This window comes from Rhinoraja longicauda, chromosome 7 (assembly GCF_053455715.1).
Source record: "Rhinoraja longicauda isolate Sanriku21f chromosome 7, sRhiLon1.1, whole genome shotgun sequence".
NCBI lineage: Eukaryota > Metazoa > Chordata > Chondrichthyes > Rajiformes > Arhynchobatidae > Rhinoraja > Rhinoraja longicauda.
In genome coordinates, this window is record NC_135959.1 from 21,596,949 (window position 1) to 21,669,037 (window position 72,089).

The 72,089-nt window shown below is 41.6% G+C and overlaps 1 long non-coding RNA gene across 1 annotated transcript; it reads left to right on the plus strand.

Moving 5' to 3' along the window:
• The first annotated feature begins 23,759 nt into the window (after positions 1 to 23,759).
• On the plus strand, positions 23,760 to 41,489 carry LOC144595495 (uncharacterized). Its single transcript, XR_013547503.1, has 3 exons — positions 23,760 to 23,838; positions 39,479 to 39,647; positions 40,353 to 41,489. It is a non-coding gene; the product is annotated as an uncharacterized LOC144595495 (long non-coding RNA).
• The last annotated feature ends 30,600 nt before the right edge of the window (positions 41,490 to 72,089 follow it).

Below are 72,089 nucleotides of genomic sequence, written 5' to 3' on the forward strand. Positions count from 1 at the left end.
CCCCCAGTGCTCTCACCTTCAATGCATTGGAATGGGTAAGTCTGGGAGCGTTCTCTCAAATTGCCAGGTTAGGAAATAATGCCAGCTGCATCTCCAGCAAGAGTCACAGCCCACAAACTTGGCTGTCTCAATTGTCTCTGCTGAGAATGAGCTAACGAGGCAATGACCATTGACAGATGACAAGAACAGATGGGAACTCACAGAGTGAATCTGCTAAAATATTTGTTTACAGAACACACCAGAAGGCTATTAATAGGAACACCTTGATGCTGGTTGACATGCATTTGTTTCTGTCATTCAAACCAAGTTGCCACTCTGACTTCAAGCATGAGAGTTGAATAAAATAAAAAAATAAAATTCTTATTTGTTTGTAGTTACGTATCGATTGAGCTGTCTGCATCAGCCAGGACTGTACGGAGCAGAAATAACTGTAATTAAGGAGCATTCTGAGAGGAGGGGGACATTTGGAGAGTCGTTAATGACTCAAGGCACTGGAAGCAACAAGATTAGATTAATCTACAGAAAACTTTTATTGTGCGGCATTAGATATCAACTTTCCTCATCCCTGGACCATTCAAAGACATTCTGCTGTCAACTATGGCTGACTGGATTTCTCACCTATGAATCCACCCCAGGGACCCGAACACAAAATTCTCCTGAGGTAGTAAGACAAGGCTACTCTGCTGCACATGATGAGTGCGCTCAGGTGAAAGTAAAAGATTTGCAAACGTCATTTGAGGAAGAGCGGAGGATTTAACCAGTGGTGAAAGTAACTTAAATTTCTAAACTGGATTAAATCAATGCTGCATATTGAATCCAGTTGTACTCATTATGTTGGCCATTTTTTAGGAAGATCTTTATTGCCTCATTCTTACCTCAGAGTGCACCCTGGTGTCCTGGCCAGTTCCCTTAATCGCCATGGGTAGGAAGGGACTGCAGATGCTGATTTACACCAAATATAGACACCAAAGATAGATACAAAATGCTGGAGTAACTCAACGGGTCAGGCAGCATCTCTGGAGAAAAGGAATAGGTGATGTTTCGTATTGCGATCCTTCTTCAGTCTGAAGAATCACCATCATTGAAACCTAGAATAGCCAGTGACAGTTTGTGGGAGCTTGTTTTGCACTAAATGGCTGCTGTGTTTCCTATATTGCACCAATGTGTACATATCAGATGATCATCAATGGCTGACACATTCATATTTTGTCACAATATATAATGCCATTAAGCCCATCACAAAGCAATCTCATCAATTCTATCCCCCTCATTTCTCTGAAACCTATTCTCTCTCAAATTCCTATCAACTCCACCCTGATTCCTCTATTATCTAATTTCGGACTGGCCAATTTACTTCAGCCAATTAACCTACCAGCACATCTCAGTGGCGTAGGAGGAAACTGGAGCATCTCTTGTACTCACAGGGAAAATGTCAAAAGTCCACACAGACACAGCACCCAAAGTCATGATCAAACCAGGACTGCTTTAGCAGTGAGGCAGCAGCACTAACTGCCGCACTGCTGTGCTGTCCTTGTGTTCTATGCCTTTGGGATGTAAGGGATGTGAAGGGTGCTACAAATACACATTTTCTCTTAAAAATTTTCCCCTGCACCCTCTCCTGGTCTTGACATCACTCCGAATGTAGAGGACCAGAACTGCTTTCAAAACTCCAGCTGGAACTCAGCCACTAATTTGTAACGATTAAACATCGCTTAGTTGCCTTTGTATCCTGTATCTCTATTTACAATGCCAGGACTCCTGTTCACTTTTTTTTTAACAGCTTTATCAGCTTGTCATGCCACCTTCAAAGATTTATGTATGCGGATCAAATCATCCGCTCATTATACACGTGCCTGACTCCGTTAATTAAGAGGTTTAAAGCGTAGTCGACAACACATGACATTTTCTGTACAGTAACAATTAAGAGAAAGCAGTCGAATCCACTCAGTTTCAATAGAACAAAATGTTATTTGTACGTTTCATGTGATTTGCACTGCGTTGGGTAATTCATGGCTTGTGCAATCACCTCTCGTGTAAGGAAATAGCAAGACTTGTGTATATTCCAACAGTTATAAATGATCAACACCAGTGAGAGTTAACAGACTTATTCCAATAGCGATTGCCAATATATACTCCACTGTGTGATTGCCACACATGAAGACCCGCTTGGCACTTTAGGCGAATGATTCTATTTCTGGAAATCAGTCATGGCTTCAATTTCTGAGAGTGCTACTGTCAAGTGCTAGATTACAAAGGCAATTTAAGCAATTCTGTTCTATTCTTTGCATCATGAGCTCAAAAGGGAAGAGTTGTTACAGTCTTTATATGAAATTGTAACATCTATTTGCCCTTTATCAAGCAATTTTATTGTTATGCCTTCTCCCCCGTGTTTACATTTAAAGTTTAAGCCGTGACATCGTGAGTTTAGGATTTTTAAATTGGAGTTAGCAATAATGTGAAATAAGTTATTGGACTTGACCCATGCCTATGACAATCTTGAGGTTATTTGTGAGGTTATTGTCGTTATCTTGGCAGTGCTACAGGCAGCTTGGTTTCCTAAACTACCTCTCATATAATATTATTCTAGATAAAATTGATATTACTAACAAACAAACTAATGATATTTACTTCTCCCATATGCAATTCTCTCGTTTCCCCTCTTCCACCTCCTCCATCTGCTCACTACACCCTCCCTGCATTGGGCCCGCCATTTTTCTTCCTTTCCCCCATGCACCCCACTTCCCATTTCCATCTCCTCTCCATCCCTCCCTCTGGTTTTACATTAGACAATAGACAATAGACAATAGGTGCAGGAGTAGGCCATTCGGCCCCTCGAGCCAGCACCGCCATTCAATGTGATCATGGCTGATCATTCTCTATCAGTACCCCGTTCCTGCCTTCTCCCCATACCCCCTGACTCCGCTATCCTTAAGAGCTCTATCTAGCTCTCTCTTGAATGTATTCAGAGAACTGGCCTCCACTGCCCTCTGAGGCAGAGAATTCCACAGATTCACAACTCTCTGACTAAAAAAGTTTTTCCTCATCTCTGTTCTAAATGGCCTACCCCTTATTCTTAAACTGTGGCCCCTGGTTCTGGACTCCCCCAACATTGGGAACATGTTTCCTGCCTCTAACATGTCCAACCCCTTAATAATCTTATACGTTTCGATAAGATCCCCTCTCATCCATCTAAATTCCAGTGTATACAAACCTAGTCATTGCATTCTCCTTTCAAATTAAGTTCCACCATTAACATCCCTTTGTCTTTTTCCATTATCATCTTCAGCCTTGGTTATTTATCCACCCATCTCTCACTCCCTTGACTCATCTGCCAATCAATTCCTCCTTACCTGGCGGCACGGTAGCGCAGCGGTAGAGTTGCTGCTTTACAGCGAATGCAGCGCCGGAGACACAGGTTCGATCCTGACTATGGGTGCTGCACTGTAAGGAGTTTGTACGTTCTCCCCGTGACCTGCATGGGTTTTCTCCGAGATCTTCGGTTTCCTCCCACACTCCAAAGACGTACAGGTATGTAGGTTAATTGGCTGGGTAAATGTAAAAATTGTCCCTAGTGGGTGTAGGATAGTGTTAATGTACGGGGATCGCTGGGCGGCACGGACTTGGAGGGCCGAAAAGGCCTGTTTCCGGCTGTAGATATATGATATGATATGATACCTGGATCTACCTAAAACTTAAGATGGACACATATAGCTGCAGTCACTTAGCGGGTCAGTCAGCATCTCTGGAGAAAACGAATAGGTTTCGGGTCGAAACCCTTTTCCCTCTCCACCTGTCACTTGCTTCACCCTTTTCCCTCACCTCTTTCTACCAGTTATCTCTTGCCTCTTCCATCCATCTGACAAAGGACTCTGGTTTGAAATGTTATCTGCCCATTTCCCTCCACAGATGCTGCCTGACCCGCTAAATGACTGCAGCTATATGTGTCCATCTTAAGTTTTAGGTGGATCCAGGTAAGGAGGAATTGATTGGCAGATGAGTCAAGGGAGTGAGAGATGGGTGGATAAATAACCAAGGCTATAACCCAGCAGATTTTGTTTGCTCAAGATTCCAGCATCTGCAGTCTCGTGAGTATCCTTGGTTCTTTCTTACTTGAGAAATAAACACACTTGTACAAAATGACACAAAGTGCTGCAGTAACTTAGTGGGTCTCGGGTATTCATATCCTCATACCCTAACACTTGATCATGGCAAATCTTTTACCTCAACAGCACTTATCTATATGTCCTTGGATTCCATTCATATCTAAAAATCTGTCAATGTCTGTCTTGAATATCGTCACTTGAAGATTGAGGTGATTCGATATGTCAACGTGTACTCTCTTGTGTGATAGAGAGCATATTGATTGGTTGCATCATGGCCTGGTTCAGCAACTTGAACGCTCAAGAGCAAAGAAGATTACAGGACATGGTGAACACTGCCCAGTCCATCATGGGCATATGGCTATATTCTGTTTTAACTTAGCACTGAGGAATAATCGGGCAGCACGGTGGCGCAGTGGTAGAGTTACTACCTTACAGCGCCAGAGACCCGGGTTTGATTCTGAGTACGGGTGCTGTCTGCATGGAGTTTGTACATTCTCCCTGTAACCTGCGTGGGTTTTCTTCGGGTGCTCCGGTTTCCTCCCAAGCTCCAAAGACATACAGGTTTGTAGGCTAATTGGCTCTGTAAAATTGTAAATTGTCCCTAGTGTGTGTCGGATAGTGTGCTGGGATCGCTGGTTGGCAAGGACTCTGTTTCCATACTGTATCTCTAAACTAAACTAAACTAAAAATAATCCTTGATGCTTCTTTTGAGAATCAGGATCTGAGCAGGTTGATTGTTCCAATTAGAATGTGGCATATCTAAAAAAAAACATGATTGTGTTTGATTCACACCTGCAAATTATATGATTTGAGATACTGTAATTAATTGTGCTGAACCATGTGCAAGTTGGTTCGTTAGTAAGATAAGTACTTTTAATGTCTGAATCTTTCAAGAAGTAGCAACTGTTTCTTGAAACGAACAAAAATATTTAAAAAAAACTCCCAGAATCTCTTGTAATTTTGATTTGGAACATGGGTGGGGTAAACATGGGCAAAATAACTTTTATACCAACATCAAAGGTGGCAGGAAATCAACTGGAAATGACTTGACTTTAAACTCCCCGATCATATGGACTAGTTTCCTTGATGAAACCAGCTCAAACAAATGAGAATTTCCACTGACATTTCCTCCAACAATGATAATTTAAACATCAAATAAACTTGTTCTTATTTCTACTTGCAACTAGGATCTAAGTTTGGCCCAGGAGTGAGTCATAATAAGGTACAGAAATGGAAACAGACCCTTTGGCTAATGTTGACCATCAATCATCTATTTAGACTAATCTTACACTAATCTCCACATTTCCAACAACATGTCCTAGATTCTACCATTCACCCACACCAGGGGCTGCTTACATTGTTAATTAATTTACCAAACAGCAAGTCTATGTTTCAAAGAATGAATCTTGATGCAGGGTCTCGATCTGAAATGTCAACCTTTCTTTCCCCCCCCCCCCACACGATGCTCGACCTGCTGAGTTCCTCCAGCAGTTCCTTCTTTGCTTCAAATTGTATTTGACCGATTCATGTTTACATATAGATAAATCTCCTCAGTCACCCACATTTCATCTTGTTTTTGAAAATGCTTCAGTTTCTTTAGCTTTATATCCTGTCCAGATGAAATCCAGTGCCAGATTTAAGAGTCTTCCATCAGAATAGTGGTTAGGGATGCTTTGATTTTATGTCAGAGGCAAAGGTTAATGAAGACTAATGTCTGCTTTGGGACAGATCGTTAAAATTATTACTGAAGCCTCACTGATTTGACTCCTGACTGAAATAGTATCCCTTGATGCCAGATAGGCAATCCTGTTGCCCTTCTCGCCTGGATATGAGATTCTTTTTAACCCTTCACAATTTTACTAAGAAACATTGGACTGCCATAAAATTGCTCTGAGCAATAACATCAATTGGTGATGAGAGTATTAACCAATAAATGACTTAAATGACTCAGTTGGTGATTGTACACTGGGATTTAAAGCGATGGGAGTTCATCAGACAGGAGACACTATTTATTACCAGATGCAATCTTGCAAGAAAAGGAACTTATTGTTATTGCATTACATTTTAGACATTGACTTTATTGGGTTGGTTTCTGCATTGGTTTCTGAGGAGATTGCTTTCTTGGGAGTTGCAGTAATCTCAAAAGAATGCAGACTCAGGTCACTCAGCCAGGCTGAAGTGAGAGTTTAGAGCAATTTCTAAGATAACTGTTGAACAACAGGCCTGACTTATGGGTGTAATGATGACAAAACCATTATCATTATTCCATGAAATTGGCAGCATCAATGGGATTTCTGCAGGGATATAATTTATTGTGGTTGTTGTCTGCAATCCAGCCTTCTTCTATAAGTAGATTTCTCCCCTGCAATCAAATGAAATTTGTTTGATTTGATCTGAACTTCAGGTATTTAGAAACTAAAATAAGCCAAAAAGCTTCAAGTCAAGTCGAGTTGAATTTGTTGCCATACGCACTAAGTACAGGTATAATGAAGATGTTGCTTGTAGCAGTATCACAGGTACGTAGACTCAGACAAAGTGTAAAAACATAAATTATGCATAAATTATAAATAAGTTATACAAGACAAAGGAAACATCTGTGCAAAAACAAGACATTACTGCAGAACACAACTAGTAAACAAGCCCATGGTCGTGCAGGAGGTGGTCCATGGTGTTCCGTTGCTGTAGTAGGATTGGGGATGAGTAGGTCTTACCTTTTTAGAACATAGAACGTAGAACAGTACAGTACAGGAACAGGCCCTTCAGCCCACAATGTCTGTGCTGAACATGATGCCAAGCAAAAGTAATCTCTTCTGTCTGTATGTGAAACATATCCCTCTATTCCCTACACATCCATATGTCTATCTGAAAGCGCCTTAAACACCACTAATGTATCTGCTTCCATCAACACCCTTGGCTGTGTGTTCCAGGCACCCGCCAGTCTCTGTGTACAAAACATTTGCTTTAAACATTCCCCTTTGACCTTAAAGCTATGTCCTTAGAGTTTGACATTTCCACCCTGTGATAAAGGTTCTGAGTGTCTACACTATCTATGCCTCCCATAATTTTATATGCTTCCGGCAGGTTTCCCGTGAACCTCTGACACTCTGGCCAAAACAGTCCAAGCTTTTCTAGCCATTATTATAGCTATGTCCCTCTAATCCAGACAGCATTCTGGTGAACCTCTTCTGCACCCCCTCCAAAGCCTCCACATGGGGCCTGTAATAGGGCTACCAGAGATAGTTTATATGATTGGTGAATTCTAGTTCGCAGCGCTTTGTGTCTTTTTTGTAAACCAGCAACTGCAGTTCCTTGTGTCAACATTCTATTAATAAATGATTTTATGTCATTTGAAAATGAACTTTAAAGATGGCAGCTTTTCAATCGAATGCATGCATCCATTAGTGAAGTAAACACACGCCAATCAATAGTGGAAAAACTTCTTAATTTAATTTGCTATAGCATCTAATGAATAGTTTAGAGTTGAAATCACCAGGAAGTGCAGAGCAATGAATCTGTAGGCAAGTGGATTCTGTAATTTGCCAAGTAGTGCAATTTATTGCATATGGTATGGAAATGATGGCTGTGAAATTCTAGTCAGGTCCTTAAAGTGAGATGTAACTAAGTGAACTAAGTGCCTTAGTTTACCAGAATACTGCCTGGATTAGAGGGTATTACTTTTAGGGAGAGGTTGGACAAATTTGGTTTATGTTCTCTGAAATGTTGGAGGTAGAGTGGAGACCTGAGGGAGTATATAACATTATGAGCGGCTTAGACAGTCAGAACCTTTTCCCCAGCATGAAAAATGCTGGACAAAAATTCAGGATGGAAGGACTAGACGGCATAGCTTTAAAAAGGAGATATGCGAAGTTGCTACTTCTTGAAAGTGAATAAACCTATACACATACAGTAATAGGTATCTGGAACCCATTGCCTGGATGATGGAAGCTGATACAATAGTGGTATTTAAGAGGCTTTTAGATAAGGATGTGTGTAATAGAGGGATATGAATCGCATGCAGGCAGAGGAGATTAGTTTAATGTGGCATCATGTTTAGCACAGACATCATGGAGCGAAGTGCCTGTGCTGCATTCTCTGTAGTATGATCCTTGTAATATTAATTCATGCCTTTCCTACACCTGCTGCACTGGACAGCGGGCAGAGGGGGCGGGTTATAGATCAGTTCAGTTTAGTTTATTCTCATGTGTACTGAGGTACAGTGAAAAGCTTTTGTTGCGTGCTAACCAGTCTGCGGAAAGACAATACATGATTACAATCGAGCCATTTACAGTGTATAGATACATGATAAGGGAATAATGTTTAGTGTAAGGTAAAGCCAGCAAAGTCCGATCAAAGATAGTCTGAGGGTCACCAATGAGGTAGTTAGTAGTTCAGCACTGCTCTCCATTTGTGGTAAGATGATTCAGTTGTTGATAACAGCTGGGAAGAAACTGTTACTGAATCTGGCGGTGTGCGTTTTCACACTTCTATACCTTTTGCCCGAGGGGAGAGGGGAGACGAGGGAGTTGGCAGGGCGTGACCGGCCCTTGATTATGCTGCTGGCCTTGCCGAGGCAACGTGAGGAGGGTGACGGGAGGGAAAGGGAGCGGGGAGGTTCAAAGGTGAAAACTGGTACTGAGCAGCTGTGATGGCATCAATCTGACCAAACAAAATAGCACATTATAGAAACAAGGAAGTGCAGATACTGGTTTACACAAAAGGACCTTTAGCCACCTTTTGCAGTGAAGAAAGCGAATGGTATGTTGGCATTCATAGCGAGGGGATTTGAGTATAGGAGCAGGTAGGTTCTGCTGCAGTTGTACAGGGCATTGGTGAGACAACACCTGGAGTATTGCGTACAGTTTTGGTCTCCTAATCTGAGGAAAGACATTCTTGCCATAGAGGGAGTACAGAGAAGGTTCACCAGATTGATTCCTGGGATGGTAGGACTTTCATATGAAGAAAGACTGGATAGACTCGGCTTGTACTCGCTGGAATTTAGAAGATTGAGGGGGGATCTTATAGAAACTTACAAAATTCTTAAGGGGTTGGACAGGCTAGATGCAGGAAGATTGTTCCCGATGTTGGGGAAGTCCAGAACAAGGGGTCACAGTTTAAGGATAAGGGGGAAGTCTTTTAGGACCGAGATGAGAAAGTTTTTTTTCACACAGAGAGTGGTGAATCTGTGGAATTCTCTGCCACAGAAGGTAGTTGAGGCCAGTTCATTGGCTATATTTAAGAGGGAGTTAGATGTGGCCCTTGTGGCTAAAGGGATCAGGGGGTATGGAGAGAAGGCAGGTACGGGATACTGAGTTGGATGATCAGCCATGATCATATTGAATGGCGGTGCAGGCTCGAAGGGCCGAATGGCCTACTCCTGCACCTATTTTCTATGTTTCTATGTTTCTATGACGCAAAGTGCTGGAACAACTCAACGAGTAATGTAGCATCTCTGCAAAACACTGATAAGTGACGTCTCGGGTCAGAACCCTTCTTCAGACTGGACCACACACTAACATAAAATTCGAGCTTGATTATTGCCAAAGCAGCCATTATAGATTGGAACACCATTGAAATCTCATGCAGAACTAAGTTGCAATATTACCAGCATACAGGCAGCAGGATTTACGATACGACATGATAAAACTTTATTCACCCCCGGAGGGAAATTGGTCTGCTGACAGTCACAACACACAAGGTGTGAAATTAAAAGTGAAAAGAAAAACGAAAAAGACAAGCGACTGTTGGCTGGCTGCCGTGTGCACAGCGCCTTCACCGGAACAAACGAACAAACAAACACACACAGACTTATCCCCATGGCAGAGGATTCTAAATGAGAGTGCCATCGCCCCCTCCCCCACACTGGGTCCCCCTTTGTTCTCTCATGGCGGTCCCCCCACGCCGGGTAGATCATGCCTGTGCAGCTCCTCAGGGCACTCCCATCGTGAGCACGGCCCCCCGGGACTACAGTAAAAATACGATCAGTTCAACAGACTTCCATTGATCTTATATGAGGCAAATAGAACAGCACCGAGTCATCAAGAGCACCCTGCAGAGATTTGCATCCGATCATGCTTGCATGGACATTCCTACAGTTTGAAGAAGGGTCTCGACCTGAAACGTCACCCATTCCTTCTCTCCAGAGATGCTGCCTGTCCTGCTGAGTTACTCCAGCTTTTTGTGTCTAACTTCCTACATTGATGTTGCTTTTATGCAGAAATAGTGGGAAATGTCATCCATTGTCATTATTGGTATGAAAACTTTGCCGATTGGGGTTCTGTAAGAAAGCAATGGGACTTCCAATGTTTGGTATGAACATAACTGAAAAACCAAGAGACTCTTTTAGCTTCACAGCAGATAGAGATACTTTTGTGTACGTTCTGAAAATGATGTTCATTAATTCACCAGTCCATTCCCTTTATGAATCCCTATTTTTGATCTTCTATGCCGTTCCAAAGAAACTCAATATGAACTTAAGGAACAGCTTTGATGCAGGCACAATATAGTCTCCTGGACGTAACACTTAAGATATCAGATAATCAGTTTCTTCTTAAAATTCAAGAATTCATGGTTTATTTTTCTTCTTTTCTGATAATGACTTCAGACGACAACTGCTTTCTGCTGCATGCAACTTTTACTGATCAACTTTTATTATTCATTAATGCTTTCTCTTTCCCCTATCACCCCTATTGTCAATCTTTACTCTGTTCTGCCCTCTTCTCCTCTCCCTAACCTCCAATGTATCTTAAATCTTGTTTCACCTCTAAGCACACGAATGAACTGAAAATTGAGTTACATTTTGTGTGTTAAAGACATTGATCAATGAGTTCTGTGATACATGTATTACAAATGGCAATAGAATCCTATGTGATTAAAATGAGAAGGATTATCTTTAGAAAATGATGAGAGAAAAACGTCCATTGTGGATGAGAAGAAAAGGTATTTAATGTGTTTTATTTCAGCTTGATTAATCATTGCAAAATGAAGATCAAATGGAGAGATTGATCATAATGACTACCTGAACAGCCTTGCTCCAGTCTCTTTAGTTATTAACTGTTCACTGACCAAAGATATCTCACAAAAAGTCACTTTGTAAATGTTGAGTATTATAGCAAGCTTTGTTTTAGAGTCATAGGATCATAGAGTAATGCGGGCATAGAAACAGGCCCTTTGCCTCACTCGTCCATGCCGACCAAAATGTTCCATCTGAGCTAGTTCCATTTGCCTGTACTTGGCCCCATATTCCTCTAAAACTTTCCCATCCATGTACTTGCCCAAGTGTTTTTTAAATGATGTGATAGCACTAGCCTAAACTACCTCCTCTGGCAGCTCGTTCAATATACCCAACACCCTCAGTGTGAAAAAGTTGCCCCTCAGGTTCTTGCCTCTTGAATTGAATCTTGCCCCACTCACCTTAAACATATGTCCTCTTGTCTTTGATTCTCCTACCCTAAGTAAAAGATTGGGTTAAAAAAAAAAAAAGCACTACAATGACTTTGTACAAACTCTTCAATTTGGACAAAGGGATCAGGTGTTACACAAAGGGGTCACACATAACACGTTGGATCTTAATTACTGGATAATTCTCTGACATGTACATATGCATGATCTAATCTTACTGATATAGAGTAATTGAGAAACAGCATGGAAACAGAAGCTTCATCCCACCAAGTCTGTACTGACTATCAAGCACACATTTTTAAAATTAATCGTCAAGAGTCATAAATCATAAATGTTTTATTGTCATATGTCCCAGATAGAACAATTAAATTCTTACTTGCAGCAGCACAACAGAATATGCAAACATAGTATATTGTAAAACAATATAATTAACGAGAGAGGAAAAAAAAGTTCAGTGTGTGTATATTCACAAATACACATATATATATAGATCAGAAATATTATATATATGTGTAGTTGTGGCAAAAATAAGGAGGCAGATTATTATCTCAATGGTGTCAGATTAGGTAAAGGGGAAGTGCAATGAGACCTTGGTGTCTTTGTACACCAGTCACTGAAAGTAAGCGTGCAGGTACAGCAGGCAGTGAAGAAAGCATTCATAACGAGAGGATTTGAGTACAGGAACAAAGAAGTCCTTCTGCAGTTGTATAGGGCTCCGATGAGACCACATCTGGAGTATTGTGTGCAGTTTTAGTCTCCTAATTTGAGGAAGGACGTCCTTGCTATTGAGGCAGTGCAGTGTAGGTTCACGAGGTTAATCCCTGGGATGGAGGAACTGTTATATGAGGAAAGATTGGAAAGACTAGGCTTGTGTTCACTGGAGTTTAGAAGGATGAGAGGGGATCTTATAGAGACGTATAAAATTATAAAAGGACTGGACAAGCTAGATGCAGGAAAAATGTTCCCAATGTTGGGGGAATCCAGAACCAGGAGACACAGTCGAAGAATAAAGGGGAGGCCATTTAAAACTGAGGTGAGAAGAAACTTTTTTACCCAGATAGTTGTGAATTTGTGGAATTCTCTGTCACAGAAGGCAGTGGAGGCCAATTCACTGGATGAATTTAAAAGAGAGTTAGATAGAGCTCTTGGGGGCTATTGGAATCAAAGGATATGGGGCGAAGGCAGGCACAGGTTACTGATTGTAGATGATCAGCCATGATCACAATGAATGGCGGTGCTGGCTCGAAGGGCCAAATGGCATCCTCCTGCACCTATTTTCTATGTTTCTATGAATCAGTGTGCTGGGTCCAGGAAAGACCTACAGAAATATGCATGCCCAGGAATTTGAAGTTTTTGACTCTCTCCACACTGTTGATATAAACAGCGTTGTGGGCCCTTATTCTTCCTCTTCCAAAGTCCACAATCAGTTTATTAGTCTTACTGATATTGAGAGCCAGGTTGTTGTACTGGCATCACTTGATCAATTGATTGATCTCACTTCTATATACTGACTCATCACCCACTATAATTCGTCCAATTTACAGCAGCCAATTAACCTGCTAATATACATCATTGGGATGTGGGTGAAAACCTGGAGGAAACCCTGGTGGTGATATGGGAGACAGTGTTGGTCAGGGTTAAACCTGGGTTGCTGGATGTGTGGGGCAGCTGAGGTGGAACTGTTTAGCTTTATGAAAATGGCATGTAATAAAGTGTAGATAGACACAAAATGTTGGGAAGTTACTCAGCGGGACAGGCAGCATCTCTGGAGAGGAGGAATGGGTGACGTTTTGGGTCGAGACCCTTCTTCAGACTGAGAGGCAGGAGAGGGGGAGGGGAGATACTGAGTTACCAGTTATTCTAAATAAACTAGACCAAAATCCAAAGTACATAGAATACTGGGCAGAACAGTGGCACATTGATAAAAGTGTTCCTCACAGTTCCAGTGACCTGGCTTCAATCATTGTGTCTGTCAGGAGTTTGCATTGTTCTCCCTGTGAATGTGTGAGTCTGGTTTCCTCCTACATATGATAAACTTTTGTGTCGGTGCTGTTAATTGCCCCCATTGTGTGGATGATTGGTAGAATCTGGGGGGGGGGGGGGGAGGGATTGATGGGAATGTGGGGACAAACAAATGGGATCAGTGTAAATGGGTGCTGACTCTCTGTGGGATGATGGACTTTTGTGTGCTGCATGACTTCCTTGCTGACATATATTTATGAATTATAAATATTTGGAAGTTGGTCAGGCATTGGAGGACCTAAGAAATTCTGGTGTGCTTGGTGCTGGGGTTCCTGATGAGTGCACTCAATAGGTGAGAGAGCAGCAAAGAGGCGGCCTTTTAGAACCAATAGCTATCCCTGAAAGACATTTAAATTCAGTAACATGAAAGGATCCCAAACCTCAACCCCCATTCATCCCTCACCATTATATCAGAATACTTGAACATTCCCAGCCCTGTCCAACCATCAGAAATTTGAGCTTAGCCCAAATTCCGATTTCCACTTCACCTTAAAGCCACTCATTATTATCATCTCTTTGCCTGCTGACCGGCCCCTGGTGATGCATGTTATTTTCCCTCCTTTCCTTTTATACCTTCCCTACCTTAATGTTTCTTTGATTCTGGCCTGTTGTGAAACTCCAATTTCTACTGCCTGCTATGGAGAAGATGCTTTTAACTATCGAGCTTCAAAGTGCTTCCAATCCCCACATCTCTCTCTCTCCCTCTCTCCTCTCCTCCCCTCTCCCCCCCTCTCCCCTCCCCTCTCCCCTCCCCACCCTCTCCCCTCCCCCCTCCCCCTCCCCCTCTCCCTCCCCCTCCCCCTCCCCCTCCCCCTCCCCCTCCCCCTCCCCCTCCCCCTCCCCCTCCCCCTCCCCCTCCCCCTCCCCCTCCCCCTCCCCCTCCCCCTCCCCCTCCCCCTCCCCCTCCCCCTCCCCCTCCCTCCCCCCCTCCCTCCCCCCCTCCCTCTCCCCCTCCCTCTCCCCCTCTCTCTCTCTCTCTCTTTTCCAAATGAAATTTGGTCATTTGGTTAAAAAAAAGTAATTGAATAATTAAAAAAAAGTAAATCTGAAATTTAAGATAAAAATGCAGAAGTATTCAGCAGGTTAGCGTGAGGATAAACACACAAGTTAATATTTTAGCTCTATAATATTTAATTAGAATTAGTCATCATTCTGAAACATTAACTCTGTTTCTCGCCCTCAGCTGCTGCTTGCATAATATCTCCAGCATTTCTGTTCATATTTTTTAACAGAAAGCATATGCTTATAAAAATTGAAATCCCAGGCCGTATACAGCATTAAATATTCCACCCATAACTGTAATTGCAGCCCAACTGAGCATGACAAAAGTTTATACAAGATTTAATTTGAGTCCATGTTTATGTAGGATTTGGGGTCCTCTATCTTGCTATCAAAATCTGTGGCAAATAGATATTTGCTTTAGTTTGAAGAGTGAGGATGAAGGAGACTTAACACAATCTCATGTTATCCTTCAATCGACAGACAGCTGTTCAAGCATCAACTCAAATTGCCACTTCGAGAACATCTGGCACAGGAACTGCGCATTGTAAGGAAATGTGAACTAAGAGGAATTAAGAGTTGGAGTCTGGCCGAAACAACAAAACCGGGAGCCTTAACTACTCTGTGAATAATGTCCTAAATCAATAATGCACACTTAAAGAAACTTAGGATTTCCTTCTACTACAGTGGCACTAAATAGTTACGCTAAACTTTTATTGAACTATAGCTGGATCTCACTCAGGCTCACCCCAGGCCCCGTCCCGGCGGCAGAGTTGGATTCATGGGAGGAGGTCTTGGAGGGGAGGATGCTCCTCAAACTGCGGAACATCTTGGACAATACAGCTCACTCCCTTCATGACACACTGGTCAAACTGAGGAGTATCTTAGCAACACACTGGTTCCACCAAGATGAAGTACAGAACAGCACAGGAGATCTTTCTTCCCTGTGGCTATCAAACTGTACAACTCCTCCCCCTTCTGTCATGGGGTAGACTGACCCCTTCACCCACCTCCCCAATCTTTGCACATCCCCTATCCTCTCCACTCGTCACTTTAATTTCATGTTTCATGTAACTTGATGTGTTTTAGGACTGTTGGCAGACCAATTTTGCTCCTGGGATAAATAACATTATATTGTATCGTATCTCATACTAGGAGCACTGCATAGAATTGTGGGCTCCTTTAATGTAAAGGGATGTAGAGGAGAGGAAAGAAAAACAACTTATGACAATGTTACCAGAAATGCAATATTATACCTGTCAAAAAAAGTGTGTTTTAAAAGGGGTGAACTAATTATGAAAAATTATGACACAAATTACTGGAGGAACTCATCGGGTTGGGCATCATCTCTGGAGAACACAGATACGGGACGGTTTAGATTGGGACCCTTCTACAGACTGATAGTAGTAGGGAGGAGAAAGCTGGAAGAGAAGTGGTGGCAAGTAACATCTCTTGCCAGGCTTTGTCCCGGCCTCATCATACTTCCCCCCACTACAATCCATTGTAGGATGAAGTGTATACGAAGCAACTGCAGGTGTTGGTTTAAACTGAAGATAGACACAAAATGCTGGAGTAACTCAACAGAACACGTAGCAATCTCTGGAGAGAAGGAATGGGTGACGTTTCGGGTCGAGACCCTTTTTCAGACTAGAGTCAGGGGAAAGGGAAACGAGAAATATAGACATTGATGCAGAGAGATATAGAACAAATGAATGAATTAAGCCTTGGTTAGTTCAAGTGCCAAGACACCATCTGTAGCTAAAGTTCCACATGAGTCAGTGTGCTCCACCATAATTAGTGTACCGAAGACCAAGACAGTTCTGATATTCCCTCTAGTCCTTTGCTTTGAACCTAAATGCTTTAGTCTCTGACATGAAGGATGTTATTTTTAATGCTCTTGACAAATTAATGCACCAGAGGTTAGTGAGTGACAGTAATCTGCCAAAGGTCAGGACACTGCTATTTGTGACTGTCTTTCAAAGTCTTTTTCTCTAAAAGGGATAAGGTGAATTTTTACTGTTATCCACATATATCCCTCACTGAGAATGCTATTGTCTGTCCATAAGAAATTGTGATCAAAGACAGGAATATTTGATCCAGGCTTCCTCTTTGCAATCAACAAGCGTACAAGGTTACTTGGAGATTCTGGCCAAGGTTCTTGACCAAGTAGATGACCCCAGTTGCCCGTGTAACTGCTGGCAATGGGTATCTTTAATATTTAGGCATTAACATGTCAGTACTTTTGACATTATCTAAAAGAGTAATGTCCTTATGAGTCATATGAGTCATATGTTGTTGTTAGCTTTAGGTTTACAACAAACATCTCAGCTGGTGCTTACTATACTGGTGAGCAGATGGGTTTAACTTTATTTAACAGATTCCTGTATAAACAAACACAAGCCTTATACCAATGGATTCACCTGCTGTAATTTTAAAACAATTTTACAAAATATGTGGAGCCTGTTTCAAAAAGCATTGACAAGTTGAAAGCTTCACTTTTCAAAGTTCATCTTATGTTGAATAAAGCATGAAAGTGGTTTGAATTCTTACAGTGATCATCAAATTGCGCTATGCATTTTACAACTCATCTGAAAATAACTTCATTGCGACAAATACAGATCTTAGCAGCAATTTGAAGAAAACATAGGCATTTAGGTTTGACAATAACGAAAGCACTGCTGTTTGCAAACTTCTGACAAATGCAGCATGGATTAGGAGTCAAACCAGGGTGACTTTCAGATGATCCATGTTTATTTAGGGAGGTGTAAATAACCCATCTTGGGCTTGCGTGTGTTAAAGTAGAGGCCTTCTGCCCCATGACCAGAAACACCCTTTTGACTTTCAGGATACTGCAGGGTAAATGGATGTTTGATATTTTCTGCTTATATTTTATTTTAATGTGGGTACAGAAGTTTCTCATAATGTAAAAGATGTTATCCAGGATAACAGGCACTGTGCATGGTAAGAAAGACTGTCCGTGATAACAGATACCGTCCATGGGACGGGAGACAATCTGTGGTACAAGACCCCGTGCATGCTAGCAATGCTGTTCATGGTAAAAGGGTACTGTCCATGTACAAAATGCTGGAGAAACTCAGCGGGACAGGCAGCATCTCTGGAGACTCTTCTTCAGACTGTCTCGACCCGAAACCTCCAGCATTTTGAGTCTACCTTCAATTTGAACCAGCATCTGCAGTTCTTTCCTACACATATTGTCCATGGTAATGAGTACTGTCAACAATAATGAGTGTTGTCCATGGTAACAGGGAAAGTCCATTGAGGAGTTAATATTTGCAGTAAGGGTTACTGTTCTTGGTAATTGCTATTGTCTGTGATTAGAATACAATTTGTGATAGGTGTTACAGTTCAAGCTTATATGTTCTTATTCATGATAGGTTTTGTTGTCCACGTTAAAAGGTGGTGAACAGGCTGAGGAAAAGCCATCCACTTTCGCTAATCATGGGTGCTGCCTGATGTGCCACAAGTGCATTTTTGGCTTCATTTCTGATTTCTAGCATCCACTCTATTTTGTTTTGGGAATTACTTTACTTCTCAGACAGAAGTACTGAGTGGGTGGGATCATTGTGGAGTACAAGAGGACAATAAGTATACTTACAATTGATGTGGAGAGGATGTTTCCACTACTTGGAGAGTCTGGAACCAGAGGGCACAGCCTCAGAATTAAAAGACATACCTTTAGAAAGGAGATGAGGACGGTGGTGCATCTGTGGAATTCATGGCCACAGATGTCTGTTGAGTCCAGGTCAGTGGGTATTTTTAAAGTGGAGATTGACAGGTTCTTGATTAATAAGGGTGTCAAAGGATATGCGGGAAAAGGCAGGAGAATGGGGTTGTGAGTGAAAGATAGATCAGCCATGATTTTACTCTTTAGAACATAAGAATAAGAAACGTGAGACAGAGAGTCCCAATTTAACTCACACTTTTGTGACTTGTACAAACATGCAAAATTTTTGGATCGATATTTTAAAAATCATTTCTGAAGTTATCGATAACCAACTGGATTTAGATCCAAAATTAATAATTTTAGGATTATCAGAACACATTACAAACTTTACGCTAAGTCAGAGACGCTTTCTTGACTACAGTTTAATAACTGCGAAAAAATTAATACTTAAATTTTGGAAAAAAACAGTAACTCCCACAATTAAAATGTGGATTATGGAAATGACCGAGGCCTTGCATTTGGAAAAAATAAGGTTTGCCTTAATTGACAAACCAGATCTATTTTTTAAAATATGGTCTCCATTTATTGAATTTTTAAAAAAGTAAATGGGTTTGTCACAAAACTAAAATTTAAAACTAAAGTTAAAACTTGAGTTAAGGGTTGGATGGACAACTATACTCATTAACTCCCGGATCTATTAAAAATTACTAATCTTTATGTTAGTAATTCTCTTTTTTCTTTGCTCTCTCTCTATTAGTTTATAGTCTTTTTTTCCAGCCTCTTTTCATCTTTATTTTTTCTTTAAAAATTTAAAAATTGAAGCTATGTAAGAACTCTATAACCAGTTTGTCGTTTATTATTATTTGTACATATGCTTTAAAAAAAAAAAAAAAAAAGAGTGTCCCGAAAGCTGTGTTTCCTGCCTGGTGCTCCTGTAAGTTTAAGGACATCTGTTCTGGTCTGGAGAAAAACCTGGAATGGGAGGGTGAGGGTCCAATTGACATGATCCACTAACTACATAGGTAGCAGTAGGAAAGAGGTTTACTGAGGGATTTTGAGGAATATGGGGAGGGGCTCACATTGTCGACCTTCCCATCGTGGTGAACCCTGTCAACTGACCTCAGTCAGGCGAACGACAACAAACAGAGACAGCAGAAGCAGAAACAGCTTCATAACTTCTGCTGCCTCAAACTAGCTAGAAGAAGAAGCAGAAGGAATATGGGGTAAAATTGAAAAACAGAACCAGAAGGGCAATATCTCCCGATTTTTGCAAATTGACAAAAAGTAGAAGTTAGAATATAGAACACTGCACAGTAAAAAACAGGCATATGACATTTGCAAGAAGACAGATGAGTTGACAGCACAGATCATAACATACGAGTTTGATCCGGGAACTGCATTAGAAGCATGAATGCTGCCAGAGGAAGCTGTAAAGGAAGATACAATCACAGTGTTTAAAAGACATTTAGATAGATTCATGGATGGCAAAGATTTTTAAAGGGAAACAGGCTTATTGCAGGCAAATAGAACTAGCTCAGGTAAATATCTCGGTTGGTATGGATGAGTCAGGCTGCAGAAACCATTTCCGTGCTGTATACATCTGTGGCATATATAATGCTAATAAACTGTTATGAAGAGATGATGGACTACAATTCAGCATCGGTCTGGTTTGAAATTGCAGGAGAAAGAAGACAGGGATAAGAGTAGTCTATTGGCCCATAAAATGTGAATAGGGCTTTCTATAAATGGAGTAATATTCCGAACTTTGGAATTCTGGAATCATACGGGAAGATTTGAAATAATTGATTGTGACTCCCTTATACAAAGACGGAGGGATGCAGAATGTGGGAAACTATAGGCCAATTAGCCTAACAACTACGGCGATACAAGAATCTGCAGATAATGGAATCATGAGCAAAAAGCAAAGTGCTTAAATAACTCAGCGCATCAGGCAGCATAAATTCAGTCATACAACTGGAAACAGGCCCCTCGGCCCAACCCACACATGCCGACCAAGATGCTCCATCTAAGCCCGTATCCCTTTAAACCTTTCCTATCCATATACCTGTCCAACTGTCTTTTAAATGTAAAAGTGCCTCACTACCATTTCTGGGAGCTCATTAAATAGACCCACCAGCCTCTGAGTGAAAAGATTGCCCTCGCATTCCTATTAAATCTTTTCCCTCTCACCTTAAACCTATGTCCTCTGGCTTGACTCCCCTAACCAAGGTAAAAGACTGTACATTCATCCTATCTATTCCCCTCGTGATATTATACAGCTCAATAAGGTCACGCTTCAGCCTCCTGTGCTCCAAGGAATAAAGCCTTCCCTGTAGCTCAAGCCCTCAAGTCTTGGCAACATCCTCATAACTTTTCACTGCACTCTTTCCAGCTTAACAGCATCCTTCCTATAGCAGGGTGACCAAAACTGAACGCAATACTCAAATGTGGCCTCACCAGTGTTTTATACAACTGTAACATAACTGTATACTTATTACCCTGACTGATGAAGGCAAATCTACTATATGCCTTCTCTAAGGCCTTATCTATGTATATGTGATGCCACTTTCAGGGAACTATGTACCTGGATTCCTAGATCTCCCTATTCTACCTCACTTCGTAGGCTCTGGTTTGACTTCCCAGAATGAAACAACTCGCACTTATCTGCATTAAACCTCATTAGCTCTTTGTCAGTCTATTTGCCCAGCTGATCAAGATCCTGCTGTTATTTTTGATAATGTACTGCACAGTAGGCTGCACTGGAAGGTTCAATTGCATGGGTTCCAGAGGGATAGAGAATTGGCTTCATGGAAGAAAGCAAAGGGTGATGGTGGAAGGTTGTTTTCGACCTGGAGGCCTGTAACTATTGGTATGTCTCAGGGACCAGTGCTGGGCCCATTGCTGTTTGTGGTTCATATCAATGATTTGGATGTAGATGGCATAATTAAGAAATTTGCAGATGATACTAAAGTGGATGGTGTTGTCGATAGCAAAAATGGTTATCAAAAATTACAGTAGAATCTTGTATCAGTATGACTCTATGACTAACTGTGGAGGTAATGGATAGATGATATTTTGTGTTGGGACTCTTCTTTTTAAGTTTAACGTGGCCTTCATAACAAGAGGAGTTGAGTATAGGAGCAAAGAGGTCATTCTGCAGTTGTACAGGGCCCTAGTGAGATTCCACCTGGAGTACTGTGTGCAGTTTTGGTCTCCAAATTTGAGGAAGGATATTCTTGCTATTGAGGGCGTGCAGCGTAGGTTTACTAGGTTAATTCCTGGAATGGTGGGACTATCATATGTTGAAAGACTGGAGCAACTAGGCTTGTATACACTGGAATTTAGAAGGATGAGAGGAGATCTTATCGAAACGTATAAGATTATTAAGGGGTTGGACACGTTAGAGGCAGGAAACATGTTCCCAATGTTGGGGGAGTCCAGAACAAGGGGCCACAGTTTAAGAATAAGGGGTAGGCCATTTAGAACTGAGATGAGTTGTGAATCTGTGGAATTGTCTGCCTCAGAAGGCAGTGGAGGCCAATTCTCTGAATGCATTCAAGAGAGAGCTAGATAGAGCTCTTAAGGATAGCGGGGGTATGGGGAGAAGGCAGGAACGGGGTACTAATTGAGAATGATCAGCCATGATCACATTGAATGGCGGTGCTGGCTCGAAGGGCCGAATGGCCTCCTCCTGCACCTATTGTCTATTGTCTATTGTCTATCTATTGGCAAGATGCGAACATTAATAAAGAGGAAACAATTAATCAAACCTAGTCAACATTTGTTTTATAACACATTTGCTTCAATTCCCTGAGGATGTGACAGGGAGAAATGATAGAAGGGGACAAGTTGATTTAGTTGATTTAAATTTCCAAAGTGTGATTTTCTAGGCTTATTGAGAGGTTTGGGCTTTCAAGAGTTCCTTGGAGCTTAGACCAAGGTGGGGTGAGCTTAGACCAAGGTGGGGTGAGCTTTTATAAATAAATAAAATCTTCAAGGAACTTGTCAGGTTAAATGTTGCAATATTATCACTGGTGGGAGAGTCATTAACAAGGAGATACAGCTGCATTTAAAACCAAATAATAGAAAATTCTTCTCTCAAAGGGTGGTAAACCACTGAAATTCACTGCTCCTGAAGGTGTTGGAGGCTGGATCATTAGCTAAAGTTAAGGTGGAGATAAATATATATTTGAAAGAATGAGGAATTGAGGGTTATGGGGAACTGGCACAGAAGAGGGATTGAGGTCAGGTTACATAAGCCATGATCTTATTGAACAATGGGGCAGTCTTGAGGGGCATGGAGGCCCAATCCTCCTCCAGTTTTCTTGTGGTCTTAAAAAATAGTTGCACTGAAGTTCCAAACTAAACAGGACAAACCTGTTTATTAAAGAACAAGACACAAGGAACTGCAGATGTTGGAACATTTGCATAGAACACAAAGTGTTGGAGTAACACGGTGGATCAGGTAGCATCTCTGAAGGACATGGATAGGCAATGTTTCGGCCGGGGACCCTCCTTCAGACTAAAGAAGGGTCCCAATACTAAATATTGCCTCTCCACGCTCTCCAGAGATGCTGCCTGACCCGTTGAGTTACTCCAGCATCTTGCATCATATACATTAAATGATCAAACCAGCTAAATATTATCCAAAGTGAAAGATAAGGTATGTGATTGGAAGCGCAGAAAACATAATTTATCATGGATTTAAGTGGGATGTTGGATGAGGAGATTTTTGCCTGGAAATTTCTCCCGCCAGTAGCACTAAATCCTCTATATATGGTGGCATTGTAATCTCTCTTCAAAATGCATTCCAAATGGAATGACCTTCAGAGTCAGAGTATAACAATGCTCATGCAATTGTACACAAGTGGTGCTGAATAGGGATAATTTCTAGGCAACTAAACTTTTCGAATCTAGCTATTGCCAAGAAACACAATTAATCATTGATAGATTAGTTCATTTCTGAGGCCTCAGATTTTTTATTTATTTTTGCTGATTACTGATTCTGGCACACAATTGGAACCATGCCATCACAAATTATATGGCACCTGCCTTTCAATAAACTTAGCTCATTTGCAAATTGGGACTTAGTAGTGAATTGAATTATAATTGTGAGTTGTATGAACTCTGCACCAATCTGCCTCCCTGCAAAATCACTGCAACATTATTGTTCAGTGCTGTTAATTGTGAAGAAAACAGTGGACTGCCAAACCCAACTGAAAAGGATCTCTCTGGAATAAAATGACTTGGCATCTGTTCAATGCAATTAATTAAATAACTAGAGAGCTGTGCAATTCTGCAATTAATTAAAATATGATTTGAGTCATAACCAGGGAAGGGGGAGGAGGGGGGGGGGGGGTAATGGAAATGAGACCAGATATGGACATTCAAATACACAGATTGGTCCTGATTTAGGATTAAAGACCTGTAAAATTCCTACCATGGAACCATCACCACAACACAGTTCCTTCACCATGACAACCAATGGTTCAATTGTACCACATCTTCACACTTTCACAACTATCTGAATAATTTAACACAAACTGTACAGGACTGGCTGGACGCAATGAGGACAACAGAGACTGCAAATTCTGGAATCTAGAACAGAAGCAGAACGCTGGAAAAACGCAGGTGAGGAAAGAGAAAAGATTGTCAGTATAATCACAGTGAGGGTGAGGGGGGGGGGGGTCGAGGCAGGTAGGTGATAGGTGGGAGCAGATGAGGAGGAGATTATGGGCAGATGAAACCCGGCTGGGGAGAGGGTGTGACTACACTTGGCTTCTCCTCTCCCACTGAAACCTTTTAGCACACCTTCTCCAGAAGGAGGATCAAATGCTTCCTTTAAAACATCGATTTGATGAGTATTCAAACTCCTATTCATTGAATTCTTTGGATTAAGATAATATGTAGAGTAAATCTCTGATTATCCACTGAGGATTCAGAAAGCCCAATGATTTGGGATATGATTATCAGGTGATTTTTGCTGCGTTCCCCATTTATTCTCCCTTTCTGCACTCCCTTAAACTCGTGGGTTCCACTCCCGGTTCCTGCACTCCCTATCCATTTGTCGGGACACCAGTTCCTGCTCTCTCTGTCCACTCACTGGGGTTCCAGACCCCTGCTTTCCACCCAATCTCTAAGGCCCCAGATCCCACCTCCCCGCCCATTCATCAGGACCTTAATTCCCCCACAACTTGCCCTCTTACAAAGTCCTAGCTCCCACGCTCTCTGCTCACCTGGACCCTGGTTCCCGCTCTTTCGAATGGCAAGTAGACGGATGTTTACTAAAATTAAAAATAGAAGTGCATTGGGAGAAAACTGAAAGTTGCATGTATTTATCAAAGAGCTGGCACAGGCATAGGACATACAACGTAGAATGGATATAGAAACATAGCACAGGAACAGACCCTTCGGCACACAATGACCACATGGAACATAATGTTGAGGTAAACTAATGTCCACTGCACATAATATTCCTACATTTCCTGCCTATCCAAAAGTCTCTTAAATGCCCCTTTAGTATCTGGCTCTTATCAGATTTGCAGTGCATTCAAGGCACCCACAACTCTCTGCCTGTAAAATCTCTTTTAAACTTTGTCCTTCTCCCCTTAAAGCTATGCCTCATAGTTTTTTTAATTTTCCACCCTGGGAAGAAGTTTTCGACTGGCTACCCTATCTGTGCATCATTTCATTTACTTCTATCAGGTCTCCCCTCATCCCCCCAAGCTTCTGAGAAAACAATCCAAATTTGTCTAACCTTGCATGATGGATTGAAATGGCATTTTTGCTTATGCTTCTATAAATTTATAATTTGAGTGATTAGGGAATATAGAGTCTTAAATTGGCTTTGGACAAGATTGGATAATGCCAATTCAATCCAAATTTTGAATGTAATCCAAATATCCCTGCTCCCCTGCATCTCAGAAAAATGTAGCTACAACATGAACTTAACTTTCAGTTAATGAATTATGCAGATAGTGAGAAACGACCGTACATCAAATGAATACTACTTCCAGGGAATGAGTTTGTAGATTACTTATCCACATGATCTGCATAGATAGCTCTCTGTTCCATTAAAGAACACATTTCCTGTTTCCTTACAAATATAGCAATTTAGAGAGTGACCATGGTGGCCTTAACCACTTAGTGATGTGCCTTGGGATCATTGCTGGGCCTAATGCTGTTTGTCATCTGAATCTGGATGATTTGGATGAGAATATACAAGGCATAGTTTGCAAGTTTAGTAATTTAATTACAGTGAATTCTTGACTAACTGGGCAAGTGGCCAAGGAATGTCCAATAGAGTTTAAGTCAGATAAGTGTGAGGTGTTGGATTTTAGGAGGTCAAACCAGGGAAGATCCTTCACAGCGCAGAAACAGGCCCTTTTGCCCATCATTCCCCGCACATTAACACTATCCTATCAAGCCAATTAACCTACAAACCTGTACGTCTTTGGAGCATGGGAGGATAACGAAGATCTCAGAGAAAACCCACGCGGTCACGGGGAGAATGTACAAACTCTGTACAGGCAGCAACCATAGTGAAGATCCTGCATCGGTCTTGAGTAAGTCTTACTCAATTTTTCTCAAACTCAAACTCAAATCCTGTTGAAGAAAGTCTTGAACTGGTGGGAAGGCAAATGGATGAGGGGTGGGAAGTAAAAGTATGATGACTCCTCTTTGATCTGTATGGAGATTTAAGAGGTGAATGGTGTTTGAGTTATTGACCATCAATGTGTCAGAGTTTAAAAACAAGTCCAATCAATTATCCCGGGCGCTGCAACAACATTACTGTGAGTTGTATTCCTTCTCCATACATCACTATAGCCTTGTGCAGGCCCTGTGGTCCAAATGAATTGCTGATGGAATATCGGATAAATTGATCTTCCGAACACTTTAATATAATGGTGATGAAGGCCACTCGATCTATGATGAAATTACAGTTAATGCTTGCATAAAAGATTTTATCATAAAGAATTTTCATTTATTCAATTACTATGCGTAATGTATTGTATGTTGTATAGCATGGAACAAGATAGGTTATAACTCATAGCATTGTGGACCTGTTGTTTGTGTAAGTGTGCAACACACGAGAGGGTTGCAAAGCAATTTCTCAACGCTGACAGCTTCCATTTATATGGCACCTCTAATGGAAGAAAACATCCCTAGGCATTTCACAGGAGGGTTATCAAATACAATTTTGAACTGAGTCACATAAGGAGGCGTGGGTCCCGGTGAACGAATGTTTGGTCAAGGCTGTGATTAATAGATTTTTATTGGATCTATTTCCTGAGGAGGTAGAAAGAGGCAATTCATACATCAATCTTTACAGGGTCTCAGAGTTATCCTGTTAGTCTCATTGCCCCACTTGCTTTCTACCACACAACTATCCTAGAGGCAATTTACAATGGCCACTTAACCCTCCAGCGCACCTTGGAGATGTGGGAGGAAACCAAGGCATCCAGAGAACACTCATGCAGGCACAAGGAGAACCATCAAGTGGCCAGCTCAGGAGGTCAGGACGGCACCTGAGTCATTCTCAGCAAGCACTGTCCTGACTCACCCTGTGTGATAAGACCATAAGACCTAGGAGCAGAATCCATCACACAACCAGAACCCATCACACAAAGGGTGGTGGGTTTCACACAAAGGGTGGTGGGTGTATGGAACAAGCTACCAGAGGAAGTAGTTGAGGCTGGGACTATCCCAACGTTTAAGAAACAGTTGGACAGGTACATGAATAGGACAAGTTTGGAGGGATATGGACCAAACGCAGGCAGGTGGGACTAGTGTAGCTTGGTCATGTTGGCTGGTGTGGGAAAGTTGGGTCAAAGGGCCTGTTTCCACACTGTATCTAATAAGATTCTAATTAGGCCATTCGGCCCACCGAGTCATTCAATCGTGGCTGATCTATTATCCCCTGTTAACCCCCCTTCTCCTGCCTTCTCCCTGTAACCATCATGGCCAATGACCGCTATCCGAGTGGATCCATCCTTTTCGAAGTTGGATGGCAGGATGAGCTGGCCCTCTGTGCCCCAGTGGCACCCATGTGGCAGAGTGGGCATCAAGTGCAAATAGGCCTCCAGTCTAGGCTTTGTCTTCTCAAAGCACCAAATGACCTTTGATCGTTAATTGGTATCAAACTACTTTGAACAATTTTATGGGTCTCTGATTGAGGCATTTAAAAATAATTCAAGGATATCCAGATAAATTTTTAAAAATGACTGAAATAAAAGGGAAGGCGCAGTGGCACGGCGGTAGAGTTGCTGCCTTACAGTGCCAGAGACCCGGGTTTGATCCAGACTCTGGGTGCCGTTTCGGGTCGAGACCCTTCTTCAGACTGAAGAACGGTCTCGACCCGAAACGTCACCCATTCCTTCTCTCCAGAGATGCTGCCTGACCCGCTGAGTTACTCCAGCATTTTATGATACCTTCGATTTGTACCAGCATCTGCAGTTATTTTCCTACACAGACTCTGTGCAGAGTTTGCACTTTCTCCCTGTGACCCCGGGGATTTTCTCCGGGTGCTCTGGTTTCCTCTTACACTCCAAAGATGTGCTGGTTTGTAAATTAATTGGATTTGGTGAATTTTTTTAATAAAATTTTCCCTAGAGTGTAGAATAGTGTTAGTGTACGTGGGTGCAGTGGGCCAAAAGGCCTATTTCTGCTGTATCTCTAAAAGAAAGATTATTGAAAGTATTAAAATAAAGTGAAACTGGGAGTTCCGATTTCGTCCCACATTCCAAAGACGTACAGGTTTGTAGGCTTGGTAAAATGTAAATTGTGCCCAGTGTGTGTAGGATGGTGTTAGTGTGCAGGGATCACTGGTCAGAATGAATTCGATGGGCCGAAGGGCTTGTTTCCTCACTCTATCTATAAACTAAAGTCAACTAAACTAAACTGAACTGAAATTCAAACCAATATCTGAACATACCACTGATTGAATGGGGTCATGACTTCTATGGCAGAACTCAGTGGCATAAGGGTGAGTTTCAGATACATTGCCCATCTGGCCACTTTTCCCCAGTTCTTCAGCAAACGACTGTTGGGCAAATCTCTAAGTGGGGTCAGGGGTCAGCATATGCTGGTGTTCCCGTTGTTTCCAATTTTCTCCTCTGGAGACTACACATGGGAGTTGGAAAGAGTTGACTCAAGAACTACAGACAGCTGGCATTCCCTAAAGAATCACCAGTTAGGAGTTGACTGGACTCAACCCAAGAAAAGGGTGACAGAACAGCGGTGGGTCAATGGAATTTAGATTTCAGTTGACCTAATTTAACAGCAGAACTGGTTTGAGGGGCTGAATAACTCCCTCTTGTCACGATGATCCATAGATGGGGTAGCTGAAGAGTCAAATATATTTAATATTCATAGGCACCAATATAGGCAATAATATTCATAGGCACCCGGAACAAGCGATGAAATGCTTACTTGTTGTGGCTTTACAGAGACTTAAAGTGCAACCACATAACAAATAATGATGTTATAAATCATGGTATACTAGGTAAGCCAGACTATAATAGTGCAAGCTAAAGTATGTAGTTCATGCTTCATAGTACAAAGTCCATAACATGGTGCAGCGGTAGGGTTGTGGTTAGGATTTGCAGTGTGGTTGATGGTAGCTGGTTTAATGCCTAATCTGGATGGGGAAAGATCAACGTTATATTCTTGTGGAGGAGGAGGAAGTAGGCATTTGGGGATCAGGGGTTATGGGTTTTATCCGATTCCCATTGGCAAGGGTAGTTTGCTTACCTTCTCAGTTATCAGTTGTGGTGCAAACCCCTGAGGAAGGGCCCCCACCCAAAACATCGCCTATCCATTTTCTCCTGAGATGCTGCCTGACCCACTGCGTTATTCTAGGATTTTGTGTCTATCTGTGATGCAAACCCTTCTGGCTTTCAACATTCATGGCAAGCAGAGAAGATCTGGGTCTATGGTTACAATCTCACTGATAATTTGGAATATATTGAATGTATGCCTTCAACAAACTCCATCACGGTTACACTTTTAAATCAATGCCCTGCAATGTTCGTTAAAAATCATCTTGGCACTGATTCAATTAGATTCAGATCCGCAGCCAGGCCGATAAAGTGGTCGCATTTTTTCAAATTTCAACTGAGTTCAATCTGGTTTTATTGCAATGCCCCTGATCTTCTTGCACGACACACCATCCAATCTTCACAGCATTTTAGGCTTATCTTTTCAAATTCCCTTTCATTAGTTCAAACTGCTAGATTACGCATGGATCAGTAACATCTGACTAGTTAGAAGACTAAAGTCAGCATTGTTGAACCTGTCACAAAAACAACTCCCATGACATTAATTTTGCTTTCTCTGAGAGCAGCTTAGTTTGAAAATGGACTTTAAAAGTGGTGAGTCATTCACATTATTTTGAAGGAAAACAATTTCTGACTTTGCAAATGTAATCTCCAAATGTTAACCTTGTTAGGTTGGACAATAATTGGACAAAATTCAGTTTAAGAGATTGAAAAAATTAGGAATCAATATTCAAGCAAGCCTCTTAGTTAAGAACTTAAAAAAAAAATTGTGGTTGTTTAAGAGCTGAAGTATCCAAAGTAGTAGTATGTACAATATCAAATGAACACAAGGTACAAAAGATCACCTTAGGTATCACAAAATGCTGGAGTAACTCAGCGGGTCAGGCAGCATCTCTGGAAAGAAGGAATGGGTGATGTTTCGGGTCGAGACCCTTCTTCAGACTGAATGTAGGGATCACCTTATATTTATATAGTTAACTGTGCAAAATATATTAAAATAATAATACGATTAGTTAGTCGCATCCTCTTGTTCCACAGGGCACATCAGCCTTTGTTTCTAAATTGCCCCTTCCTCACCTAGCTCCATATGCCCATCTTCCCCCACCACACCTGGTTCAATGTATCACTTACCAACCCCTTTCATCTCTTTGGCTATCTTTCCTCTACACTCTCGGTCCTAATGCAGAATCATAACCTGTAATCTTAACCATCTCTCTGGCTCCACAGATACTGCTTCACCTGCTGAGTGCCTCCAGCAGTTTGTTTTCAGGGATCTTATCAAAACATATAAGATTATTAAGGGGTTGGACACGTTAGAGGCAGGAAACATGTTCCCAATGTTGGGGAAGTCCAGAACCATGGGCCACAGTTTGAGAATAAGGGCTGGGCCATTTAGAACGGAGATGAGGAAAAACCTTTTCAGTCAGAGAGTTGTAAATCTGTGGAATTTTCTGCCTCAGAAGGCAGTGGAGGCCAGTTCTCTGAATGCAATCAAGAGAGAGCTAGATAGAGCTCTTAATGATAGCGGGGTCAGGGGGTATGGGGAGAAGGCAGGAATGGGGTACTGATTGAGAATGATCAGCCATGATCACATTGAATGGTGGTGCTGGCTCGAAGGGCCGAATGGCCTACTCCTGCATCTATTGTCTATTGTCTATTGTCTATTGTTTTTTGTTTGGAGAAGATATCTTGGATTATCAAAGGCATTCAACAAGGTGCATAAGAGGTAATTAAACAAAATCAGAGCACATGGGTTTGGGGATTTAAAAAAAAGGCTCGCACTGAGCATTGACAATGACAAGAAAACAGAAGCTGGGTATAAACAGATCTTTCTGGGATTGGGAGTTTGTCACTTGTGTGGTGTCACAGGAATTGGTGCTGGGGCCCCAGTTGCTCACAATACCCATGTTAGATGTCCATCTTTAGTTTCTTGAGAAAAACCTTGCTCGCGAGGAAGAAATTGGAGAGGTTCAGTGACTGCAAGTCTTAGGGAATGAATTCCAGTGCTTCCAGGATCCAATCTTGGAACAATTAGAATCAGACATGTGACATTGAAAGGATTAGAGGAGCCCAGAGATCCGAAAAGAATTGCAAGGTTTGAAAGGTGCAAGCAGGATAAGAGATGAGACAATGAAGAATGTGAAAATAAGGGTGAGTATTTTAACGTTTAGCCACTGATGAACAAAAGAAACTTGTCCTCTGTGAAGGGCTGAGAGTGCCTTGGTATGTTGACTGTTTTTATAAAAGGTGCGGGTTGTTATTATTAATATATCAAACACACATGTGATGGCTGAATTGAACTGGGTACAGGTTAGGGAATAGTCAGGAGATTCCTTTAGACCATCTTATAGTTGGCGCTTATTCTCTGTGTTAGGGTACTCTCCCTCACTACTGTAGGGTAAGACTATGCTGTACATTTATACAGAGCTCATTTGTCCTCATTCAGTATAGTACCAATAAAAAAAATGTTTTTAATTTAAAAATTTCATTTTTAAGAATACAAGAACATAAAAAAATAGGATTTGGAGGAATCCATTCAACTTTCAAGCCTGCCTTAATTGATCTGCCTAGACCTTGTCATTTTTTGTTGCAAATCCCCATAGCACTCAATTACTGGGCTTTAAAAACAAAATCGATCTCTTCTTTAAAACCTCCTCAATAATCCCTCTGGGGTGGGGAATCGCAGTGATTCAGCACATTCCTAGAGATATTCCTATGCACCTCAGTTTCAAATGAACCATCCCTAATCTCGTACCTAAATTCCCTAGTTTGAGATACTTCATTGGTTGAACCATCTCAACATCTTTCCTGCTATGACCTCAGGATCTTATATAACGTTATCCGTCACTCTTTAGAGCTCCAATTGTTGACCTGAATGGAATTAATGATTTTTTAATGTGCAGACTCAGTATTAATCCCCACGGTGAACTAAAATGCATAAAACTCATGTTCTCTCTGAACCAGTTGGCTTTGAAGGCACTGTTTAAGAAAATGCATGAAATTATGCATTTTATCTTCCAAAGACTTTCTGATTCTAACTAGATGATCAAAGTGGCAGTTCCATCAGTGTCAAAATTGGTTGTGCTATAAACAATATTCAGAGAAAGTGCACTGCATCTATATACTAAAACTCTCATTTGTTTGTTTGTTTGTTCCTGAAATACAGCCAAAATGGTACATGATAGCGCAACAATTTTAGGCCCACCTTACTCACCGTCATCCCTTTGGTGGTAATGGAAGAAGTTTCATTGCAATCGGTTATATTTTAAAAGTTATTCACATTTTAAAGTGTAAATCTATCTCTTAAGGAGGGAGGGGGGAGGGAGGGAGGGAGGAGGGAGAGAGGGGGAGGAAGGAGGGTAAAGGGGGTTGATGGGGATGGAGTGGGGGGGAGGTGAAGGGGAAGGTGAGGGGGAGGGGGTGGGAGGGGAGGGAGGGGAGAGGGGAGGGGGGAGCGGGAAGGGGGGAGCGGGGAGGGGAGTGGGGGAGGGGGAGGGGGAGGGGGAGAGGGAGGGGGAGAGGGAGGGGGAGGGGGAGAGGGGAGGAGGGAGGAGAGGGTGCTGCACCAATGCAGGAGAGGTTTGGGCCCAATGGGTCAACTTGGTCTAGTCTTTACTAAAAATGTACTTGAGGAGCATGTATGCCTGGATGTGTGCAATTGGAACAGCACTCAAGAAACTCAGCAACATCCAGGGCAAAAGAGCATTTTTATTGGCACGGCATTCATCATTATTGAGCATTCACACCCCTCGTCGCTAGCATGCTATGGCTACATTGTGTGGTAATGATTCATTGTGGGACAGGAGCTGTCTGTGTGTAGTTTGCACATTTTCCCCATGATCGGGTGAGTTTCCTTCGGGTGCTCCGGTTTCCTCCCACATCCAAAAGACATGCAAGTTTATATTTTTATTGGAATCTGAAATTTGCCCCTAATATGTATAGTGGATGCGAAAGTGCAATAACATAAAACTAGTGTGAACAGATGATCAATGGTTTGGCAAGGACGGTGGGCTGAAGGACCTGTTTCCATATTTCCATGTTCCAACGTTTTGATTTTAAAGATCTCATCCTTGCTTTCAAATCATTTCATGGCCTGTGTCCCTACAACCCCCTCTACACTTCCCCAGTTCTAGCATCCTTGGCCCATTCCCAATTTTCTTCATTTCTCCAGTGAAGGCCCTTTAGTTGCTGGAGACCTGTTCTGTATATTCCCTCCCTGTAACTCACGTCTATTCGAGTCTCTCCTTGTTGTTTTGTCCTCAGCTAGACATTGTGGCATCAGTCGCAATATCACTTTCTGTAGCTCAGTATCAAATTTCACCAATGATTCAGTGAGCCGTGTTACTGTTGTGATGTTACTGATGTTGAGGCTGTTCTTAAACAACTTCGTCAAAAACAAAGTTGTGATATCATTATTCTTCCTTTGTTGTTGCACATCTTTAAAGATGGAAACCTCAAAAAGCAATGAATGTTTTCCCGGCTTGGACGCTAGGATTGATAGATGTTATTTCTTTCCTGACGTACTAGGACTCCGTTCAAAAGTGAAAATTAACTCTCTTTTTCCTTGGGGACACATTTGTGTTCCACTTAAATTCAATGAAGCATCAATGTACCGTAACTTTGCTCTCCAGGCAAATCATACCATGCATGGGTACAAAAGAAAGAAAAAGCAAGGTGCAGAATACAGTGATACAGTTACAGAGAAAGTGTAGAACAAACAAAATGTGCCAGGGCCGCAATGCGTTGGATTGAAAGTTGGGGAATTCATTCCTAACATTTGTGAGGCCAGAAGATTGGCACAAAATGCTGGAGTAACTCAGTGGGATAGGCGGCATCTCTGGAGAGAAGGAATGGGTGACGTTTCGGGTCGTGACCCTTCTTCAGAATTTCTCTGGCAAATTTCCTTCCTACACTTATGTGAGGTCTGCTCAGAAGTCTGATTACAGTCGGAAGTAAACTGTTCTTGAATCCGGAGGTATGTTCTTTCAAGCTTTTGCATCTTCTGCTGATGGGAGAGGGGAAAAGAGGAAATGGCTGTGATGGGTGAGTGGTGCTTGATTATATTAGCTGCTTTCCTGAGGCATCGTGAAGTGTAAATAGAGTCAATGAGGGTGGGGAGCTGGTTTGTGACTTTATTCGGGCCGCTGGAAACCTAAAATTAAAATGGATGATGTTGGAAACATTTTGCGAGAGGCAGTGCCTGCAGGAAACGAAACAGAGTTTGTTTCATCAGAGCTTGGAAAATGATAAACAAGTTGCAGACAAGGTGGGGAGGGATGGGCAGAACTTAGTGAACTCCGATAAGGCGAGGCAAGGATTGTTCAGATGGTCTCAAAGTTAACCGATCTATGAAGGAAGTCAGAGAAAGAAAAAGCAAACAGAAAGTTAAAGACATGAAGAGCTGATCAAAAGGAGAATGCTAGAAAGTTTCAGCTGCTCTGGCAGTGTCTGTGGGCAATGAAGAATTGAAGAAGTGAGAGAAGAAATGATGGTTGGATGTACAGCTGTGGTTTTTGTCTCCCGGATCTACTCCCGTTAATTTTTATTGTTAGATCCTTTTTTTTTTTAACCCTCTTACTCTCTCTCCCCAAGTTTATAGTTTTATATTTTTATTTTTACTTTCTCTCTTCAAAAATTTAAAAATTGAAGCTATGTAAGAACTTTGTAACAAATGTGTTTTTTTCTTATTTCGATTTGTACATATGCTTTTCAAAAATAAAATTAAAAAAAAAAAAAGAAATGATGGATACACCGACCTGGCTAGATGTATTGCAAACGACCCAAGAAAATTAGTTGAAGTTGATATTAAATCCCAAATGCTGCAATGCGCCCAGAAGAAAACAAAATGCTGTTCCAAAGTTTACATTTGGCCTTGATGGAGGCTCTCCTTCGACTCTTTGTTTTCAAGTATTGCTGGCTGATTTATTTTTGTCTTTTGCGAAGGTTGACTCAAAGGATTTGCTTAACAAGATGTTTCATTGTACCTACACATCACTATACTTGTGCATATGATAATAAACTCAACTGGAACTTGACCACCGAACGAACCACCCTGCCATTTCTGAATTTCCCTCTATAATATTGGCTGCCCTCACTAATCTTTGCCTTTTTTTACATACTTACAGAATCTCTTGTGTTCCTCTCCAGTTCCCTCTCATATTTTGTCATCTCACTCTATATTCATTTTGAGTTCTCAGTCCTATTGAGTTCTAAATTACACTCAATTCTCACATCTGCCGTTATTTCTGTCAATTTTATAAATCTCGTTAATTTCTCCTGTCTGCCATGGATGGATAATTTTTCCTGTTGAGTTTTGTGATTAGAAGGGTTGTTTAGTTTGGCAAATCATATTTAATTTCTTTAAATGCTAGCCACTGCTGGTTCATTCTTTTTACCCTTTAATGTAGGCTTCCCATTAACCACAGTGACGTCTTTCAAAAATACAGAACCCCCTTCATATTGTAACAAAACACCAGATTAGAATGAAGACATAAGAGATTGCAAAAATGAATTGCTGAACATTTCAGGACAAAAAATTCCCATCTGTCCATTTCCTTCCACAGATGCCACCTGACTCGTTGACTTTCTCTAATATTTGATCTTTTTACACTATATTAGAATGTTCTACGTAAATACCTGGAGGAGATGCAGAGTAACAAGTACTACCTACTGGGAGCTGGTCGGCAGCCAATAGTCGATAGTCCATTTATTTGTCACATACACATAAATGCACAGTGAAATGAAAAATTACCCATAGTCCAACAATAAGACCAATAAAAATAAGCAATACAAATAAGCAATATCACACACAATCATAAACCAACACCAAACAAAAAGAAACATCCATCACAGTGAGTCTCCTCCAGTCCCCTCCTCACTGTGATGGAAGGCCAGAATGTCTTTTCTCGTCCCCTGCCCTCTTCTCCCGTGGTCAGGCTGTTGAAGTTGCCACGTCGGGGCGGTCGTGGCTCCTGACATTGAAGCCCCAGGCGCACAGAGAAAATCCCGCGGCCTATTCCAGGCCGTGCCGGACGGTGAAATGTCCGCGGCGGGCCGACCCAAGCCCCGCGATTCGGGGCAGGTGAAGACGCTGCCACTGCCGGAGCTCCCGATGTCGGCCCCCACCCAGGGACCTGCCAGCTTCCAACGGCCACGCAGCCTGCGGCCTGCGGCCAAAGAAACCTCTGGAGACGAGTCGCAGCAGCTCCCGCGGCGCCACCACAACCTCCGAAGGCAGCCAGCTCCGCAGATGGTGAGTCCGGTCCGAGGGCTCTACGAACCAGCGCCCAGGTGGTCCCAGGTGGAGGCCGCCAGCTCCAGGTGTTTGGCCGATGGTAGGCCGCAGCGGGAATGGAGACACGACCCAGAAACAAAGGTCGCGTCTCCGTTCAGAAGAGACAATTTTACAGTTTTACAGTTCCCCTCCACCCCCCACCCCTCCCCCCACATAACACACAACCATAAAAAACACTACATCACATCTAAACACTAAATTTAGACAAAAAACAACAAAAAACACAAAAGACAAAGGGACTGCAATGTATTTACTTTGAAATGAGCAGTGAATTTATTCTGTTAACTCTCTTCCAAGTCCAAGTTGTTGAGAAACAGTGTTAAAGATAGGATGGTGACAACACTGATTAGTGTCTTTGTTACCTCTCTGTGGATCATGATAAGCGGCTGTGATTTAAACAGGAATTTCAAAGATCAAACTGAGAAAGTTACTAGCTTTCAAGACATCAAAAGACTAGTATTGTTTGCTAAGTGGCAAATGCTTCCTGTATTGGTGCCGCTGGGACCTTTTAGTTTCTCTGGTCCTTTAATGACTGTTCATTTTCCTTGGTCAAATCATCTTAGATGAGCGGACAGTGCAGGCAAATTTATCACATTGAAGCCAATCTACAAATTCAGCATGATGCCTGTCCACTAGATTCATTCCAGAAACAAATGGTCTGCTGCTCATGTGATTAGCTTCTCAAAGCCTTGCCTCCTTCCAATCTGAAGACATCACTGTTGTACTCCTGGAAATGAATCACTCCAGACAAGCCAACTGAGGTCATAGAGTCATACATAATGGAAACCGGCCATTTGGCATATATGCCAACCAAGATTCCTCATTTAAGATGGTCCCATTTATCTACATTTGGCCCATGGCCCTTTAAATGTTTCCTATCCATGTACTTGTCCAAGTCTCTTTTAAATGTGATTATTGTACCTGCTTCAACTACTTCCTTCAGCAGCTTGAGATATACACCATCATGTGTGAAAAAGTTATCCCACAGGTTTCTATTACTTCTTTCCCCTTTAACATTAAACCCATGCCCTCTAGTTCTTGATTCCCCCAAAAGACAGCAAACATTCACTCTATCTTTGCTCCTCATTGTTTTATTTCTCTCTATATATTTCTCACTCCCTCAATCTCCTGCTTTGCAAAGAATAAAGTCTGAGGTAATGTTCAATAGTCTTCGACATATAAAAGTGGCCATAAGGCTATTTGTGTTACTTTGTGCTATAAGCATTGCCATGTGTTATTGAGTGCAAAATATTTCACATGAGATATTAAACCATTCCATTAGCCTCTTCGAATCAATAGTTCCATGGTGTCAATTGAAGAAGAGCAGAGAATCAACCCACAATGTTGAGAATTAATTTCTCATGCAGCCAACACATCATGGTTGATTGAATGGTCAGTTGATTCATTGTTTCTAGATCAGATTGGAGTCTGAAGAAGGGTCTCGACCTGAAATATTACACATTCCTTCTCTCCAGAGATGCTGCCTGTCCCATTGAGTTACTCCAGCTTTTTGGTCTATTTTGGTTATAATAGTTGCCTGAATAACAACAGTAAACCTATTTCATTGTGTGCATGTATCAGGGTGAGATAACTCGAGGTGATAAATAGAATGAATAACAGAATACCTATTACAACCGTAGGTGCTTTATAGTCAATTCAGTACTTTATGGTGCAAAGTTGGAACAATGGCCAAAAAAATATGTTCACAGGATTTTACAAACAATGACAAGAAAATAACCAAATAAAGCATATTGGTTTTGTCTTTGTTTTCATGCCCAATTCATTATTTCTTTCTTCATGGGTTCTTTTATAGCTTCTGAAAAATTAAGATTAAAAGGCTGATTAAAAGAGAGATGCAGCTCGGAAACATGCTCTTCAGCCCACTGAGTCCATTGACCACCCATTTTTACACAAATACTATCAGGACTCATTTTATTCTCCCTATATTCCTTCATATTCTGCACTCACCTACATCCTCATGACCATTTTTACAGATGCCAATTAATCCAACCGCAAGTTTTGGGGATTTGGAAAGAAACAGGAGCACATGGCAGAAACCCATGTGGTCAGAGTGAGAACGTGCATATCTACGCATGGAACACCAAATATCAGGATTGAACCTGGGTTACTGGACCTATGAGGCAGCAGCTCTACTATTGCACCACAAAAAGTGCTTCCTCCCAAATGCTCACTCGCCTTTTGGTGAGCAGTGTTACCGGAGATATGCTGTTTGCTTGAGTAGAAGACTTCAGAATGGTTGAAATTACCCTCACCAATCCCATTAGCCTGTGTATATGAACATCCCCTGTTTAATATTTTAACATTCCGTTAATCCATTGCAAATAAATAGGGTCATGACTTCCTTAAAGCAGCAGCCAGAAGAAGCTTGTACAAATGTATTCATACTTTTATTACCAGAAGCACACAGCGTTGTTTCAATATTGAAGAGATGATGAGATCATGACTTAAAAACATACCCACAGATTATTAAATACAAGGACAAATACAATTTGCAAAAGTAAACATGCTAAACCAGTGGAGCGAATCAGAGAAAGGTAATTGCACGGAGCATTAGAAGAAGCTTAGAGAGAGCAAAATATTTAAGTCTAAAAATAAATTCACGTAGAAAGCAAAATATTCTTGACATTGAGCTTCAATATTTCAGACTTCCTTTTATTTTGTTACACATGAGCAATATTAAATATTAATTAAGCAATATTGCTTACGTCAAACCAAACAGCGTGGCTGAGGTAGTAGATGGTAGGAAATACCCTGATACACTGGACAGTTATGGTTAGATACAACAAATACCTGAAGGCAAGTGGCCACAACTTTGGATAAGTCGTTGATTGATTAATTCCACAGTTAACGCACAGTTTTCAGAAGTAGAACCCTCCCGTAAACTGGGGAGGACCTGTAAGTATCTTACCCCATAATGCATGACCATGTGCTATTTAGTTTAGTTTAGTTTAGAGATACAGCGTGGAGAAAGGCCCCTTGGCCCATCGAGCCCGCACCAACCAGCGATCCCCGCACATTAACACTATCCTACACACGCCAGGTACAATTTACACTTGTACCAATATCAGCCATGATCACATTGAATGGCGGTGCTGACTCGAAGGGCCGAATGGCCTCCTTCTGCACCTATTGTCTATTGTCTATTGTCTAATTAACCTACAAACCTGTACGTCTTTAGAGCATGGGAGGAAACCCAAGATCTTGGAGAAAACCCACGTGGTCACGGGGAGAACGTACAAACTCCGTACAGGCAGCACGCTCGTTGGGATCGAACCCTGGTCTCGGGCGCTGTAAGCGCAGCATGGTAGCACCTCTACTGCTGCGCTACTGTGCCAGCCTACTAACAAGTAAGTCTAAAGGCTGAAAGCATTAATGCCTACAGGTGAACAAAACCAAGATATGATCTTTAAGTAAAAACAAAAACTACTGGTTGCACACTCCAAGTCATGGGACAACCTATCCTATCCAGTGAGGACATTTACATCAGTCTCCTATTTAATTATGATATTTCCGACTTTAACATAATAAACCCAACCAAACAAGTTTCCAAAGTCCCACAGAGGAGCCAACAGCACCCCTGCCACTGGATCCTTGACTTCCTGACCCATGGACCACAATCAATGAAGATTGACTGCAAAATATTCTCTGTGATAATTTGCAACACTGATGCCCCACAAAGGTGTATTCTCAGACATTTACTGCACTCCCTGTACACATATGCATGTACAGCCATATTCTGCTGCAATAAAATTCACAATTTTGCAAATGATACCAGGCGATGGGCCAGGTCTGAAACAATGACTGGGCAGAGTACAGGAAAGAGATAGAGAACTGAGCAACAACCCTTCCCCCAATGTCAGTATGATCAAGGGAGCTCGATATTTATTTCAGAAATTGAGTTGGCGTACATGTCCCAATCAACATCAATGGTGCTGAAGTGAAGATGATTGAGGCCATAGTTGCTAGGTGTTGGGAAGTTTACCATGCCTTTACATCCTTACAAGTCTAAGGAAGCTTATCATGTCTCCAATGACTCTTACCAACTTTTACAGATGTACAGTAGAAAACATCCTATAGGGATGCATCACAGCCTGGTTTGGCATCAGCTCTGACCACAAGAAATTGCAGAGAATTGTGGATGTAGCCCAATCCATCACACAGACCAGCCTTCGCCTCATCAACTGCATCTACACATCCAATTGCCTCGGGACAGCAGCCAACATGATCAAGGACCATTTACACCCTTTCCGGAAGATACAAAAGCTTGAAAGCAAGTACTACCAGATTCAGGAACATCTTATTCCCTGCTGAATGGTCATTTCATAATCTAAGGGTGTAGTCCCATGCATTTTTATCATTTGCATCATTTCTGCAGTTGTAACGCTATAACGCTGTTGCACTATATTTGCACTCGGTTGTACTAATGCATGTCCTGATTGCACTCATGCATGGTATGATTTGACTGCAGAGCATGCAGGTTTTTCACTGTATCTTAGTACATTCAACAATAATAAGCAAAGATCAAGTCACGAGTCAAGAGTCAAGTCAAGAGTATTTAATTGTCATGTGGACTGAAAAATGGACCAATTAAATTCTTTCTTGCAGTAGCATAACAGGCCTGTAAATGCAATATACATAGGTAAAATATAATAAGCGATTAAAAAAACATTAGTAACCCAATACTAGTGCAAAAAAAACCCTGAAGTCCTTGGTGCAACCAAAGATAGTCTACAGTTCATAGTTGAGGTTAGAATTGCATAGTGTTCAAGAGACTAATAGTTGTAGGGAAGAAGCTACTCTTGAACCTAGTCGTATCAGGGTTTACAGACTCCTATTCCTTCTTCCCGAAGGTAGGAGTGAAATGAGATCATAGCCAAGGTGGTGTAGGTCTTTGATTGCCATTAGCTTTGGGAGCTCTGACCCCTCTGACCCTGGCCACAAAATCTTTGAAGCACTTCCCTCTGGAAGGCGACTCTGGACTGTCAAAGCAGCCACAGCCAGACATAAAAACAGCTTTTTTTGATGAGTAGTAGCTCTACTCAATAACCAAAGTCTGTAGTCTCTTTTTTGCTCTGGTTTATTTTCACCCACATGTTTAGGCCGTAATTTTGCATCCTTATTGTTTTGATGTGTTTATGCTTTATTCTTAATTGTTAACTATATGTTTGTGTTGCCATTTATGAGCGGGGCACCAAGACACATTCCTTGTATATGCACATACTTGGCCAATAAACTTATTCATTAATTCATTCATTCATTCATTAATTCATTATGAAGCAGTGCCTCCTATAGATCCCTTCGATGGTGGGGAGCTCAGTTTCTGTGATGGACTGCACAATATTCACCACTCTTTGTAATCTCCTTCATTCCTGGGCATTTTAGTTGCTGAGCAAGCAGTCAAAATGCTCTCTACCATACACCTGTAGAATTCAAGAGATTATTCGTTGATGTCAATACTTAATCCTCAATGTCACGACAAAGTGAAGCAGGAAATGCCGGAAATATGCAATAGATCAGACAGAATCTATGGAGAGAGAAATCATGTTAGCATACCAGATCAATGATGTTTATTTGAAGAAGAAAATCCATATGCTCGCTAACATCTCCAAGGAAAATACTGGATCATCTCACAAATAGAATTTCTTGTCATGATCACGATGGCATTTGTGAAAGCTCACTGTTCAAAAACTAACCCCTATGTTTCTTACCATGCAACATTGAGTACACTTGAAAAATCTTAAAAGTCATTTTCTGATATATCATGGTTGTGGAGATGACAAAATAAATCTGTCTTTTTCTTTTGGATTTCCAGCATTAGCAGGTATACATGTTCCAATCGATAATCCATTCATTTGATGATTAAGTAGAATCTAAGCCAATATTTTTCTTTGAGGTGATATACCAACATATTGAATTTTGCAACCCTGTCCATGTACTGTGCGTGGTGAAATCATCACTGATTTAATTTTAAATGGTTTTTGCAAGATGACACAAATACTACATTCACGGGAAACAAATCTTTGTAAATTGTGCTTCGAGTTTACATAGCTGCTATGATCACTGACAATTCATTTACAAATGCACTGCAGATATTTATTTAGTGTCATATACTTTCTATTCTCTTTACCTTATGCTCCAAATGAAGTGTCCATGAAAGTGTTATCACATGAACTTCTGCCTCTATCTGGCCCACCATAGCTCTCTTTCCAGGAGGGGCATATTTTTCACATCGTTGGTGTATGCAATGTGCTGGCAGGGGATGTAGTTGAGGCATGGTAACAACATTTAAAATACATGTGGACAGATATGTGGAGAGGAAAGGGTCAGAGAGATATATATGCCAAAAGTGGGAGGTAGGACTAATGTAGATGGGGTATCTTGGTCGGCACGGGCAGGTTGGGCCTAAGGGCCCGTTTCCATAATGCATGATTCTATGACTCAGGTTCTAATGCGATTATCAGCCATATCAAAGGTTCATGACTCCTTAACCTTAAGGGCAAACACTCTCTTTATTTTTATCGCTTGTTTCCTTGCAGTGTGAATTTCATGTCAGTGGACACATCAAATATGACACATCAAAGGATCTAACCAACAAAAAAATAACTTACTGCAGCATCTTTTACATTGAAAAATATTCCAAAGCAATTCATAAGACGTCTGACCAGAAAATGCACGTCAAGTCAAATGTGTGACCAAAAGCTTGGTCAGAGAGGTTAATATAAGGTAGTTCTGAAAGGGGTTGAGAAATGGAAGAGTATTAGGGAGGAATTACCAAGTTCTTGCCAGTATGGGCAATGATTTTAGGGCAACGTGATGTGGGATCCACAAGAGGTTAGAAAAATGGAAAGTTGGAATTGTGGTTAGGGCTGAGAAAGTAGATATATGGATGTTAGAGAAGAAAGTGAAATAGTGGATTCTGTTTTTGAATGCTCGGCAGTAGATCAAATTGGGCAGCAAGAGAGTTAAAGCTTGTTCCTTATAAAACTACTTGTGGGCCAAGAAGTCAAAGAATGTTCATATCTTGCATTTTTCAATAAGATCACCTCTCATTCTTCTGAGAAATGGAACATTTTACTTACTCTCATCTCTTCTCATCTCATTTGTGCCAACAAGCACAACTTTGGTTGCTTCTCCTTCCTCTTGAGCTGCACTGAGACAACCAGCACCCTGGCACTTGGAAGGCAACACACGATCCAGAAACCTCGATTGCTGCCTCAGGATCCCTTGTCTGCCCCCTAACTGATGAATATCCTACCACTATCCCTGACATCACCCTGCTGTGCCTCAGAGCCAGGCTCGGTGTCACAGACCTGACTGCTACTGTTGTTCAGATGGGTCATTCCCCTCAGTATCCAAAAGCGTATGCCTAATTTGAAGGGGAATAGCCACAGGGGTCTCCTGCAATCTTTGTCTACTCCCTTTCCTTGTGGACACACACCTACTCCCTTCCTATTCCCTAGGAATGACCACCTCGCTATAACTCCTATCTATGAAGTTCTCTTTCTCCTGGATGCTCCTGGGGTTGTCCAGCTGCAGCTCCAGCTCCCTAACATAATCTTTAAGGAGCTGCACCTGGACACAATTCCTAAAGGTGTAGTCATACCAGCAGTTTCCCTGACTCCCCACATCCCGCAGGAGAGACATTGCACCATTCTACCTCCTATCACTAGTGCACTAAAACTAAGAGGCAAAAAAGCACAACAATCACATACAACAAACTTCAGACTGTACCATTAACTCCTGCCCTTCAGCACAATTAGCAAATTTGGTCACTTAACCAATCCAACGGCTGCCTTTTAAATCTCCCACCGTTGCTCTGACATTGAAATACACTGACTCAATCAATTAAATTATTATAGTCTTGAGTGCAATCTAATTTAACATCGGGTACAGTTTATTGTACATGTGTGGCGCTTGTATGATTATTGTGGTTTTCATTGAACATTTCATATGAGGTACATTAAGATAGCTCACTCCTAAGACTCCTATATTACTGTGTTAATTTGCCCATATGTATGTTTAACTGGAGCACTAATACTCAAAATAACTCAAGTTGATGCTTACTATTTAAGGAGACATTGACACAATAGGGTTATCTTCTCACTATAACTCTCAAATGGCAATTACAGAGATAAAATTCTGATACCTTGGGAATGAATATAAGGTGAGGTGACCTGTGTGTGTTTAATTCATTTGTATTGACAGTCTCAGATGCATAATATGAGATATCAACTGGATTAATGCTGTCATCTGAACTTGTTCACATTAATTCATTAATTCAAGCTCTAGATCTGACAACAGCTGGTAAGGCCCATTTCTACCTGTCATGAATGTGTTGGTAAGCCACCTTCTCGGGCTGTTGTTGTCCTCTTGATGAAGGTGCTCCAGGGTTTAGCCTGAGCAAGGATGAAGAAACCATGCTATGTTCCAAGTCTGGGTGGAATGGGATTTGCACTGAAGTGGTCGGAAGGTTATTAGAGAGTAAACTGAGGGTTAAGATATACATGCATTTGGATGGGCAGATGCTAATTAAGGATAGTCAGCATGGGGTTTTGTACATGGGAGACTGTCTCATGAATCTGATTGAGTTTTTTGAAAATAATTTAAAGTGAGGGGGGAAAGATTTAATAGGAACCTGTGGGGCAACATTTTTTAAATAAGGGTAGTAGGCATATGGAACAAGCTGCTGGAAGGAGGTAGTTGAGGCAGGTACTATCACAACCTTTAAAAAACATTTGGACAGGTACATGGAGCAGATAGGTTTACAGGTATATGGGCCAAATAGGCTGGTGGAACTAGTGTAGATGTGGTGTGTTGGTTGGTGTGGGCAAGTTAGCCTGGAGGGCCTGTTTCCACACTGTATGACTCCATAACTCTATGTCTCAGTACGTAAGGGGTAATGTACCTGTCTGCCTGCTGCTCAAGGTAGAAGTAGCAATCAGGGATATGGGAAGTATTGCTGCAGATGCTGCACTCTGTAGCCACAATGCTCGGGTGGTGGAGGGAGTGCGTATTTAGAGTCATGTTCTGGTTATAAATCCATGAGCCACTAAATTCTAGCTAAATCGTTGAACAAAAACTGTTGTCTATTGGGGCATATCCTGTTCTGAGTCTTCCTACCTCCTTGTCAATGTCACCCACCCTACTACATCTTGAATCTCACACCATCATTAAATATTGACCTGTTATGGACAAGAAACTAAACAGAGTCCTGGAACTAAGGTCTTTGGCTGATCTATTCCAAAGCATCCTTTGATAAGGGATATTTAATCAGAAACATTGACTGTTTCTCTCCCAGGGATGTTGCTTGACCTGTTGAGTGCTTCAAATATTTCTTTTGTTTTTGATTCTGTCCAGATACTGTTGAAGCCTGATGAATTAGCACAAAGGATATCCTGAATGTATAACCATTAAAGGGTTCTTGGTATAGATCAGTCAAGATGTTTAATCTCATGGATCTCCATCAAACTCGGTACACTTGGACCTTTCTAATTCTAAAGACAATAGATAAAAGACAGGACTACAAGTAAGTGTTATGTGAAACTGAACAGAGCAGCATAATTTAGATCTGCCTGTAGTGACAAAGAGATTAAATCCAAATAAAGAATCCCATTGAGAAGTCAATAAATAGATAAACATTCTTGGAAGATACAAACTGTTGCCATTTTTTTCTCTGTGGCATCCGTACAGTTTTGGATGATCTCTTATTACTTGTATTCTTGCTTGCAAATCATCCATTACTCAAGAGAGATAGTTTTTTTTCTAATAATTTTTTGCCTGTTTCTGTAGATTTGTTAACCTATTTCCTTTGTTCCTTTCCTGATCAGAGCCACACTTTTGTTGAGAATCATGTCAGAGGACAATATATTTCTCCAATCGTTTGCAAACTTAATCGAAAGATCAGTTTTGAACCAATTGCAGATATAGTTTGTTTGCATTGGTCTACTTGAGATACAACTGGCCAAGATTTAACTTTTACAAAAAACAATAAATGGGCCTTACTACACAGTAAACTACAGTGCATTCAGAAAGTATTCAGACCCCTTCATTTTTCCATATTTTGTTATGTTACAGCCTTATTTTAAAATGGATTAAATTCATTTTTTAAATCCTCAATCTACACACAATACCTTAGAATGAAGAAGGGAATACAGGTGTTTAGAATTTTTTACAAAGTAATTAAAAAGAAGTAACGGAAATATCACATTTACATAAGTGTTCCGACCCTTTGCTATGACACCCAAAATTGAACTTAGTTTCATCCTGTTTCCATTAATTATCCTTGAGATGTTTCTACAACTTGATTGGAGTCCACCAGTGGTAAATTAAATTGATTGGACATGATTTGGAAAGGCACACATCTGTCTATATAAGGTCCCACAGATGACAGTGCATGTCAGAGCAAAAACCAAGCCATGAAGATGAAGGAATTGTCCTTAGACCTCCGAGACAGGATTGTGTCGAGAAACAGATCTGGGGAAGGGTATAAAACAATTTCTGCAGAATTGCAGGTCCCGAAGAGTTTTTAATGGAAAAACTTTGGAACCACTAGGACTCGTCATAGAGCTGGCCACCTGGCCAAACTGAGCAATTGGGGGAGAAGGGCCTTAGTTGGGGAAGTGACCAAGAACCTGATGGTCACTCTGACAGAGCTCCAGAGTTTCTCTGTGAAGATGGGAGAACTTTCCAGAAGGACAACTATATCTGCAGCATTCCACCAATCAGGCCTTTATGGTAGAGTGGCCAGACGGAAGCCACTGCTCAGTAAAAGGCACATGACAGCCCGCTTGGAGTTTGCCAAAAGGCACCTAAACAAGGTTCTCTGGTCTGATGAAACCAAGATGGAACTCTTTGGCCTGAATGCCATGCGTCAGGTCTGGAGGAAACCAGGCACCGCTCATCACCTGGCCAATACCATCCTACGGTGAAGCATGGTGGTGGCAGCATCATGCTGTGGGATGTTTTTCAGCAGCAGGAACTGGGAGACTAGTCAGGATGGAGGGAAAAATGAACAGAACAAAGTACAGAGAGATCCTTGATGAAAACCAGCTCCAGAGCGTTCTGGACCTCAGACTGGGGCGGAGGTTCACCTTCCAACAGGACAATGACCCTAAGCACACACCCAAGACAACACTGGAGTGGCTTCATGACAAGTCTGTGAATGTCCTTGAGTGGCCCCGCCAGAGTTGAACCCGATCGAACATCTCTGGAGGGACCTGAAAATAGCTGTGCATCGACGCTCCCCATCCAACCTGACAGAGCTTGTGAGGATCTGCAGAGAAGAATGGGAGGAATTACCCAAATTCAGGTGTGCCAAGCTTGTAGCGTCATACCCAAGAAGACTTGAGGCTGTAATCGCTGCCAAAGGTGACTCAACAAAGTACTGAGTAAAGGGTCTGAATACTTTCAGTTAATATATTATGATATTTCAGTTATTTTGTTTTAATTACTTTGCAAAAATTTCTAAACACCTGTTTTCGCTTTTTTATTATGGGGTATTGTGTGTAGATTGATGATTTAAAAAAAAAGAATATAATCCATTTTAAAATAAGGCTGTAACGTAACAAAATGTGGAAAAGGTGAAGGGGTCTGAATACTTTCTGAATGCACTGTATCACCTTTAACCTATGAGGTTACATTCATTGTCCCATTCAGAAAACTCTCCATGGCACTTCAAATATTACCAAACATTCATAAAGTAGGATTGATTCACAGAAGTGACATACATCATTTGATCACATCAATTAGATTACCACCATATAATCACTTCCTGACTGTATTTTCTATTTAGTTATATGTCAAGACAATAAACTGACATTTTAAATAGTCATTGTAGAAAGGGATTAAGTTGTTCATATTAGACAGCCTGTCATTAATTAAAAATAAAGTTTGGCACGGCATTGATGATCTGTTGTTTGATAGCAGAAGAGGATTCAGTAAGCATATGAAATATATTTATAAAATGTGTAACAAAGACAATTAAGTGCTAATCGTCATTCCAGGTTTCAATCCAAGTTTACACTTTGGAGAATTGAATGATTATTTTCATAACATTCCACAATTAATCATTACCCTGTCATTCATGATTCAGTATGATTTACAAGTTATACAAGTAATAAAATGATATTCATTCTAACAAGTGGAAATTGTACAGAAACTATCATTTACTCTGAATGAATCCATACATTCATTAAACAAATAGAAAGATAGATGTAAATTATTCACTACATTTATTTATGTGCTACACTCCAAAGGATAAACCTCTCTCAACTAAGAATCTCAACTAGTTTTGCACTTTCCAAGAATGTTTCCATGATCAAAGATTTCTCAGACCAGCCAACATCACACTCTTCTTTTCAGTTTTCAGATGACACTTGTATAGAGTCCTATCTATGACCTATTGTCTTAATCTTTGGTTCAAAGTACAAAACTTCTACTACTGCAACAATTACTGCTTGCTCACGCTCATTCATACTTACTTCCATCTTTCTTGATTTCTTCGGGGAGGAGTTCAAATCTGTTATGTATGCAACGTTTGTATTCGTCATCAACATGTAAATGTGAACGCCCTCTAGAGGCCAGGTTTTCATTAAATAGGCGGGCCGATCTCATTGGTGTCGGACACCGTCTCTTTATTGTGCTAGTCACAACTCAGTTACACACAGACATTACAAAATCCTTCTGCAAGAAAATGCCAGTTTCTTTTTCACATTTTCGAGTTGTAGAGTAAACCTATATGGAAGTCTCCAAGAATGTACATCGGTATAGTGCCCGACGGGCCGCGTGGCCAGAAGGCTTCCCGACGGGCTGCGGCTGTGGACTGGGAACGCGGCCGGAGGCCTTTATCGAGGCGCCGTGGTTTTGTGACTCCCAGATTGCTGCTTAGAAGCCTGGGTCGGGGTCTCGCCAGTGGAAGCTCGGGTCGTGCGAAACGGCCGAAGGAGCTCACAGCTGGGGCCCGGGTCAGCAGTGAGGAGGGGCGTGAAGAGGGGCGACATGAAGAGGGGTGACGTGAAGAGGGGCGCCGACAGCAGTGAGGCCTCGGTGGGGGTAGCGGCGATGCCTCGCTACGATGGGGCCTCGGCGGTGGTGAAGCTTCACGGCAGCGGTGGCGATGCCTTGCAGGTTGACCTGCGGCTGACGGTCGATGAGAGCGTGGAGGATCACTGTGAGGGGGGGGAGGGTAAGAACAAAGGAGGACCCAGCATAGGAGGACCACCGTGAGGGGAGAGGGGGGAGAACAATGGAGGACCCGGCATGGGGGGACTGCCGTGTGGGTGGTGGGGGGAGATCAATGGGGACTCGGCGACAAAAGGGGGAGCCAGCGTGCTTTGCAACTTTGTCAGCACTGTAAGTTGCAGCTATTTGTATACATTGTGTATGGGAGCAACGAATCTCACTATGCCTAGTCACATGTGACAATAAAGTATTCCTATTCCAAAGGGGATTAGATAACCAGGAAGTAACAACAAAAGGATCGCTATTCAACAGGTGCTAATTCAAAGAGGGGCAGGGAGTTCTCCATGGTGCTTAGGTCAATACTTATCCTTCAGTCAACATCATTAATAGACCATCAGATAGCTGTCTATGGGAACTTGTGAATACATTGGCTGCTGTGTTTGCTACGTTACTACAGTGGCTACACTTCCAAAAGTATTATACAACGTGCTGGAAGAATTCAGTGGGTGCAGCAACATCTATGAAGGGAGCTTTTGATTCCCTTCTCAGATGCTGCCTGGCCTGACAGCACTTTGTGTTTTTCTCAAGATTCCAGTATCTGCAGTTTCTTGTATCTCCGAAAGTACTATGTTGGCCATTAAGTTACGTAAAGTACTATAGAAATAAAAAGTCTCTCTTGTTATTTCTCTGTCACTTTCTCGCTTTTTTGCATTTCTCTCTCCCTCACTTTCCTTATGGCTCCTTTTTCTTATCTCTCTCCCTCTCTCCCTTTCTCTCCCTCTCTCTCCACCCCCTATCTCTCTCTCTATCTCACTCTTTCTCTCTCTCTCTCTCTCTCTCCTCATTGATCACTCTGCATTTTGCTCTACTTGGTTTCTCTCCATCTCTTTCTTTCCCTTTCTCTTCATAGAAAAAAATCATAATTTCAGAACTCACCATTTCTGTGCACTTTTTGATTGTTTTTGATGAATAGGATACATGTGAGGTATCCTATTCAAACTTACCTAAGGTCGTCTACTTAAATTGTTGCAGAAACTTTACAACAAAGGGTCCTTTATACAGAATATGGCAGAAGCACAAAAGGAATTGGGCTATTACATGTTATCATGAAACAAACTATACTCCATTGAAATGAGCAAGTGCTAATGCAATATGGTTTAATAAGAGCACAAATTGAGTTCTCGTAATTTTGAAAGTATAGTGGTTAAATTAGCGTTGATTGCAGTATTTACAGAAGGCTCCAATTAAGATAATTAACAAAGTAAGAGAGCAGTATAAATTTAAATTGTTGAATCCAAAATAATATTAGACAATGAAATTATTGACATTGTGAGTTGGAGGTGAGGTGAAACTCATAGCGAGTGTGCAAAGAATTTCTGTGAATGACAACAGAAACTGTAGGAAGGTCTCCCAATTACAGTTTTTTTTTTCATGCAGAGAGCAGAGAATGGAAGATAGTTCCGTCATGCAAATCAAATGCATGGAGCTCCAGCATGGAGCTGGAGAAGTTAAGTGCTAGGAGTGCGCAGGTAGGAGGTTAAACCAGGGTAATGCCTCCAGCACCTTCAAGGTAGTTTGCAGGAGGCACCCTCGGGACACAAAGATGGCGAGCGATGAGAAGGACGTCGGTTCGCGGGAACTGCTCCGGTACACTGAGCATGTGGGCCGACCGGACTTTGCACTTTGAATGGCGGTGCCTACATGTGTAATAAATGCAAGAAGAATTTCACCGTGCAGTCGCATATGTAACAAATAAAGGACTATTGAACTATTGAACTATTGCATTAAGTGGATACTCAAAGAGAAAACAAAAGTGCAGGGGTCTGGGGGCTTGTATTTATATAAATCCAGCATTGTCATTAGTTTCATCAAGGAATGCATAAGCAGTTATTATCTACCCTAACCATAAAACAAGGAGAATCACTCTCTGCTGAAGTCCAGACACCAGGCTTTCAAAACAAATGTGCCTGCACTGGGGAAAAGGACCAAATACAATCTCCAAGGTATCAGGAATGCCAAGAGAGAATTACAGAGCAAGCTGGAGGTTCAATTCAATCAAGTAGATGCCAGGTGACTGGCTGTGCCTGTTTACCATTGTCAGCTACAAGCTGAAATAAGGGGTAATATCTGGCAACGATGCACCTTTATCCATGCTCCATGCCTTTTTGGCTTGTTTTGAGCAGGCAGAGAAATTTCCATTTAGGTGCCTGCCCACATCCCCTGCTGCTCTCTGTCCCATACATCTACTTCCACAAGGGTAAACCCTGGAAGGTGGCCAGGCAGGATGAGATCCCTGGACAGGTTCTGAAATTATGCGGCGATCAATTGGCACCAGCCTTCGCCAACATCTTCACCCTGTCACTTCAACAGTCCACTGTCCCCGTCTGCTCCAAGTAAACCACCATCATTCCAATCCCAAGACAAGTAAAGTGACCTGTCTGAATGATTACCGCCCAGTCGCTCTAACATTGACCACGATTAAATACTTTGAGAGCTTAGTAATGGTCACACTTGCACCAGTCTTCCAGACAATCTAGGTTGAGCTAGGATGCCATTTCCCTCGCACTGCAGTTAGCTCTGAATCACGCTGATGATCCGAACACATACATCAGGACACAATTCATTGACTACAGCTGAATAACCTATTCCAAAACTTCTGACATCATTATTCTCAGCAAAATCAACAACAATGATGAGACAAAGTACAGGAAAGAGATTGAGAACCTTGTTTCTTGGTGTTATACAATAAACTATTTCGTAGTGTCAGTAAGACGAGAGTTGTTTGTTGACCTAAAGAAGTGAGAGGTTGAACACTACACCAACCTCAACAATGACGCTGCCTTAGAGATGGTCAACAGCTTCAAGTTCCTCAGCACTCCAACACCCAAAGCTGGCCATCTCACACTAATGTGGTGATCAAGAATGCATATCAGCATATTTACTTTCTTAGGTCTTTGGGAAGATTCAGTATTTCTATGACTTTCTTGAACTTCCACAAATGCAACAGGAAAGCATTCAGATAGTATGTACCTTGGACTGGCCTGGCATGCCGCCTACTGCAGCGGCAGGTTCGCCCAGAGGAACTGAGCTGTGCATAATTTCAGGACATCACAGAGACGCAGCAGTAGAGTCGCTGCCTTAAGGGCTTGTCCCACAGGCGATTTTAAGGCGACTGCCGGCGACTAGGCTGTCGTCGACAGTTTGCCGGTGTGTCACGGGCATGATCGTGAGGAGTCTTCCAAAGATCGTAGTGGATTGTAGTGGATCTCAGCGCGTCGCTGAGAAATCAAACAGTTTGAAATTTCTCGGCGACAGCTGGCTTGTCACCAGGTATCGTTGCTTATTGCGGTCGCTGTCGCATGCTGTCCCCAGGTTTGATAGGTTCTCTTAAGATGCATTTAGAAGCACATTATATTAAAATAAGTAACGTCATTTCAAAGTATCATAAAATGCTTGTGTTTAACGAATTTATTTACCGTCACGACATTTGACAGGTAGATTGGAGGCGACAGTTTGACGGTCAGATAAGCGTGGGAATTTTCGCGATGTTTTTGGCCTCAGCCATTACATTTAAAGTGGGTTCCAAGCCCTGATATTCAACCCAGAAAACAGATATGCATCTCCCTTACATTTTCAAAGAATGCCCACACACTTTTCACAAAAATCCACTGAACCATTTTTAAAATTAATTTGTTTAAATACCGCTATTAGTAAACTGGAAGTAAATCCGGTTTATTCCTTGTTACAGTGAAGCTTGGTTTTTAAGTAACCCATACAAGGTGTTATAGTTCAAAACTCTCAAGTAGTTACCGACTTGTCAGTGATTTCAGAGAAAATTAGGACGCCGGAGAAGCATTGACAGCGTGGGATTTTTCGCGATGTTTCAGAAGACGATGTAATCTCGACCTGACTTGGTATTGTCGTGGTCATTGTCGTCGGGTAAAAGAAAAGTTCGGCGATCTGCTACGACTTTAACAGTCGCCGGCAGTCGCCAAAAAATCACCTAAGTGGGACAGGCCCTGTACATATTCGATCCTGATTCTGAGTGCTGTCCGTATGGAGTTTATACGTTCTACCTGTGACCTGCGTGGGTTTTCTCCGGGTGCTCTGGCTTCCACCCACGCTCCAAAGACGTAGAGGTTTGTAGGTTAATTGGCTGTGGTAAAATTGTTAATTGTTGCTAGTGTGTGCAGAATAGTGTTAGTGTGTGGGGATCACTGGTCAGGGTGGTGGACCGAAAAGGCTTGTTTCTGTGCTGCATCACTAAATTCCAAACTAAACTCTCTTCTCTAGATTTCTTGAATTTTCAGAGAGCGGTGAATACAGCACAGCACAGCCCAGCACAGGTTCAACTCTTCCTTCCATCACCATATGCTGCACCAGGAAGGCGAGATATATTTTCAAGAATATCTTTCACCCTGGACATATGCTTTTCGCTCTTCTATCTTCTATGAGAATGTATAGGAACTTGAAAATCAGAATACTTTCTATATAAACATAACACAAAAAGTAAGGAAATTTGTGTTTGGTAGATTATTTCTTTGTTGTAACAATGCTTCTTGGCAATAAATCTTATACCGTTGGAAAGCCTGTTTATTTCCCTTTTAAATGGTGCCACATTTGTAAGGAACATGCATTTGTGGGATGAGCAGCAGAGCTGAGTATATGGGTTGCGCCCATGAAAAATTTGCCAAATCTTCTCTGCCAATGCCAAACAGCTTATTCTGCTGTTGCTATTGACTCTTGTTTTGAGCTTCTGGTACCCCCCAGGTGCTGACAATCAGGTTTGGCAGCATCTGTGAGCATGGGCCCTGCTACAGTGGTCAGTAGGTGTCTGCTCCAAGAATCGGCATGCCACGTTTGACTGATCTGGATAGGGCCCGTGCGATAGGGCAACTTCAAGCTGGTGTTCCGCAAAACCAAGTTGCGGCATTATTTGGAGTGAGCCCTAGTACCATCTCCAAAGTGAAGGCCAAGTTCCATATAACGGGGGATGTCAGAGACAGGCCGCGAAGTGGGCGTCCCAAGAAGACGACACCCGAAGAAGACTTAGGAACCGTAGGCTGTCTTCTACAGATTTGCAGTCAAGGTTTGCAGGACGATATGGCCGACGGCTCTCTGCCCAGACAATTCGGAACAGACTGCACGCAGCCGATCTCCGGTCTCATGGGGCTGCCAGGAGGCCTGCCATGACTGCCCTTCACCGTCAGGCCCGTTTGCGCTGGTGTCGGCAACACGTGCACTGGAACCTGAACATGTGGAGGAACATTATGTTCAGCGATGAGTCCAGATTCTGCCTACGGCAGTTGGATCATAGGGTCAAAGTGTGGAGAAGACGCGGAGAACGCTATGCTGATTGCTGCACCGATAGAGTAACATCTTTTGGTGGAGGCAGTGTGATGGTGTGGGGTGGCATCTCCCTCACTGGATAAACGAGGTTTGTCATCATTGGAGGCAATCTCAATGCAGAGAGATATCGAGATGAGATTCTGCAACCAGTGGCAATCCCATATCTCCACAGTCTGGGACCGAACTCTATCCTCCAAGATGACAATGCTCGCCCCCACTGAGCAGGGTTTCTCAGAGACTACCTCCAGAATTTGGGAGTGGAGAGGATGGAATGGCCTGCCAGCAGTCCTGACCTCAACCCCATTGAACACTCGTGGGATCAGCTTGGGTGTGCTGTTCGTGCCAGAGTGACCAACACAACCATGTTGGCTGACTTGCGACAAATGCTGGTTGAAGAATGGGATGCCATCCCACAACAGTTTGTGACCAGGCTGGTGACCAGCATGAGGAGGATGTGCCAGGCTGTTGTGGCTGTGTATGGTTCTTCCACACTCTACTGAGGCTCCTGTTTATTAAATGAATAAATTGTTAAATTGCCAATATGTCTTGTTTCTTCAGACTTCAATCATCCAATCCACCAAACAACACCGAACAAGAGTGAATGGCAGAATAAGCTGTTTGGCATTGGCAGAGAAGATTTGGCAGATTTTTCATGGGCGCAACCCACATACTCAGCGCTGCTGCTCATCCCACAAATGCATGTTCCTTACAAATGTGGCACCATTTAAAAGGGAAATAAACAGGCTTTCCAACGGTATAAGATTTATTGCCAAGAAGCATTGTTATAACAAAGAAATAATCTACCAAACACAAATTTTCTTACTTTTTGTGCTATGTTTATATATATAGATGTTTGTAGAAGTTTGAGATTTAAGAACATTTTCTTCCCCAAGCCTATCAGACCTCCTGAACATCACTTTCACATCCAGTTCCTAGAGGTGCTGCCACATGGATTTGTTATTCAATTATGATTTTTTAGTTTTAGTTGCAGAGATACAGCATAGAAACAGGCCCACGTTGACCATTGATCACCCATAAATGGTTCTACATTATCCCACTTTCACATCCTACACACTAGAAGTCAATTTTCAGAAGCCAATTACTCCACATAACAGCATTCTTTTGGAATGTGCGAGGAAACTAGAGCTTTTGGAGGAAACCCACGTGGTCACAGGGAGAACATACAAACTTCGCAGAGACAGCACCAATAGTCTCAGGTCCCATGAGTCAACAGCTCTACTTCTGCGTCACTGTGCTGTCTCTATAATATCTTGATATTTTTGTGCTAGTTCAGATTGTATTTAATTTTTGTCTGTTGTTTTGATTCAACGTTGTATTTATTGCTGTATTTATCATTATTTTATGTACTCTATTTACTCAGTGAGCCTCATGTGAATAAAGAATCTCATTGCACCTTAATATGAATATATATTGAAACATAGAAATGTGTTCCTATATGTAGAGAAACATAGGTTCAATATGCTTAAATGCATGGATTTCAAATTGAACCTTTATCATTCTAACCTTTTTGAATTACTTCTTACTTATTTATTCAAATTAAATTTGAAGAACCACTGACAAAACTTTATTACCAATGGTTGAGTCTTGGAGACCATTCAGTGGTGCGGGAGGTTGCTCAATGTACAGAGTGGCAATGTCCTAGATGGGTACTTTGTTGAGAGTATTGGTAAATATGATGAACAATTGAACCTCAGCACATTTACCAAGGATGGTGCTTTCATTTTCTATTTATGACAGCCTTCTATGTATCATTTGGGCGGCACGGTAGCGCAGCGGTAGAGTTGCTGCTTTACAGCGAATGCAGCGCCGGAGACTCAGGTTCGATCCTGACTACGGGTGCTGCACTGTAAGGAGTTTGTACGTTCTCCCCGTGACCTGCGTGGGTTTTCTCCGAGATCTTCGGTTTCCTCCCACACTCCAAAGACGTACAGGTATGCAGGTTAATTGGCTGGGTAAATGTAAAAATTGTCCCTAGTGGGTGTAGGATAGTGTTAATGTACGGGGATCACTGGGCGGCATGGACTTGGTGGGCCGAAAAGGCCTGTTTCCGGCTGTATATATATGATATGATATGATATGATTCAAATATGAAATTTAAAAATGCTAACTACAGCCCTCTGCCCTCTTGTATCTGTGTTGTGGTAGACTACACCAAACTTTGACAAGAAACAATGTAACAAAAGCTTTATTTCATTTGTTAACATCTCATGTGATTACTGATTTCCAAGGTTGCACAAGCTTTACAAGGTCATTAATCAATTAACTACCAGGCAAAAGATCTTTGATTAAAAGTTGAAAGTGAGAAATGAAGGACAAGATTACAATGAATAACACTGAAATACATTTATTTCAAGTTAAAAATGGGAAGTCAGGTTATTTTTCAGGTTAGCTGGCTTACATATAACGTGTTTGTGAATTTTTGCTTCACCGGCTCCTAAATTAACAGTTTGAAGCAAAAAAATAGTAGATACTGGAAATCTGAAATAACAATAGAGACGCTTGAAATACTGAGCAGGTCAGGCAACAGATATGGAGAGCAAAACAGTGTTAGCCTTTCAGATCAATTAAACTTCATTAGACATCAACGTAATTCATCTCCTGCAACAAACTTGCTGCCTCACAGCGCCAGACGCCCAGGTTCGATCCTGAGTACAGGTGCTGTCTGTATGGAGTTTGCATGTTCTCCCCGTGACCGCATGGTTGTCCTCTGGTGCTCCAGTTTCTTCCCAAATCCCAAAGACGTGCAGGATTTAATTGGCTTTTGTAAAACTGTCCCTCGTGTGCAGGATATAACTTGTGTGTGGGGTGATCAATGGTCGGCACGGACTCAGTGGGCCGAAGGACCTGTTTCCACTCTGTATATGAACTAAACTAAACTAAACTGCATCTGTTGATAACAAGAAGAAAGTTGAGCTGGCACATTACTGACAATAAAGAGACTTAGTCAATAATTTAGATTTCAGAAATTGCTTCCTTTTTATCAGCATGTACTGCTAACTAGCTCATAGGAACCCTGTGAGGCAGTCATTGAGAACTGAAAGGAAGGGACAGGTCTCTTGGATACCCAGTGTTGGAATCAATGATGTACGCATGCATATATTATGTAGCCTGCTGTTAAACTAAAGGCCAACTAGATGAACATCAATCAGATCAGATTTTTCTTTCTGTGCAGGATGTTTCATTTAATTTAGTTCTGAACCACAGCAATCCATCCAGCACATGGTGGAGATCATATTGCCCAGTTGTATCACGGCTTGGTTCAGTAACTTGAAAGCTCAGAAACAAAGGAGATGACAAATGTTGGACACCTGGTCCACCACGGGCACTGAACTCCCCTCCATTGAAGGGATATCTGGGAGGCGCTGCTTCAAAATAGCACCCAGAATCATCAAGGACCCACATCACCCTGGCCATGCTTTCATTTCACTCCTGCCATTGGGAAGAAGAAATAGGAGTGCAGTTTCAAGAACAGCTTCTTCTCTACTACCATCAGGGTTTTGAACAGTACAAACACTAAACAAACAATGAATGGTGAACAGTCTTGGTTGCACCAATGACTTTGGCATTTGTACATTAATATTGTAGTTTTTAAGTGATTGAATATTTTTATTTATTGTAGTATCTATGAGTACTGTGTTTACAGGCTCGTTTTGCTGTTGCAAGTAAGAATTACTTTGTTCCATTTTTGGCGTACATAACTATCAAACACTCTTGACTCTTGATTCTTGATAGATTCAAACCTTTGCCGTCACACTATGGGCAATTTACACTGATCAATTAAGCTATCAACTCATTTGGAGATATGGGGAAAAAGCAGGGACAGGGTATTGATTCTGGATGATCAGCCGTGATCATATTGAATGGCAGTGTTGGCTCGAAGGGTTGAATGGCCTACTCCTGCACCTACTTTCTATGTTTCTATGTTTGTATATGCTTTTGAGATGAGGGGAGAAACCAAAGCATCAGAAGGAAACCCACATAGTTACTGAGAGAATGTGCAAACTCCACACAGACATGACTGCAGATCAGGATTGAATTTTAGTGTCAGCAGCTCTACTAAGTTCACCACTGTGCCACCTCTACAGAACACTGAGGCTTTGTCGCACCATATTTTCAGTGAACTGAGTTGATTTCCTCCCTTGCAGGCTCTGGTTGTAATGTATTTATCCAAGGAGTATTTGACCACACTTTTAACCTTACAAGACTTCACCCTCCCTTGCACTGAATTGGTTTCGAGACTCCTTCTATGACTCTATTGACAGTGTGACACTATAGCTATTGTAGAACCAAGTGGGTTTCAAGATCTAGCAGAATGGAAGAGTACAGAAACAAGTAAAGAAGAACAGCTTGGCTGGTATCTCCAGGCTTGTGAACCCTGAGAGATCGGCATTGAATAATGAGAGCCCAGAGCTGATAAATTCTGTGAAAATTTGGATTGGTAAAGCACATTTAATCTTTTTACTTGCTGTACAATGTGCAAGGTGAAATTTGCATTGCATGGAAGCATTGTTATAGACAATAGACAATAGGTGCAGGAGTAGGCCATTCAGCCCTTCGAGCCAGCACCGCCATTCAATGCGATCATGGCTGATCACTCTCAATCAGTACCCCGTTCCTGCCTTCTCCCCATACCCCCTCACTCCACTATCCTTAAGAGCTCTATCCAGCTCTCTCTTGAAAGCATCCAACGAACTGGCCTCCACTGCCTTCTGAGGCAGAGAATTCCACACCTTCACCACTCTCTGACTGAAAAAGTTCTTCCTCATCTCCGTTCTAAATGGCCTACCCCTTATTCTTAAACTGTGGCCCCTTGTTCTGGACTCCCCCAACATTGGGAACATGTTTCCTGCCTCTAATGTGTCCAATCCCCTAATTATCTTATACGTTTCAATAAGATCCCCCCTCATCCTTCTAAATTCTAAGACGGATCAACTAATTGACCTGTTATAATCTTAATGATCTTTTTTTTTTGCATGGTTAGATAGACATATGTCAAAGTCTTCATGGGATTAGAACCAGACTTGACAGTATTCGATTTTTATTGTTTAATAATTTTAACAAATAAAATCAATGTTTATTTTTAGGTGTTTATTTTGATAGATTTGCACAAAATTACTGGTGAGCAGGCAATTTATCAATGTTAGCATCCCATTGAAAGCTTTACCTAATCACCTATCAAAATATTAAAAGTAACTATCCAAATATCAATTAGATAGTACATGATTTAAATTATTGAGTTCAGTTTGCTGTTGCGTTATATTCATAAGGGAAAAATGAAAAATCCAAACATAACTACCTCAAGCTATCAACTCCAATTGAAATGGTTTACTTGATGGTGAGATTCATTATTGAATTCCAATCATTAATGATCTAAATAATTTTTCAAAGATTTATGAATGTAATCTGAAAGTATCATTTATTGATGTTTGCTCATAAAATTCCATCCTCCTAAGCCTTAATATAACATTTAGGCTCTGATAACAAAGATTTCTCTAATGCACTCAGTGGCCCCAGCAAATATCAGAGAGTGAATATTTGTATTGGATCACACTTTTAATGCAGTAATAAATGCACCAAAATGCCTGGGATGGAATTATTTACTTTTACTGAATTCAACGAGTTGGTGTAAACTCGTGTCTTTTGAAGTGAGGACCCAGGAGGGTCTTGTGATGCATAAATACCAGAATGAGACTGATGGGCCAAATGGTATGTTTTGTTTTGTGATCTGGGTTTTGCTGCCAAGACTGCAGTTTATTTCTGATTGCCCCTTGAGAAGGCAGCAGTGAATTGCTGCAATGCTACTCCGACGGTGTTGTTTGAGTGGGGAGTGCACTGATAAAGCAATGATAAAGGAACCGGTGATATATCTCTCAGTCGGATTTGGGTATGACTTGGAGTGGAAGGGCTGGTTCCCATGCACCTGCTGCCTACGACTTAAAAATAATTCACTTAAAAAATAGTTCAATGGTTCAATGGGGCTTTATTTGTAACATGTGCAACTGCACAGTGAAATTCTTTTTGCATATTTACACATGCAGGCGGGGCCATGTTTTGGCACTATTTCCCGAATCCAAAGTCCGGTCCACCTGTACATTCGGTCTTCTGGAGCAGTTGCTGATCCTGCAAAGCCCTAGGCTCCTGCAGGACTTCCTCCGGTCGCCTTTGACCGGATCGGATCATGAACCAAAGTCCCTCTCCTCCCCCATGGCGTCTATGGTGTCCCAGGGGTGCCTCCTGCAGCTGACCTTGAAGGTGTCGGAGGCATTACCCCGCTTCTTCCTCTCACCAACCCTTGCTCCACGCTTCTGTCATTTCCAGCCGTCCACCGAACTATCGGGTCTTCAGGGCATGCATCCCATTCTGTGGCCACCGGGTCCACCGGCGGATTTCTGGTTTTGCGGCCGTAGCACCTCGGGAAGGCCTCTGCCGTATGCGGCACCTGCATAACTGCAGTACATTTTTTACCATGTATTCATGCAGCCACTGTGCACCAGTGAAGGAGATAATGAATGGTCAGGGTGTTCATAAGTTCATAAGTTCTTGGAGCAGAATTAGGCCGTTCAGCCCATCGAGTCTACTCCGCCATTCAATCATGACCGATCTATCTTTCCCTCTCAACCGCATTCTCCTGCTTTTCCCCCATAAACCCTGACACCCTTAATAATCAAAGGTGGATGAGGTATCATTCAAACTTTGTCCTTGCTGCTGTTGAACTTCCTGACCATTGTTCGTGCTGCAGTTATCAAAGGCAGTGAAGAGTGTTTCATCAACCTCCCAACTTATGCTTTGTATACTGTGGAAATGCTATGGGGTATCAGGAGGTGGATTGCTTATTGTAGAATTCCCTGATCCATTCTTCTTGCTATGATATTTATGTGGATAGTCCAGTTGAGTATCTGGTCAATGGTGCCTCCCATCCCCACCCACTCAAGACATTGACAGTGGGGGATTGGATGATGGTCATATCATTGAATGTAAGAAGTAGTTGGTGATATTTTCTCTTGTAGGAGATTTCCATTGCCTATGGTGTGAATGTTATTCACAAATATTCTCTGCTGTACTTACAGTTAGATAAACTAGAGACCAACATAACAAAATTGTTCCAAAATCTGATCACCAGTCAGTCAAATTTTCAAAACTACAGGGACCATTTGCAATAGATTACACCTCGAATAAATTTGCATTTATTTAAAGCAGCCAATACTTTAAATAATCAGTGATATAAATGCTGCTATATCTTTCTCATTACAAATACAATGCATTATGCATAACACAATATTTATTTTTAAAGTAATTGCATTGAGCACAAGTTTATCCTGCAAGTACATTTATGAGGTAACAATAGGATAAATGATCTTCCTCGACATTGCTCTCTGATCGTCCCCTGAATGTTTAATAAATAAATAAAGTTATATGTTCAATCTCCACATCTTCTCACAGTGCAAAACAGTAATTCCTCACTGATTAAGGATGATTTAGCTGTTGTTATATGTTTGCTGAAATGGCTCAATGAAAGGTTTTTATTTTCAAAACATTACCCAGAGATTCATCCTGATCAGCGTAGTAAAATGGGTCTTACAGATGTGACAGAGCATTGTATTCTGCCTCTAAAGTTCATTCCATTGACTTCAATGAAATTAATTTAATAGACAGTATATCATATTCTGATGTGGATATACACTTTATTTACTACTGCTAACTAGACTGAATTTCTGCAGGCCTGCATAGAGTCATAGAGTCATACAGTGATATAGTGTGGAATCAGATCCTTCGGCCCAACTTTCCCACACCGGCCAACATATCCCAGGTACATTAGTCGCACCTGCCCGTGTTTGGTCCAAATCTCTCTAAACCTGTCCTATCCATGAACCTATCTAACAGTTACATAAATGTTGGGATAGTCCCTGTCTCAACTCTGGCAACTTGTTCCATACACCCACCACCCTTTGTGTGAAAAATGTTACCCCTCAGATATTTTTGCTTTGTAATCTATTGCCTTTTATTCCCCCTCTCAATGTGCATTATGTCAACCTTGGTTGCTATTACTGTGTGTTTTAATGGTTTCTTTTTATCACGTGCAGTGAAATACTTTTTTTTTGCATTCAGACCTGCAAAACCATCACCACACATAGGCACCATCCACTGGTTAGCACGGAATGTACAGAACATCCCACTGTGTCCAAATGCAAGAGATGCCATTTTGGCACATTTTACAATCTCAGACTTCTTCCAAGTGAAAAACGACAGCAATTTCCAGTAAGGTTGCAAAGATAGCTCAGAACTTGCAGCAGATACATTTTGGCAGGAACATGGATGAGAAGGATTTAGTGGGATATGGGTCAAAATGTTGGCTGGTGTGATCAAGTTGGGCCGAAGGTTCTGTTTCCACGTTGTATGACTCCATGACTCTAAATGCGGGAAAATGTGAAAACCATAGATGGGCATCTTGGTTGGCCCTTTGGTTTTGAGTTGAACCAAAGGGCCTATTTCCAAGATGTATGGATCTCTGACTCTGTTTTTCCAAACCTCTTCACGAGATCAGATCAAACTAAAACTAATCCACAGTGGACATACTGAGGCAGTTAACTAAGTGCCTTTTCAATGGAGTTTTTAAGAAATGTCTTAAAGGGGAAGAAAGTGGTGGAGATGGGGAGAACTTTAAGGAGTGTATTTCAGAATCTTCCCCCTAGTCTTTTTCCCCTCTCTCTTCCCTGTGCCCCATCTTGATGTGCACCTATTTCCTTTCCCCTTCCTCCCCTTTCCCCTTCCACCTATATTCCTACCTCTGGCTTCATATTTTGCGCATCTTCTATCCTTATCTCAAGCTTTTTGATTTCATTAGTTTTGTTCAACCATCTGTGAATTAATCCCCCCGTCCACCTGTATCTATCTATCATTTGCCAGACTTTGTTCTGCCCCACCTATCTTCCAGTTTTCTCCCCACCTACAACAAACAGTCTGAAGACAGGGTCCTGACCCAAAATATTGTCTACCCATGATCTCCAAAGATGCTGCCCCACCTTACTCCAGCATTTTGCGTCTTTGTTTGTAAACCAGCATCTGCAGTTCCTTGTGTCTCCATAGAAAGCAAACTGTTGGGTTGCACCACAGATTGGTTTGGGAAGAGCTCTGCCCAAGAGTGCACAAAATTGCAGAGAGCAGTAGATGTAGCTCATTCCATTCACACAGAGCAGACTTCCCACTATTGATTCCATCTACACTTTACATTGCGTCAGTCGGAAAACATACTCAAAGACTCGTCCCACCCGTCATTCCTTCCTCTCTCTGCACCCGCCAGCAGATGATACAGAAGCTTGAAAGCACGCACCACCAGTCTCAGGTACACCTTCTTCCCCTCTGTAATCAGGTTTCTGCATGGTCCTTCCATAAGCTGGAGTACTGTCCAATTCACCTCTACCCCTTTGCTAATATTGTCTATGGAACTGGCACGCTACAATGCAGAGAACTATATTATGCACTCTGTATCTCCTGCTTTCTATCTATTGTATTTGAGTTTGACTTGATTGTATTTATGTGCAGTATTATCTGATCTGATTGGATAGCATGAAAAACAAAGCTTTTCCATGTACCTTGGTACACGTGATAATAATAAACCTAATCTTAAACCCAAACCAGAACTAAAATGTTAAAATATAAATTAAATTCCCAAACCTTAATGTTTTGTGAAAACTGGAATTTATCAAATTGTGTTCTGAACCTTTAATGCAGTTGCACTTCTGATATATAATTTCTTATGCTCCAGTTTCCTTACAACATACTTACCTTGCACTTTAGAATTTCTTCCTAAGACTTTTCTGTGGCTCAATTCAAAACAGCTTTGTACTGTCTGATTATCTTTCACCTCTGATATCACAGAGTGTATAGCCTGAGATGTGTTCAGTGAATTGCTTCTGTTCAAATAATTGCATGAGGTTTTAACCGTGCCTCAGATGCAGACTGCAATCTCTCCTTCTTAGACTGTAATTGGTAGTCTATTGCCTGTCAGGTTATAGAAGTGACCTTGGTCTTGAAATACTCTTATCTAATTCTCAATTACTGGTCAATAGATTGTTACCACATCCCTGGGTTGCAACAAACTTCTGAATGTTTAATTCAAAGATGTGACGTCTGGTTCCTTTGACCTAGATACCAATTCACCTTCCTTTGTGCAGAGCAGCACGGCTACCTGGCAGTCCTGGCTCAGTGGATTGACTTTCATCTCTGTCAATAGATGTGGGCTTCTGATCCTACTTCAGTACTGAGTTTCAGTGCAATGGAGAGGGGATCATCGACTCATACAGCACAGAATTAGGCTCTTTGCCCACCATGGGTACGCCAACCATCATGTACCAGCACTTGGTCCAGAGCCCACCATGCCATAGTGATTTAAATGCTTATCGTTAGAGTTACATTTTGTGAGAGTTTCTGCCTTCATCACCAACTCAGGCAGTCATCTCCTGATTCCAACTATCTTCTTGGTGAAAACTTTCTCCTCAGATTCCCTTACTTCGAACAAACCTATGCCCTCTAGTTTTTGAACTGCCAAGGGGAAAGGTTTCTTACTCTTTACTCTTTTTATGCTTCTCAAAATTTAGTATACATCTATCAGGTTCTCCCTCAGAACTTTCTATTCCAAGGAGAGTAAACTGTATGTCTCCAGTCTCATAACTAAAACATTGCACCCTGGACAATATCCTGGTAGACACAAAATGCTGGAGTAACTCAACGGGTCAGGCAGCATCTCGGGAGAGAAGGAATGGGTGACGTTTCGAGTCAACATCCTTCTTCAGACTCATATAATAATATAATAATATCCTGGTACATCTCCTCTGCACACTCTCCAGTGCAATCACTGCTGCACTTAAGGTGATTACTTTAGACTGGTTGCTAGACAGAAACAGAAGACAGCAGGAGCACCCAACAGGTCAGGCAAGATCCATCAGGACAGAAACATAGCTGTTTTCAGACCCTGTAGCGTTGACTCTGGTCTCTCTCTCTCTCTCTCTCTCTCTCTCTACATATGTTGCCTGAGCTGTCGAGTGCAAAAAACCTTTAGATTTGCCAAAATCTGCAGTTTTCTGTTTGCAGAGTTCTGCTCAGGTATAAAATGAAAAATTGTTCCAACCATGGCCCATACTTGATCCTGAGGTCTCAGAGGAAACAGAGCAGGAAAAGCTTACTCAGTTACCTGTACATTGCTATTAGAGTCATAGAGTCATGGAGTGATACAATGTGGAAACAGGCCCTTTGGCCCAATTTGCCCACACCGACCAACATCCCAGCTACACTAGTCCCACCTGCCAGCATTTGGTCCATATCCCTCCAAACATGTCCTATCCATGTACCTGTCTAACTGCTTCTTAAATGATAGTCTCTGCCTCAACTACTTCCTCTGGCAGCTTGTTCCATACATCCACCACCATTTGTGTGAAAAAGCTACCCCTCAGATTCCTATTAAATCTTTTCGCCTTCACCTTAAACCTATGTCCTCTGGTCCTCGATTCATCTACTCTGGGCAAGACTCTGTGCATCTATCCTATCTATTCCTCTCATGATCTTATACACCTCTTTAAGATCACCCCTCATCTTCCTGCACTCCAAGGAATAGAGTCCCAGCCTACTAAACTACAGCCTATAGCTCAGACCATCTAGTCCTGGAAACATCCTCATAAATCTTCTCTATAGGCTGGTATTGCTAGGCTGGGTCAATAGCAAGGTATCTGACCTGACCCGATCATATTATGCACCTAACACATCTCAAACCCAACACATGCAGTCTGATTTCCTGACTTCATGAAGGACTGCCCTCTCAGCTGGTGTACACAATCCCAATGCATTATTTCGAGCAAAGTCACATGGGTTATTCCTTATGTCATGTTTAATATTGCTCTACCATTATCGCTCTGTTAATTAAGTAGAATTCATCATAGGAAATTTGATATACTTGTGGAATAGAGTCATGCAAGCACATTCCATCAAAATGAATCGTATGGAATTTTGGAAAGGGAGCAAAAGGTACAGTTGCTTCAGCCTCGTTCGGCAACTCGAACACCCAAGAACAAAGAACACTGCCCAGTCGATCAGAAGTGCCAACCTCCCCACCATCGAAGGCATCGAAGGCATCTACAGGAGTTCCTGCCTCAAAAAGGCTACTAGCATCATTAGAGACCCACATCACACTGGCCACAATCTCACTTCACTTCTGTCATTGAGACATAGGTATAGGAGTCTGAAAACTGTAAAGTCCAGGTTCAGGAATAGCTTTTTCCCATCAGCCGTTTGAACAATACAACCTCCACATAAACTCCAAACTACATAGATTATTGCTTGATTGTTTTTTTACATACTGAACTTTTTTATGTCGTTTATTGTAGTAATCACAAAGCACCATGGTTACACATCTGTTGTGCTGCTGAAAATAAGAATTTCATTGTTCCCTTTCAGGACATATGACAATAATACACTCTTGACTCTTGAATATGCAAATGTTGTGCGTACTTCCATATTAACATTGCTACTATATGGAGATTGGTGGGCCTACTTCCTGTCTTACAATAATGACTACACTCCAAAAGTACTTCATTGATCGATAGCCCTTCACTTGGAAAGGGTTATTAAAATCGCCTCAGTTTTCCTTTCCAAATATTGTCATTTCCAACTGAATCGTCAGAAGAGAGAATAGTCAACATTATTTAATTTTAGGTCACAAACGGTCAATCTTTTTGGATATGAAGTGAGGTCATGTAATATTGCTATTACATATCAGAAAAATTATCTTAATATTAATGACTTCTAAGAGTAACAACTTTAGGGACAAGTAAAGGTACATGGATGCATACATGACAGGTATTTAGTTGTTCAGTAATTTGCAATCTTGGCACTTAGTCAGATGGTTGGCAGTTCAAGAGTCCTGGAACCAAATCTAGACTGCATTCCCTAGGCACTACTAAAACGTCACAGTATGCTTTTTAAGACATAACATTGAAGTGGACTATATTGGTGCTTCCACAAGGCATGTGGCTCAGCGAGACATAATAGATTCTTTCAGCACTAGTTGAAAGATATGAGTTTATAATTACCCCTCAAAATACATTAACAATAATTAGGGCAGTCTTTCTGTGCAAGTGTTTTCACTGATGCATCAACTTTATTCCTGTTATCTAAGATTGTAAAGGTTCCTTGATTCATTTCAATTCTTCAGATTCGATTACCCTACCTTAACCGCTGTTATAGTATACTGAATAGGTACCAGTGTGCACCTTCTACAAACCTGCTGTTACTTCCTTAGTCAGTTCTGACTGGATTGAACAACCCCTTGACTCCACCACCGAGAAAGACTGCGGTAGCATGAGCAGAGGAACAGCAGCACCTTCAAGTGGCACACCATTCTGACTTGGAAAGTTATCGCCGTTCCTTCATCCTCCTTTGATCTGAATTTTGGAGCACCTCAACAGCACTATAGGAGTATCTTTAACAGAAGAACTGCAGAGGTTGAAGGTGGTGGACCACCTTGACCTTTCCAGGGCAACTGGAGATGGACAATAAATGCTGATGATATCCACATTGCAGAAATGAGTCGGTTAAATTATTTCTAATTCAAAGGAATGGCAAAATATTTAGGCTGCATTGGTAAAATGATTGCGTGGGTGACTGATTCATTTGAAAATGGAATCATTCATTGCACTGAACGAATTAAGCAAGTTAAGGATCTGAAACTTTGGTGACCGAGATGATAAAGGAGACTCGCATACCTTAATTTCTTTCCATGTTGTTTTATAATACTGGCTTTTTATTATAATGCATATTTTAATGTTCTCAGAATTCTATTTCTCATTAAGGACTGAGCTGTACTCAATGTTCTTGGATGCAATATTGATTGTTATGTGAGACTTGAATTCAAATAGGTAGAATTCGCTGTTCAGCTGCTTGCTTTAATCATCCGTCATGATAGCAGATATGCGCTGTAGTCCATTTGAAATATTCAGTTGCATTGAAGCCAATATAATATCTTGTTCGCCCATGATATCCTGGGCCATTTCATCTTGATTTCCATTTAGGATGTTTACTGTTGAAAGGGACAGAAGGGGAAAGGTTTGTCGCCAAGCAACATTCATCATTTATGCACCTTTGCCATCTTGTCCAACCTGGCAAATCCAGATATGTTGTCCACCATTGCAGTGCACATCTTTGCAAATGAATAGACGTCCATTATTTCGATTTTGATTCTCAGGAGTGAAAGTTCAAATTACTCTTGAGTTGGAATCCTGCCGTGAATGATGTTTCCACCAAGATGCTTCTCTCTTTTAGCATAATTCATAGGCTAAAAGTCTTGTTGAAGTATCAGACAAAAGCACTTCAATCCAAATTATTTGAGCCGTGACTTGAACAAGAAAATATGTGCTTTTGTTGTATCAGGAACCCTTGCACTCATTTACATTGGCGACATCATTCACGATCGGGAATATTATTATCTGCGTTAGTTCTGCGGAAACAATGTTATTTCTGTTTTCTCCACAGATTCCTGTGTTACATTCATTAAAAAAGATTTTTTTGCCTGGGTTATTTAATGCATTTTGCATGTGATATATTGTTTATTCACTCATTCGCAAATAAAAAACATCCACAGGAACAGAAAAATAATTAATCTAATTTCCCTCCTAAACAGATGGTGCTATGTCAGAAAAAACAAACTAGATTCCTGTCTCTTCCTCTCTAATTAAAGCTATTCACATTGAGGGAATAGATGATTAAATAGGGACTAGAGGGACCCAGTTAAAAAGTCAAACTAAATCTCACAGGCTAAAGCTTTCTCTCTCGGCATAATATTACAAATAAAAAGGGGTATCTACAAGATGGCGTTATTTGTGAATCTTCAGAATTCTCTACCCCCAGAGAGCTGTGAATTCCCTGTCAGTGAGTATATTCAAGGTTAAGATAAATGGATTTGAGGGTACAAAGCAAAGCAGGGATTGAAAGGCTATTCCATTGCCCTTTGGGGCTAAGACAAAATTCATTTGGATGAAAATCTTGTTTTCTCTGAATTTGGAATGAGGTAATGTTAATGAGAGAATTACTTTGCATACACTTATTTGATATGATTTTGAAACATTTGCCTAATTGATTAGAAGGCCCTTGGCTTGCAGCAGTTGTTTTCTTTGTAACAGAGGAGATTGAGATGAGATTTACTTGGAGGATATAAAATTGTAAGGGGCCAAAATATTGTGAAAAAGAAGAACAAATTTGGCTTAGCAGCAAAGTTGGTATTCAGGTTCATTGATATAAGGTGATATAAGACTTGTGGATATTTGTGGAAAAATCTTTTCAATCAGAGGATTGTAGGAATCTTGAACACAGTGACTGGAAGAAGGTAGGAAACAGAAATCGATTACTTTTCAAAGGCATTTGAAGAGTCATAAATTATAGGGCTATGAATCAAGAGCTGGCAAATGGGATCGGGCTGGATAACTCTTGCAAGGGCATGAAGGGGTAAAATATCATTTCATATAAACGTTTATAAAATAATGGGAGGCACAGGTAGGGTAGACAATCAAAACATTTTTAATCCCAGCGTGGAAATGTCAAATACTAGAGGGCACATTGAGAGGGACAAAAAGTTTAAAGAAGTGTGGGATAAGTTTTTTTACACAGAGAGTGGTGGATGCCTGAAATGTGGTGCCAAGGGTGTGGTGGAAGCAGATATGATAGTGCTATTTATGAGGCTTTTACATAGGCACATAAATATACAGGGACGGAGTGATAACGTGCAGGAAGAAGGAATTAGTTTAAATTTGCATTGAGTTTGGCACAGATTTTGTGGACCGAAGGGCTTGTTCCCATGCTGTGCTGTTCTATGTACTATGTTCCATGTATATGCCATAAACTTCCAAGATGTGATGAGTCTATAATCTAGAAAGCAAAATGGCAGACTTTCGTACATCAATGCTTCTGAGACAGGCTTTTGCAAGCCAATCCGTGGTACAGAGCCAAAGCCTCATAATGAATCAAATGAGAGTCGTTAATTTTAACATAGTGTGCGCAGTGGCTTGAGAAGCAACCCACAAGTCAATCGATCAAGAAAAAGATTCTATTTTGTGACAGCACCAGAGAGGTTTTTGTGATTCTGTGGAACCATTAACAATAAAAATGTTTATCTCAAAAGGCCTTACCATCTGTTCCAGCTAAAACGTTGCCAGCTCTCAGCTTGCTCAGCAACTGCAAAAATCAATGGTTTCGGCGCAGCCTGAATGAGATAGTTTCACTCTTGCTTAATGAGTTTTGCCCTTGCTCAACAACTTTTTTAAGTCTTCCAGACTGGGTACATGCATGGGTGGCACGGCGGCGCAGTGGTAGAGCTGCTGCCTTACAACGCCAGAGATCCGATTTCGATCAATAATGAGGAGGTATACATTTAACGTAATTAGTGGAAGCCTTGCAGGGCAACTGATGAGGAATTTTGTCACCTAAACATTGGTGAGGGCCTGAATCTCACGCTGAAAGAATTGGGAAATGCACAATACTATTAAGGAGTAAAGGATGGACATATTAACTTTTAAGGCTATGGGCTCACAACTAGCAAGTGGGATTAGGGTCTTCATCAGCAGGCATGGCCATTGTGGACTGGATGGCTTCCATAAACATAGAAATGTAGAAACATAGAAGATAGGTGCAAGAGGATGCCATTTGGCCCTTCGAGCCGGCACCGCCATTCATTGTGATCATGGCTGATCATCCACAATCAATAACCCGTGCCTGCCTTCTCCCCATATCCCCTAATTCCACTAGCCCCTAGAGTTCTATCTCTCTTAAATCCATCCAGTGATTTAGCCATTTCCCTCTGTGGCAGAGAATTCCACAAATTCACAACTCTCTGGGTGGAAAAGTTCCTTCTCACCTCAGTTTTAAATGGCCTCCCCTTTATTCTAAGACTGTGGCCTCTGGTTCTGGACTCCCCTAACACAAGGACCATAAATTTCTGTGATTATATCTATGTAGTCCCAACTAAATGTTGGAAAAGATTTTGAATTAAATTATATCTTCACAAACCGAAGAAGAATAACGGTAAAAGATGTATGTCGTCTCTTTCCAATTGACTTCTTTTAACACCAACGCTGTAGTTGTAGTGCGAGGGAATGATAACATTAAAAGTGCCTTTGAAAAGCAGAAGAGATGCCTCTTAACCTCCTGGAAGCTCTTTGCTGGATACCCATACCCTTGTGGTTATGGTATGGCAGTAGCAAATG